The sequence below is a fragment of the Castanea sativa genome, chromosome 3, assembly GCF_040712315.1.
Source record: "Castanea sativa cultivar Marrone di Chiusa Pesio chromosome 3, ASM4071231v1".
Classification (NCBI taxonomy): Eukaryota; Viridiplantae; Streptophyta; class Magnoliopsida; order Fagales; family Fagaceae; genus Castanea; species Castanea sativa.
The window spans coordinates 5083011-5155099 of NC_134015.1; the positions used below are offsets into that span (position 1 = coordinate 5083011).

The 72089-nt window shown below is 37.7% G+C and overlaps 4 protein-coding genes across 6 annotated transcripts; 2 read left to right on the forward strand and 2 right to left on the reverse strand.

Annotated features, from left to right (window-relative positions):
- Positions 1-5420: 5420 nt before the first annotated feature.
- On the reverse strand, positions 5421-10551 carry LOC142626795 (AP-3 complex subunit mu). Of its 3 annotated transcripts, none has more exons than XM_075800509.1 (8): positions 10309-10551; positions 9966-10065; positions 9226-9336; positions 9039-9128; positions 8091-8338; positions 7311-7520; positions 6856-7063; positions 5421-5944 (listed from the first exon to the last, which is right to left on the reverse strand). In XM_075800509.1, exons 1-8 carry the CDS (start codon positions 10341-10343, stop codon positions 5699-5701), a joined length of 1248 nt encoding a protein of 415 aa, XP_075656624.1. In that variant the 5' UTR covers positions 10344-10551; the 3' UTR covers positions 5421-5698. The 3 variants fall into 3 exon arrangements, with proteins under 3 accessions (XP_075656624.1, XP_075656626.1, XP_075656625.1); XM_075800511.1 differs by having other exon boundaries at positions 9980-10065; positions 10309-10339; XM_075800510.1 differs by lacking the exon at positions 7311-7520 and having other exon boundaries at positions 10309-10481.
- Positions 10552-11836: 1285 nt separating this feature from the next.
- LOC142627784 (Golgi apparatus membrane protein-like protein ECHIDNA) lies at positions 11837-15232 on the reverse strand. The gene is made up of 6 exons (XM_075801682.1): positions 15097-15232; positions 14143-14199; positions 13842-14045; positions 13628-13687; positions 13168-13294; positions 11837-12184 (listed from the first exon to the last, which is right to left on the reverse strand). Exons 1-6 carry the CDS (start codon positions 15118-15120, stop codon positions 12096-12098), a joined length of 561 nt encoding a protein of 186 aa, XP_075657797.1. The 5' UTR covers positions 15121-15232; the 3' UTR covers positions 11837-12095.
- Positions 15233-17415: 2183 nt separating this feature from the next.
- Positions 17416-22212, forward strand: LOC142627783 (chloroplast stem-loop binding protein of 41 kDa b, chloroplastic). Its single transcript, XM_075801681.1, has 10 exons — positions 17416-17773; positions 18795-18929; positions 19098-19184; positions 19326-19416; positions 19530-19584; positions 20074-20134; positions 20610-20831; positions 21188-21304; positions 21439-21528; positions 21889-22212. Exons 1-10 carry the CDS (start codon positions 17672-17674, stop codon positions 22144-22146), a joined length of 1218 nt encoding a protein of 405 aa, XP_075657796.1. The 5' UTR covers positions 17416-17671; the 3' UTR covers positions 22147-22212.
- Positions 22213-49029: 26817 nt separating this feature from the next.
- Positions 49030-51453, forward strand: LOC142626888 (galactinol synthase 2-like). The gene is made up of 4 exons (XM_075800595.1): positions 49030-49501; positions 50141-50461; positions 50696-50830; positions 50935-51453. Exons 1-4 carry the CDS (start codon positions 49175-49177, stop codon positions 51163-51165), a joined length of 1014 nt encoding a protein of 337 aa, XP_075656710.1. The 5' UTR covers positions 49030-49174; the 3' UTR covers positions 51166-51453.
- The last annotated feature ends 20636 nt before the right edge of the window (positions 51454-72089 follow it).

Here is a 72089-nt window from a genome sequence, read left to right on the forward strand (position 1 = left end):
CTTGTGTATTAACTATTTTCTTGTTGGGTAGTTGGTCACTGTTTTTGTGTCCAATTTTAACAAAGAGATGATTTGATAAATTTAATTTTTCTTGAAATTGCCAATGGCCTTTGGGCCATGGCACCTCTGACAATGATATAAACTTCAACAACCATAAACCTTCATGGGTTAGATTGAGGGTTCAAATCCCCTTGGGTGTGTGAGTAACTCACCGATAAAAAAAAAAAATTAAACTGTGGAAATTGTTATATGATTTTGACATTTTAAATTGAGTTGGAATTTATCAAACTATAAGTCTTTCTACTTTTTAATCTCAAATTTGATTCTCCCTCCCCCCTTCCCTCCCCCCACCCCATTAAAAAAAAAAAAAGAATTAAAAAGAAAAAGGATGCTGGATGCATATTGATATGAACATTATTAGAAATTTTTCTGTAACAACCTAGCAAACAATCAAAATGAGACAAATAAATGCTTATGGGTGTTTAAAACAATTTTTTGTGTATACAGTGTCAGTTTGATATACAGTGAAGAATAATTCTTATGTAGTTTATGCTGCTCATTCATGGCAGTTCTGCATTTGAGAGAAAAAGAGGAATTTTAGAGACTGAGTGTAAGGGTATCTTGGTTAAAAAAAAAAATTTGACCAATGCACTGGGTTAACTATTGAAGGTATGTTTAGAGTCTTGAAGAATAGATGTGAACATGGATGGACTTATTAGTCAGGAATTTTATGTTTATTTGTTGTGCATAAGGGAGACAAAAGACTACCTATCAAAAAAGCATAAGGGAGACAAAAGACTAAAAGAGTGTTAACTTAACTAAGTTTAGCCTTGAAGAACAAAATATAAACACGAAGTACATAGAGGATTCTTCAAATATAGCCAAATTATCTCTAGTGTACGTCCCAAGTACATGGGTTGTTTGCCCATACCTTTTAATGAATTATTTACTAATGAAAAAAAGGTTTTCAAAGGGAAAATCACGGCATTCCAGAACTGCTATATGTATCCCACAATTCCCACCCATGATAAAGGAGAAGAAATTACATGGATCTTGTTGTATTTTTTACTTTTAAGAATGTATTTTCGTCCTATTTTAACCTGTCCATATGGTGTCCTGCTAGTTGAGTGGAGCTATATATTTACAGAACATATCAAAGCAAAATCAATTTATTTTTAAGGTACTTGACCTTTGTTTTATTACGAGGATAGGAAAATTGAGCATATCAAATGAGGTGTCTGTATCAATAATCGGGTTGAGTTGTGTTCCAAATGCATAACTTCCTTCCATTACAGTAGATATATGATTAACTATCATGTTATTGATTTTCAAAACTTCATCTTGCCATACAAGTTAGTTAATCTTTCAGTACAATTATTATTAGTAGTAGTAGACTAGTAGTAATAGTAGTAGTAGTACCCTCTTAACCTGTAGATATGCATGCTTGAGAAAATTGTAGTGTAGATCTCTTTCTTTTTTCATGTGGTTCTTTATAACATCTATTCTTGGTCATGCAATTCTTTAGTATTTAAAATTTCAATATTCAATGGTGTTTTTGTTCCCTCAGGAGAATTATTCTATGCTTGTATGTTGTAATCAGAACTATTTGCTATAGCTATTGAAATTAATTACCTGGGTTGCTGAGTATTCTTTGAATATCCAAGTAATAATGGGAACCAGAGGGAAACATTTGTTTAGTAGAACATCTTCACTCTTCAGATTCAACATTTGTTGATCCCTGCTGGATCTTGAGTGCAATATACATTTCTTGAGGTCAGTGATAGCATCCATTATTATGGCAAGCATATGACGGGAAATATTTTCTATAACCTGAGAGGGGGAAAATTTGTAAGCAATTCTATAATAGTGAAATTTCAGGATATTTCCTTTAATGGTTTGTTACATATGTAACTCAGCATTTCTTTTATTGTTCCAAACCAATCTAAGTGTTGATTCCTAGATTTATGTTATTTTTCTCTTTCCATTTGACGGTTATCATTTAAATTATTTTTCCAATCAAAATGTGATATCTTTTTTTTTTCCTCTCTCACTCATATATCTATGTAACTTTCAAATCATATGCAACGTGTCCATATTCATTTGTAAAAAGGGCCCCTCATGCCTTCTCATTTGAAAAAAGGCATAAGTTGCCAGTTTGGCTTTTTATTCATTAAAAAAAAAAAAAAAGGTTTCCAGTTTGGTAGTTCCAATAGTATTACAACAACTATTAACATGAATTTGATCCAATGATATTAATTAAATGTCAGTTTTAAAACATCTGTGCATATGATTAGGTCATGGCGAAGACTACCAAGTTCAATAGGTCTATGGCCAAAAAGTTGTGTCCATTACATTACACCTTCACGGAGAATTATCTTAGAGGAGCTACTAGACAGGTAGATAGTCATATCTCTTACCTTCTTGGAAATCACAATTGACTGTTGTAGGTGCAAAATTGATACAAATAACTGTATAGAATCACTTCACTATAGCCACACTTGTGAAAGAAATGGAGCTAGCATGTTCTTGACTCAGCTTGATTAGTATATAACCTGCATTCTCATGCTCCATATCTATTACAGCCAAAAGACCAAGATAAACGTGCACTGGTTTGTGTTATGAATAACCTTGATGTGATCACATATCACTGACACATGTAGGATCTTACAATTTTGGGATATATCTTATAGCTTCTAGCTGTGATTCTATTTCTCGTTTATTTGATATCTTAGTATCTTAAGCACACCCTAATAAGGCAGAATTGCTTTATTCTCTTATAGTTAGAGCCAAGCTCACATATCCATTGCAACCGGACAATGGAGTTAGCTGGGTGATGCCGCAATCTGTAATGGGGCTATTAGCATGTTGGCAAGGCAGATTTGGTTGTCATTGAAATGAGTATATATGGATGATTATTCCACATTGCTTATGGTGGTGTCTTTAGAGAGAGAGAAATAGCAAGTGTTTTGAAGATAATGAGAGATCAATCTCAGACTTGAAGCTATTTTTCTTTAGAACCTTAATTGATTGGTTGGCTGCTTTGCGAAACCAATCTTTTCTATCTTTTCTTGATTTTTAGATTCTTGTAATTTTTGTTCTTGATTGTTTAACCCTTGTACACTCCTTGTGTACTAGGGTGTTTCCTTTTTTTGATATCAATAAACGTCTTATAAAAAAAAAAAACAGTTAGGGCCAAGCTTGAGAACAATTGGTACCAAAAACTGAAGAAGCAACCCAAAACTTCAACCCAACATGTTGATTGGTTTTAACATTTGGATGGTGATGTTTGTACGCTGCTTCAAATTGGAGAAAATGGAAGTTGATACTGCTTAAAGATGCCTCCAATCGTCTATGTGAATACTGAATGTTGGTGATGTCAATTTAACTCATTATCTACCTGACTTGCTTCTTGGAGGTGCCTTCTTGTAAAGTGCATGCACATTGAAAAACAATCCTAGGAAATAATTATTCTGCTAAGGAGATGTGTAAAATCTTTTTTCTTCCCTCCACTTCCCGTCCCCCAGGCATGCGAGGAGGGGGGACAAGAGGTTTATTGGATTTATGTCAATGGCATGTGTATGTAATTAGAAGTTTACATTTCTTTTTTCTTTTTTTTTTATTGTTACAAAATCTATCATATTTTTCTAAAGGAAGTTGAGTAAGTAAAAATTGATGTGATATCAATTGATGATGCTCTTATACTCCACGAAATAGTTCTTTGCTTGCTAAACCTACCTTAATTAAGCTTCTAGTTGGTCAGCTCCTCATCTGCTACAGGAAGGGTAACACTAATTTGCTTCTACGAGTGAAGTTAACACTAATTTGTTTCTATGAGTGAAGTTCTTGTGGTTCCACCACCACATTCAGCACCATTTATGCAGGACAAATAAAATTAACAAGAAAAGTAAAGATAAACCCTAACTTAGGGTCGCTTGGAATCAGCAGAAAGCAAAACTTAGGCATCAGCACCTAAGGTGTTAGGAATCAACACCCAATTATTGGACAATCTCCAATTGGAATAGCATTAATCAATCCATTGTCTCCTATCAAACATAAATAAACCAGGCTCTTATATAGACTTAGAGCTTCTAGGAAATAAAGAGGTAAAAGATAACAACTAACAAAAACTAATCCTAACTGAACTCAGAATACTAATCCATATCTAATCTCAAATCTAATCTCTATCTAAATAAAAGTTTACAATTATCCAACTTCCTATGAAATAAATACAAAATCTGAAAATATAAATTCTAAAATAAATTTTGTTTTGCTCCTGCATTATACTCCCTGGTTGGAGAAAACTCAACCTTGAGTTTTTAAGCTTTGAAGGATGAAAAATCCAGTACATGACACTTGCTGCAGTTGAGGAATTGTCTTTGGGAGCGTTGATAATAGATAAACCTTGTATTCCACCTTATGAAACTCTTCTAGAATCACAAACCCAACATGTGGAATTGGAGTATCAACCTTTTTGACTTCATCAAACCGTAGATCTTCATGCACCATGGATGATTCTTCAAGTAGAGAGGCTTCTACTTCTTTGTCAAAACCAGGGTCTGGTAGTCCTTTATCTCCCTTCATTACCGAGATTCCATTACCAACATTGTCTTCTATGTGGGAACTAGTAATCTCATTGTGATCTGTCATTTTTTACACCTTTAGTCAACATTGTCTTCATGCATCATGTTTCAGTGCCTTAAATAAACAAGGTCATGCTAAAAATATGCTTAAAATAATTTGAAGATACTAATAAAGGCCCTTTAGTTAGAAGTAGTAATCTCTTTTGTGAAATCTTTTAGGAAAAAGTGAAGACAAGGAAAAAAGTAGACATTTTCTCTTTCTAAATGGAATACAAGCAATGCTCAAAACATTTTTTTTTTTTTTCCACATTTTACTAAGGTGACAAGGTCGTGGGTAGAACATCATGTCTACATAAACCGGCACCACTTTTATTAGAAACAATCACAATTGGTCATATCAACAATAGTGAAAAGGTGTCATTAGATTTATTGCTGTTCTTTGGAAGTCTTGGACAAGGCCTGAGACTTGATTCCTATTGCTTCCTGTAAGCCTTTTTTTTATTTGTAACTTCTCTTAATGTTAAACACTACAAATCTCTAAAGGAGGAGCCACATCAGCAGAGAGTTTATCTATATCTCCTACATGGCTACATTCTTCTATTCTGTACATTTTCTCAATATTAGTAATGATCCAATCCGTTTTGACAGTAGTGAACAACTCTTTCATCAGCACTCATATAAGAGTGTTTTGATTTTGAAACATGGTGGATCAAAAGGTGTCTGCGACTCTGAAGTAGTAGCATACCACAATATTCACGTGGACATCATCTTTAACCAAATTGATCAATACTACTCTCACTCACATATATACACACAAATAAACCACATAAACCCCCAAGCTATTGAAAACAGTCTTGCCATTCTGCTCCTTTATTTCCCTTTTCATATCACTTCCTCATATTATATCTCCATGACAAGGTATGTTGTTAGTACAACAAAATCAAATCAAGTTTAAATCACTCTCCTAAGTCCTAACCACCAACCAACCAAATGTGCTATATAACAAATGAAGTTATTGCTTGAAATTCAAATGACACCACAACATTGTATACATGGCAACTATCTTTACCCTAAAACACATCACAATTTAAAAATGATCTTGATGTGACAATTTGAAATCATGACCTAACTTCGAATTCCCCTGCACGTGTGAGAGCTCGAAATCCTTTGTAGGGACGATTAGGTAGATTCTTTAGATCCAGTTTATCAATCTGCAGGCCAGAGAGGGCAACACCCATAATTCTAAACGACACTTGAAATGTGGGAAATACATGAAGACGCTCTAACCCTGTCTCAAGAACAAAAGTTCCAGACATTGAAGGGGCTTTGTCCTTTGGAATCCGTCCAATTGACCAGGAGCACGTCTGCAGAAGCACACCAACTATATATAATCAAATTCCAACAAAAGAAAAATCATAAAAAATGCATCTTAAATCCTTAACCTAGGAGTTTTATGCAAGAATTTTAAAAATTTTATCATGAACAGGGTGCTCTATAGTAGAGTTTGTGAATCCTTTTTTCTATTCTTTTAAGTGTAATGATAGCTGGTTTATCTTTGGGTCTGGAGCTCATTGCTGCTAGTGGGCTTTTGAGTAGTTAAGTTGTTTGTATCTTGTTTCTGTTTAATAAAAATTCTCATTCATCCAAAAAATAATTATTATTATTATAAAAAAAATAAAAATAAAAATAAAAATAAAAGAAGAAGAAGAAACTAGGAAATTTATAAATGCAAACAGGAAATACCATTATCAGAAATCTAACTACGCATCTAAGCAGCAGTGGAGACGCATATTCTGATATTCCAGACAAGTGAAATCATGCTATCTACAAGAATAAAGTACACTTTTGAGCTTTGGCCCTTAAAGTTTGGGTTTGTTTTCATTTTGCCCATTCATGTTTGATTCCGTTTTCATATTGTCCCTACCATCCATTTCCGTTAGTAATCTAGTGATACCTGACATTATATTGGTGATGTGGTTTAATGAACGCCACTTATCTGGCACTTAATAGTCCAATTACTAACGGAAAAGCATGGTAGAGCGAATATGAAAATGGAATCAAATATGAAGGGGCCAAAATAAAAATTTTGAAAGGGTCTAAATTATAACAACCCCAAACCTTAAGGGCCAAAAGTGTACTTTTTTAGCCTTATCTATAATGAACAAAACAAACCATGAGAACATACATGGAAAACCATCTCTTCCCTCTAGAAAATACATGAACAAGTAAGTTTTACACCAAATGCTATAAATAACAAGATGAAAACATAGGGTACCTTATTAGTGAGGATATTTACTGTCCCATGATTTGAAGTCAGATCAGCAGATAAAATGCAAGGAGGCAGTTTAAATTGTATGGTTATTGAGTCAATTGTCTTTCCAGGATCGTTTCGTATTCCAACCATCACATTGACACGACATGTTCCTGCATCGGATGTTAGCTGCGGCTTTACATATATGGGAGTACTCTTCAACTTTTTAACCCTGCACAAACATAAACAGATTTTTTATACTAAAATACTCATATACAAGAACTAAGTGGCAGATTATAAAAAGTGTGATCGTCCTTGCTTCCCCAAACCCACCTATGAGCCTATGACACCCATATACATTTCTTTCTGGAACACAATAAATATAACTCTTGTAAGTAAAAGCTAAAAACTACAGCAGAACTCCACTGCAGTCAAAGAATTAAGAGGTAGGGCATTAATATCTCATCAACGAAACACACCTGTAACTCATGAGCTTAAACTGTCCATCAGGAGGCACAAATGATAGAATTTGATGGGACTCCCAAGGTCGAAACCGAACACAGGGATGGAATCTCACATCATCCAAGATGGAAGGGTTTGCGAATGAAAGAGTTAAATCGGGAAGACCTGAGAGATGGGAGTTCACTTGAACTTCACCATAAATCTCGCATTTCACCAGGACTCCGTCCCTGAGTATAATTCACAAATAGAATATTACTTATTTTTAAGGAACAAAAAGAATATTACTTAGCACACCTCAAGTGCAAAACAAATCAGCATAGATATATCAAACATTCCATACTGTTCTAACTACTAAATAAGAAAGTTTCTACAAGACATATGTTGGACTCCCTTAGTCAATGTAACCACCAAATGCTGATATTTAGATCTGAAAAAGTCAGTTATTATCACATTCAAAAACATGCATAAGCAACATGAAGATGCAAAACTATATGAACGTTCAAAAAAAGGAATGTGATGGAAGAAGATACACTTTAAAACAAAAGGTAAAAAACAATGTTTCATCAATTACCAAGAAAAGGCGTTGCCCTCTCTAACACACCAATAATTTTTCTCTGGCTGAATCCAAGTGCAGAAAATTATTCTATTGTTCTAGAATTGACATTTCAAGTGGATGGAAACTAATCAAATCTCATATTTCCAGAAGTCTAAAAGTAAAAACATAATTCTCCAGATCCGAATCATCAGATAAAGTATCACTTGAAGAAGCCATGTTTAAGCCAAACCTACTCTCATACCTGTTAATAGTTGCATCCATTTCTTCAACAAGATCAACATAAACTTCATTATTAGCATATTTTGGGTCTGAAGTTCTCCATGGAACACAGGATGCTGTTGCACCTGGAAGTGTTTCGCTGACATTGGAACTATTACCAGTCACAACACTCAACACTTTGCTAACAATATTTGGCTGGGCTATCATCTCTCTCAGTATGTTAGGCTCTGTAGTTAGGGGGAAGCCGTTGTCTATCATCTCATCCAGAAGCTGCAAGTACAAACAGACATGGTGTATTCAACCCAAGAAAAATCTAAAACAGTGAGAAAGAACCTAAATGATGAAAATTAACAGTAACATGGATGGGGAACAATCTGAAAAGACAATTAGAAAATTAGAGATTTATAAATAGAATATCCAATTATAAAGAAGCTTTATTTTTTAATAAAAATTATAAAGAAGCTTCATTTATCAATAATATGATTATCTCTTTAGTTTGATCATCCAAAATGCAGAGAAGTTAACCCAAATCAGCAGTATGGTTTCTACTTTTTGGATATCTGGCCATTCAAAAGATAATATTTTTAACCAATTCTAAAGTGGAGAATTGAGCTGTTTCTTCTATGCCTTTCTTTTGAACCATAAAAAGAAAATTTACAATATCAAGTTAAAAGATGCTATCTCCTCAGAGGAGAGTGACAATATTAACCTCAACGAGTAGTCCATATTCTAACCACTAAACAGAACATGTATTGAAAGACAAATCCATCACCTAATGAATGATAACTTTTTTTGCATTTTTTTGAACTCTAAATCCAAATTCAAGTTAAGTATAAGAATCCCACATAGATTACACTTGTCAACATAAACCTCATCCTTGCAACAAACGTACATACAAATCTACTGAAGACCAACTCTAATGATATCACCAAAAATAACAATCACCAGAAGGTTTATTCAATAAAAGTACCTCATATACAATGACAAAGTTATCCTTTATCACATCTTCATTCAAACCTCCAAGATAATCTGAGAGTACATCAGCTACTCTGCAAAGAAACTAAAAAAGAATGGTTGAAGGTGAAGAAACTCTAATTCATTCAATGCACACAAAAAGAAAGTATTTATCAAAAACTTTAGACAACTAGAAAATCTACCTCAATGGCCATCAAAGGTGGCATCTCAACTTGCGTGCAAGCCAAAAATGTGATCCCTTCGCGAACAACTTGGAATAGATAATGAGTTGGTGATGCAATTACTGGTTGTAGCTATATACAAACAGAAAATAAAGTTCAAAAAGATGGACAATAAACACAAACTACTATAATGAGAAGTTGAGAACCAGAATTCACAAATCTCGAATAAAGCACAAAGCTAAAAATTCATGAAAACCAAAAAAATAAAAATTATATAACAAAACAACACATTGTAAAAGACATGACTAATACACACAAAAGGCAACTATGTCAACTAGAATTATATGCAAAACTAAAATAAATAAAAAACAATTAAAGTCCAGAAATCACCATGTTAATATAAAGCAAAAATTTCATAAAACAAGCATAAATTCTAATATCAAACTCCAAACAAATTATAAAAGATGATATAAAGGAACACAAAAACAGCATTTAAACACCACCTAAACTTACAAATAAACAGTAATTAATTGACATTGACACCCAGAAATTACAATCTAAAATTGAAGCAAAACTTGTTCAGAAACTATGAATTCAAAGAGATCAGAAAGCCAAACAGGCAAACACAGAAAACAACTAAATCCAGCTCAAACTATTCACAGAGCTAAATTTTGATGATAAAATAAATCCAGAAACCAAAAGAAGAATATAAACCTATCCAAAAATAACAACAACAAAAAAAGAAAGTAATTTACAGGTACCTTGAAGGAATCACCTTGAGAAATGGCCTGCTCCCAAAACCAGTCACATATAGACCGATCCACTCGATGCCCAGTTAGCTGTTTCTCAAGCATTACCTCTCTGTGCAATCCAAAATTCACAAAAAAAATTAAAAAACCAGTCTTTACAACTCAGACCCATCAAAGAACTCACCACAATCAATCAACAAAAGAAAACACACAGACATCAGAAAAAAGATTTTGAAATCCAAAAACTTTTATGGGGTTTATATGATTTGCAAGTCTTAGTCTTTGCAGCCAACAAATCTAGAAAAGCTTGAAATTTGAAACTGCTTGAAAGTAAAAAAGAAAAAATGGGTCTTACCCAGAATCCGATAGAAGAAATATACACTGCAACATCTCTCTCTTTACCAGAAGAATTACGAGCTAAGTTGAAATGGGTGCGTTGTGTAGTGCTGTGTTGTTTTCAGCTATGCCTATGAGCAATTCTTGTGGCCTTTCTATTGTGTAGGAAAGGTGGGAATGAATGTATTACGATGAAAAAATTTTGAGTTTCAATTATAAGACGTGTTTGTGCGGATGGACAATGGATCACCACTGCCAGAGTAATAAGTTCTCAAAGGTTGGCCCTTTTGTCCTTTTTTTTTTAATATTTATTTTATCCTTCCTTAGTTTTTATAAAATTGTATAAGAAAATATTTTTATATAAGATTTATTTATTTATAATTTTTGAAAAAAAATTATTTAATTAAAATTGAAGGAAAAAAAGGTTTTTTTTTTAAAAAGGAACCATTTGTAGCTAAAATTTTATCTTAATTATTAAGTATTAAAGACAAGTAAGACTTGGATTTGAAAGGGCAAAGAAAGAAAGAAAAAAGAGGAGTAACAATGCAAAAATTTCACACTTTTCACAAGGGTTAATGTGGTAAGTTATTATTAAAAAAAAATTATCATTTTTATATGGATGGATTACTAATATCATTTTTATTAATATTAATTGTGAAATGACATTTCACAATTATAAAAATTAAAATTATGAACATTTTTGTGCCACTAAACTTTTTTTTTAATAATGAAAGAACCAGAATCTTGCTTAATTAATATTGTAAATGAATTCAACTAATGGGTTGGTTTTCATATTTGATTTTATCAATTAAATTATACAGAAATAAATACTTTTCCATTTTTTCCTAAATAATGAGGAATATTTAATATTAAAAAAAATCAAGAACAAGAGAGAGGAAGAGTCATAATCTCCTTATGAAGGGAACAAAACAACATCTGGAATGGAGGAGGTGGGAATCTTTCCTCTTAGATTACAAAAAGAAGCTTGGTGAATAACAACATGAGCAAGAGAAAAGGCTTTCATTGTTTATTTTGCTCCTCCTACTCATGTAAATTACTGCTTCCTTTACATTGTCCTTGTGTGTTTAATTGGTTTTAGTGAAACCCTTAACACCTCACCCCCCCCCCCCCCTCTCTCTATCTTTTTATTTATTTATTTATTTTTATATATAAATGAAATTGATGATTTAGTTTTAGGGGAAAGTATTGCATTTCATAGTTAAGTTGTTCCTAATCTTAGTTGTCATTTCTTGGTTAAGTTGTCCCCAATTTTAGTTGTCATTTCATGGTTAGTTGTAGAGTTGGTACATTTTTGATATTGCTAAGCCTACACTTACAGAACAAATATATGTATAGCTGCTGTGATACCTCCCCAACAGATTTGATGCCAATGATCACAAGGTTGGGCTAACTTTTGCCTAGAGGGTTCCAATGAAAGCAGCCGCCATATGAGAACGTAAGGCAGAATGGCAGATAAAAGTCTTGCATAATGAGTCATGACCAGGCCCTTGGCCTCATTACAACCCAAAACTGAAATAAGCAAACAATTTACAGGCAAACTAGAATCTCATCTTTCTACTACTGCATTTCGTATGCTCTCAATACAATTATACAAACCATTAGAGATTTTGTACCAAAAAATAGAAGCCAGACAAAATTTCTAAGCTGCTGTCGTCTATACCATAACACAGTTCAACAGGATTCCAATTAATGGCCAATATAATGAGCATTTACATGACTCTTCCACTTCTCAAAATCTCTCACAAGTGCATTTCCCTTTTATTTCCATCTTCCCCAGTGAATGATTCAGACAACACTGAATGCTGATTGAAGGGTGGATGAGAACTGAGATGCAATGGTCTGAGAAGCAAATTGTTGAATCTTTTGCTTAGCATCTGAAAAGGAACACCATGTGTTTTTCATTGTAAATGTTAGATCTTGAAAAAGATATGAATAGTTAGATCATAAGATAGATAAGTATCTACAAATGAAAAAAGGCGGCAATAACACTTAAAGTTGCAGCTGTAATTTGTGTAATCACTCCTGTGTGTTCCACTTATGTTTCAAATAGGTATATCAAGATGATTGCATTTATAGGAACATTATTTTGAATTCATGTAATAGTTTCTAGTAATAAGCTTCCTAACTTATTTTTGGGCATTTTGAACCGTAGCATTGTAAATGTTGCATACTCTAATCCAAAATCCTTTTGAGAAAAAGAAAGCAGAGCTATATGTTGATGCATACACAAGCACAAAGCTTAAGAGGAATTCAGAAACAGTTGTGCCAAAATAGGCTTTAAAAATCAATCATCTTTTCCCTTTCAAGACAATAAGTTAATTGTTGAGCAGAATTTGATAAAGTAGTGGAACTTCTTGCAAAATGGGTGACGATAGAGGAGTACTACTATTTACTAATACAACTATGGCATTTTGAATTAAGAAATGCTTTGAGAAATAGTTGAGGTACTTTAAGAGGTTAACCAGAGAGGATCTTTGCTTGCTTACTAGAATAATTTAAGCTCCACTCATCATGAAGTCATAAACCAACACACTGCTTCAAAATATAATTCTTTCAGGTCATGGAATTTTGATTGAATAATGAGTAAAATCTTATGTTGAAATTCCAAGTCTCATGTTAACCACCAATTCCCATTCACCCACCCCCACCCCAGAAAAAAAAAACCCTCCTACTAAGGATAATTATCTTCCACAAAAATATTGATTAATATGATTTTTTTTTTTTATTGTAAGATGTGATAGCATAGTATTGAAAATCCAATATTAACTCATATTTAGGAAAGAGATATTTTATAGGTCACACTTAACAACTAATATTAGAAGGCTATAAAATTCTGGAAAATAAACTGCTTGCACACCTTTTCGGCATTTGGTGAAGCCAATAATATTTGCAATACTGAGGGTCAAACAAACTCCTATAACAAGGAGATAATCAGCTTGAAGCCTTATGAGAGAGAATATTGCTAACACGATCCATAGAGCCGCCTATAAATCAAAGAATAGCAGATTTAGATACTGAAACAAACTACAAAATAAAGCCAAACTACAAACAGAAAGGTCCTAGCAATACTAACTTTAAAAATCTCGTCAGCTTTAAATTCTAATCTTCAAATCCAATTACAAGTATATTTGTATTCAGTTATCGCACATAATTTCAGATCTTTATTATTTAAAATCTAGCAGTGGAACATTCCACATTTTCTTGATTTTCCTAGATCTACATGACCAACCAATCCCCCCACCCCCGGTGGGTTTTGAGAAACAATAAGGAATTATGTGGGTTGTGAAATGCTATAATAAATCATAGTACTTGCTTACCGTAAGGTATAGGGTCCACCAGAACAGCCATGAATCTTTCTTGTTCATGCGGGCCAATGACTTAAGCAAAAAAGAACAATCATATATGAGACTCAAGAACTAACAAAATAAATGGTATATATTCTTAAAAGGCTTGAACATGACTACTAATAGATGGTGATGAGACCAAGTGAAGATAAGTTGACATGAGAAAAGCATAAGATGTAATACTAACCTCTTGGTCAAGAGATTCAAATTTCCATACACTTTCACCAAGATCATTTATTTCATTCCACCACCTTAACCCAACTAAAATACGCCCACTCACATTCTTGACTACCCAAAAATCAAGAGCAGCAAGAAGAACAGTCACCACAAAAATGATGACAAAGTTACTAACAAATAGGGCAGAAAGAATGTAAAATGCCAATGAAGCAGCCTGCCAAATTCAAAAAGAATGAACTTATGCATTGAAATAAAAATTTTCTTTTAAAAAAAAAAAACTGAAAAAAGGAAGATAACCAGGTATACTAGACCTTGAAAATAACATGAAAGAAACATGTCTTCGGGTTGGCATAATTTTCTACTGCAGTCTGCACATGAGAGTAAGATTGCATTATCTAAAGGGAAGAATATCTTTGAAACAAGCCCAAAAAAATTAAACAGTCGTATTTAAACATTACTCTGACTTACCAAGATCCTGTATAAACAATACTAGAAATTTTTAAAACAATTATCAAAAAGATTTCTATATTCCATGTCAAATGCCCAACCAAAATTGAACTCTTTCTTAATAATGTGGAAGGGATTCAAAACTAGTTCTTCTTCTTGTGCCAAAAGTACCTGAAAATTTTCCCTCTTAGAGATTGAACTTTCAAGTTTATTTCATGATCTTAATGCTGTTTGTCCCCAACTAAGCCAAATAGTTATATTATCCCTACAAGAGTCAATTTGAATGTCTTCTTGGCAAGTCAACAATGAAAAATTTCTTCTAAATCCAATTACCTTTCTTCTTCAATTCCAACTTATTTTCCTTTCATTCATTTTCTCAGAAGCCAAAAGCAACCCCATTACAGTTTTAACAAATTCTCAACATGTACAACCCAGCACAGCCATACTTCCCACTCAACCAACCCGATTCAGACATTTGAATCAATTAGATAAATTTGTATATTCCATAGTCTTTAAATTACAGCTAAAACAACACAACATATTTGTAGGTTTATGTGTGTGTTTAGTCCACAATTACATCAAGTTCTCCTATTATTTTCTTTGTCAATACCATCAGAACCAAATGTATAAGTAACTTTCTCACCAATCAAACAAAAGGGTAAGCTATAAAACCCAAATCCCAAATCCAAAACCCAGATCTAATTACCCGCCAAAATCATATTTTTCACCATATACACAAATATACATGCATACCCATATACAGAAATATAGAGAGAAAAAAAGATACTCTTGCATAAAAAGAAAGTGAGTCAACTCACCGGGTTGAGATCCACGCTGGCCATGCCGGAAAAGCTTGAGAAATCAAAAAGTTTTGGTCTTTTGTGAAATCAATCTCTCTCTCTCTCTCTCTCTCTCTCTCTCTCTCTCGATTTAATGGGGAGAGATTTTCAGAAAAAATGTTTTTCTTTCTTGGACCGGGTTTCCTTTTCGCAGATCCGACATTTTTTGAGATTTGCAGAATAGCCCCTGAAATATAAAAATATTACTGATTTTCTCGGCTATAATTTATGATGGCTCTCTAAATTTTTTGTCACTAATCACAATATTTTTCACACTATCGACATGATTTGTTGTAAATTTGTGATTAATACGTAATAGAAGTGCTGTCAGTATGGACCCAAATGAGAGTTATATTCACAACATATCATGTCAATGATTATAAAAAAATAAAAAATAAAAATGTTTAGTTAATGTGTGTAAAATACATGAGTTAAAATTTAATTTTTTAATATAATTGATCAGTATTGTTTGAGAGGTCGAACAACATTTAGTTAGTGTATATTTTTAGCTACTTTCTTCTAATGTAATAAGACCCATTTGATTCTTCTTTTGACAAGTTCAATCGAGTACCCGTTGAAATATTATATTGTGTCCTTAACATTTTTTTTTTTTTTTTTGAGGGAGTGTCCTTAACAACTAATTGTTAATAAGAAGACTCTAAAAACACTTTTAAAAAAAATAATTTAATAATTACAATGAAGATTGAAGAGAGGTATTTAAACTCTGAAACATAAAAGAAGTCATGAATAACAATTTAATTATTTGACCATTCCCTTGTACCATTTGCTATATGACGGAGTTTATTCATATGATTAATTGAGATTGCTTAATGGTCATGGAATGATTTAATATATCATAATCGAAATAAAAGAACAAGGGATCCTCTTTTTAAGTTATTGTAAAATATAAATATTTTAAATCTAGAATAATAAATCTTTTGTCACAAAACTCATTCGAATTAAAATAAAGTGTCAATAATCAGAACTATCACAATTTGTACATGTAAACATTTTCTCAATTCTACGTAGTTTATTTTACTTGGAAAAAAAATGTCAATAATGTTGTTGCAAATTTGCAATCTTTTTTGCTAAGGTAAAGTGGATAATTCTTTTCAAAAAAAAAAAAAGAAAAAAGGTAAAGTGGATAAAATCTATGAATAGGCTTTGTCTCACCTTTTTTTTTTTTTTTTTTGGTTACATAGTAGGATACTTGCATTTTTCTTTGGTAAATTTTTTATCATGTGAAATTATTCACTCCTATAAGAAGAGTACTCCTTCCTCTCATAACTCACTTGTTGTGAGGGAATGGAGTAATCCTCTTAAAGGAGTGAATAGTCATTGAACGATGTTAGCAAAATAAAAAATCAAAGGAATTATTTTTTTTAATGCAAAAACATCAAAAGAACTAGAAGTTCTAAGGCTCGATTGTGTTTTTTAAGGGTATGGTATGGTATTTAATACGACATATCAATGTATTTTCAAGTATTTTAATTTCCATTTATTCCGTCATGAATATAACAAAAGATTAACGGGCCTAAAAATTACTAAATAAGAATTATTGGTCATGTGACTAAAAGTTACTAAATAAGAATTATTGGTCATGTGATTGAAATTTTATGTATATGAATAGTTATATAAATTATGGCATAGTAAGTTGAAAGAAATTCAAACTTTATTTGTTTGTTATTCCATCTAAACTAGGACTTGTAGCGAAATTAAAGCCGAGCCAAACTTGTTGAAGTTTGAGTTATTTCAGTTACATTGATAAGTTGGAGCTTTAGATGGAGTTTTGCTTTAGGTGTAAGCTTGAATTTTTAAGGTTTTAAAACGAACTTTTATATATATATATACAAGATAAAATTTTAACTCTAGTCTAATTTAAGTGTATATGTGTGTAAATCTCCCTCCTAGAGACTTAAACCCTGACTTTTGCCCCCCACACTCTACAAGCATTTAAAACGAACTTCAACTTCTTCAAAAAGTAAGTTGCATTCATTGTTACAACCATCAATTGAAAGAGACTTGTCTTTCTAGTAACGTAATTGAATTCCAGCTTAGGGATTTCTAAAAAAAAAAAGAAAAAAGAATACCAGCTTAGGGATCAAAGTATATACTTAAAATGTACTAAAATACTGCTTACCATTTAATGGTATCATTTAGAACATGGGCTTGGTCATCTTGTCATTGGATTTGCCTTTAGGTCCAACCTCTTGGGCTTTAAGATTACTACAATGTCAAAATCCAGAATTTTGGAACCAAAAAGCTTTGTCAAGTGGGCTTGAAATTTGGTTCAATCTGTTTCTCTTTGGTTTGTAGCACACATGAGAGGTCAACAGAAACAACTAAGAAGAAGAGGAGGCAATGACCGTTTATTTAAATGAGAGGTTAAGGATACAACCAATGTGAGTGAGGTGGGTCATTGTCTTATCCTAACTGCTAGACTGAGAGAATCCCAAGCCAAAGAAGTGATATCTGGGCAAAAAAACATCCTTCAAAAGTTCAGTTCCCAAGAGTCACACGAAAAAGAAAAGGTGGATAGACTATATTGGGTGGCATGGCAAAGTTGGTGGTGGTGCAACAAAAACAACCTTCTTTCTCCCTCCTTCCTTCTTCTCTCTCTGACTTCAATGGCACCAGACTACAATCTCAAATTCAGGTTCCTCCTATATTTTTGTGTGTGTTGATTTAATATAACTTTTCTTGGAAAAATGAAGGACTTCTGATTGGTTATACTTTAAGTCTATGTATAAATTGATTTTATATCAATAATTAATATGCTTGGTAAATTTCACTTTCTCAAGTATCTTTGTAGTTTTTACAAAGTGAAGGGAGAAATGGATGACATATTGACGTTGTGCCTGTGTGTGTGCATGATATTAGTTTGAATGTCTTTCTTTCTTGGAAAAAAAATGAAGGACTTCTGATTGGCTATGCCATGAGTCTATGAATAAACTGATTTATATATCAATAAGCATTTCTGCTCTTATATTTTCTCTAGGAGGATGCTTGGTAAATTTCACTCTCTACTATCTTTGTAAAAGTGGAGAGAGAAATGGATGACCTATTGACCTTGTGTCTATATAATATAAGTCTAGATGCCTTTCATTCTTGGGAAAATGAAGGACTTCTGATTGGTTATGCCATAAGTCTATGTATAAATTGACTATACATCAATAAGCCTTTGTTCTTATATTTTCTCTAGGTGGGTGCTTGATAAATTTCACTTTCTCAAAAATCTTTGTACAAAGTGGAGATAGAAATGGATGACATATATATTGACATTGTGTGGTGTTTTAAGTTTTAAGTTTTGCCTGGTTTTGTTGGAACTCAGTTGTCAACTACAAACTTAGCAAGAAACTATAATTCTAGGCTCACATATGGATCACCAAACAGACCGGCTACATCTGCAATCATGGCACTTGCTTTAGTTCAATTTGAATGAACAGACTGAATGCTTTCCAAGTTTCCATCACTTTATATAGTATCAACAAATTCACAGTGGACAAAAGATTGGTGATGATGCAAGCATAAGTCTGTCAACATCTACTTCTATAGAGAAGTGGTTTGTCTTAAACATTAGTCAATAGAGCTGTTCCTTATCATAATTGAAATCTCTACATCCTCCTTATGCATCATATTAACTAATGCATCTCCAAACTTTCTAATTCTGGTTACAGTTAAAAAGAAAGGTATGGAAGCCGAAAGGAGCATTACATGTCTCAGCATCAAGTGCCAAGAAAATTCTCATAATGGGAGGCACCAGATTTATTGGTGTGTTTTTGTCTAGACTCCTTGTTAAAGAGGGTCATCAGGTAGTTTTCCCCCTTTGTTATTCAGTGTCTTCTTTCTTGTTCCGTTTCCCTTCCATGTTTCTGTTTCTGATAGCTTTGAATCTCTTTTGGCTTATATCCATATAATCACTATATGGATGCTCAATGAAATCTGGGACACCTTGTTAATTTTAAGGGTACATTTGGCAGGTGACTTTGTTTACCAGAGGGAAAGCACCCATCACTCAACAATTGCCAGGTGAATCTGACAAGGACTTTGTTGATTTTTCTTCCAAGGTATGCTTTCACTTAGGATTAAAAATATCTATTAGCCAATATGAAATGGTGTCCTAATTTCTTTTTGTGGTTTAAGTAGTTTTATCTTTGGAGAAATAAATTACTGTGCTGAGTAGGTACTAAACTTGACTGTAATGATAGATCTTGCATTTGAAAGGAGACAGGAAGGATTATGAATTTGTGAAATCCAGTCTCTCAGCTGAAGGCTTTGATGTTGTTTATGACATAAATGGTGTGTACATTCTCATTTCTGCACCCTTCCACTATGATAAAACTTTTCATCGGCAGAATCACAATTTCTTACTCTTCAGCTTTAAGTATTGTTAAATTTGGGCAATTTTGCAGGACGAGAGGCAGAGGAAGTTGAACCCATTTTGGATGCACTACCAAAGCTAGAACAGTAAGTTCTCAACAGCTTGGGGAGGAGATTGCACAAAATCTAATTAACTATACATTTAATATTTTCATTATGAGCTTTGGATGCTCCATTGGTATTAAGTTACTAGTCTTGAACTTGATTAAGACTAGTTTCTGCTCAATTTGAAATGTTTTATTTTAAATTTTGAAATTTGTTATGTGATTTATACTAAATCATATTCATCTTTCACACGCAATTGAATGGTTATAGAGAATTAGTGATAGAAAGTAGATTATCTCTGAATAAAACCATGCAGCATTAGGTATAAATATTACTGCATAAGCAAAACGGTGATAAAACTAATAACCTGATACACTTCATATTTTCATTTATGAGCTTTGAATTCTCCATTGGCAGTAAGTTGCTAGTCTTGACTTGATTTTAAGACTAGTTTGTGCTTAATTTTAAATGTTTTATTTTAAATTTGGAGATTTGTTATGTGTTTCATCCTAAAATTTAACTACTTCTCAGGTATATTTACTGCTCTTCAGCCGGTGTTTATCTCAAGTCTGATTTACTACCCCACTTTGAGGTAAGTTAGGGATTGTGTTGCTTAGGTTACTGTTCACTTGTTTCCATAGATGCAGTGAGGGTAACAAGAGATTACAAAATTACCAAAAGGAACAAGCCTTTTAGATCAAAGACAATTTATGTATATAAATTTTTTCAAATGATAGAGACTTAAGGAGAGGCATTATCAAAGTTAGAGAAAAAGACAGCTTCAAATTATTTAACCTTGAACTTTAGGAGCTCTATCTCTGTTCAACCCAGATGCACCACTTTCAACCTTACCTTTAGTGTGACAAAAATAATTTTTACCATGTGAGTGCAATCATTAAGCCTTCATTGGTTGCACTAGATGACAACCCAATTTCCAACTTGTATACGTTTTTTTCTTTCTTTTTTTTTTATTTTTATACTTATTTCAGTTTTCTAGATTACTTTAAAAAATAAAAAATAAAAAACTTTTCCATATCTTTTCTAATTTGTTGGTACCTTGACCACAGACTGATGCAGTTGATCCAAAGAGCAGGCACAAGGGAAAGCTTGAGACAGAGAGCTTACTAACATCAAAGGGTGTTAATTGGACATCTATAAGGCCAGTTTACATCTATGGACCGCTGAACTACAATCCCGTTGAGGAGTGGTTCTTCCACCGATTGAAAGCTGGTCGTCCAATTCCAATTCCCAACTCAGGGGTTCAAATAACACAACTCGGTCATGTTAAGGTTAGATAAATTACAATCATAATGTGTATTAGCCTCTTTAGATTTGATGGTATAGACAATTGCCCCAAGCATGCTGAAGCAATTCCAACAACTCACATAAGTATACAACACACACATGAGCTTTGGCTCAAGTGAAACTTCTTGATCTCGTAAAAATTGGTAGAGAATGAGATTGTGGGTTCAAAACACACAGAGTATGAAGCTTACCACTACAAAAAAAGTACATAACACACCTTTAGCAAGTTGCACATGATATTCTTGAGCTAAGAATTTGTAGAACAATATATACAGATTTATAGAATTCAATGTATTTGAAGGTGAAAGGATGTTAATATGATATAGTTTTGCAATCCCAGGACTTGGCTAGAGCTTTTATTCAGGTGCTTGGAAATGAAAAGGCCAGCAGGCAAGTCTTCAACATCTCTGGAGATAAGTACGTCACCTTTGATGGATTAGCAAGAGCATGTGCAAAGGTAATTCTTGCAAAAATATGCAAAATGGACACACAATTAAGGAACTTTATGATTTGCTGATATGTAGAAAAAAAATTTCCATGTACTTCTCCTCTTTTGGTTATTTATTATTCATTTGTTTTGACTTGAGACAGGCTGGTGGATTTCCTGAGCCTGAGATCATTCACTTCAACCCTAAGGAATTTGATTTTGGTAAAAAGAAGGCATTTCCATTCCGTGATCAGGTACATGTTGACATATATAACACATAGCTGAAAATGTGAATAAATATAGATAAGGGCATAAGCAACCTTAGTTGCTTTACCTTAGGTTCCTCTGTTAAATTAAAAAAAAATATAGCTGCATTGGATTTAATTGTCATTGGGAAAAATAACATTGTTTGCGCTTCATTGATCAATACAACTATGTGTTTGAATTTAATTGGGAACCTAACATACAACAGCTAAAGAACTAACCTAAGTCTTGCCCTATTGATAAATAGCCTGTGATATACATAAAAGGACCTCATATTTGTATCTTACTAATATGGCACCTTCTTTACCACTTGTTACTGATGGTATCATCATTTTGTTAACGCAATGCAGCATTTCTTTGCATCAATTGACAAAGCAAAAAGTGTGCTTGGATGGAAACCAGAATTTGACCTAGTGGAAGGGCTTGCTGACTCCTACAACTTAGACTTTGGTAGGGGAACATTCAGGAAAGCGGCCGATTTTTCAACAGATGACTTGATTCTGGGCAAGAGTATTGTTCTTCAGAGCTGGACCATTCTTCTCTTTGATTCCTTTGTGGTGTTCCACTTTTCATCCAATTTCCCACTCAAGTTCAGAAGGAATAACTAACCAAATTCCATGTTTTGTAATGGGACAATGTTACCATTAGTAAAAGCAAAATTGAAAGTTGTGTTGTATGCGTAAAGAAAAAATTAAATTCTCATACGGGTCTAGTTAATTTCCAACCTATCAATCACAACAAACTTGAAGAATTTATGAATTTAGATTCTCCCTTCTTGTGGAATCAGGCAAGACCACTAAGTTGTAAGACTCTTGCTGTGAAAGTGGTCATATTAGTCATGTTTTTATGACTGATGAGACATGCATTGTGAGGATAAAAGAACCAAAACTCTAACCACATTATTGGTGAAAAGCCTGAGCTCTGATCCTACGTATAAAGCCCATCATCCATTTTGCTCTCTGGACACCTACTTGATCTTGCTGGGCCCAGAGTTCTGTGCAGCCTTCCACACATGGACAGAGGTAGCCTTTGACTTGAGGAGCAATGGCATTGACACCCCCCCCCCCCCCCCCCAACCCAAAATTTTCTTTTAAATAATAGTATATGCATAGGTATTAATTTTAATAATTTTATTTTATAAAATTACACTTTGCCCCTTTAATAATATCATTGATTCTTTTAAGAGTAAAGTTATAGTCACAAATTTTTCTACAATATTTTAAAAAATTATTGAGTTAACAAATTCTTATTGGTTTGTATATGAGCCCACTACTTGCATCATTTTTTTACTAACTAACCACTTACTAGATCAGCAATTTGTAAAAAAATTTGTAATTCTAGCATTTTTTTTCCTTTTAAAGACCATGAAAAAATCTATAAATCTAAAATTTAAAATAAAATATACAAGCCCAAAAAAATTAGCAATAGTAAAGCTAAAAAAAATTAAGTCCAATCACCTAATTTTACCAAAATCAAACCGCCTAACTCTTTTAAAAAATTTAAACAAAATTTTGTCTTTATCTAACCACTTGTATCAAAGTCACACACACACACACACACCAAAAAAAAAACCCTGGCGGCATATAACCAATAGCAAAGTAGCCCACTTGACTACAAGTCTTAGCTCCAGCATGCGTCCACAGGCCAACTCAAGGGACCGAGCCCAAGCAATTCAAGCTTTCTTCTTAGCCTATTGGCAAAGTGAGCCTTCTTACGTCCTAGGCCCTAAACGAAACCCGGATGTATGGTATTCCAAATAATAAGTAGGAGGAGGCATCAGAGTGATCCTCACTCTCTTCTACTCTTGTCTCTGCTAGGCCCATTGGTTGCTTCTGGGCCAGGCAGCCATCTGCAACAAGCTTGTTACATATGTGGCGACAGAACCCAAAGGAATGTCTCAAGACATGTACCCCTTTGGGCCCTTAACAAAATTTAAAACACTTTGGGATCAATCCAAATTCATTTATTAAAAAAGAGCAAAACCCAAGTGCCTTGTTTTAGTCTTTGTTTTTTACTATACGTTATGATTGGAATAACATTGTTTTTATATTTACTCACTACATGTGCAGAAATTTACCATTTGAGTAATTATGAACAAGTTTTTTGAAAAATTCTTATGTAATGACTCGTCCATTAAAAAATATTGAAAAAACAATGCTGCCTCCTTCATCCCATCAACTACCAAATACTCTTTCTCAAAAAAATAAAAATAAAAATAAAAAACCTAACCAAATCCTAATCTATCCATATTCCATTTGTCTTTATTTTTCTTCTTTGGATAGGTATATGAATAAGACACTTCCTTGTGCCACCATGAAAAATCAAATTAACATTCATTTTAGTGTGTATTTGTTGCACCAAACCAATCTAGTTCAAAAGTCGTATCAAATTGAGGATGAATGTATGACATATTACAATGCTTTTCAACACCTTCCTCTCACTTTCCTTTATATATTTTAAGAATTTTTGTTAGGAGGCTCTGATACTGCAAAAAATAAATGTCAATACGCTGATATGGCAAAAAATAAATGGTATTGTATCACCGAAAGTGTAAATAAGGTAAATTATTTGCATCATGGGATACGAAAGAAATATTATTTTGTTTCCGTTACTACATCAAATATATTATAATATTGTCCCTACGATTTAGATTGTAAATTATATGAAAAGTGTTACAAATTAGTGGCTATAATCAAGGATTAGAGTGAGAGATTGAGCATAATAAATAAATGTAGAAATTCTAAGATTCTTGAATTTTAAGAAATGTTATGTCTATAATATTTTTATAACAAATTATAAGTAGTAGATTGTTCATGTTATTATAGATAGATAAAAAAGTAATATCAATGTTAAATTTAAATTAAAATTAATAACAACTTATCACCTATGATTTGTTGTAAAAAAAAATTGTGAAAATATAATAAACATAGCACTTCTTTTAACTTTTTAATACATACCATTTTCTATATAAAAAAAAGAAAAAAAATATATATATTAATAAAAGCCATCCATATTTCACGGAATAGAAGATTCTCCCGTTGGAGAAAGAATCAAAGAATCCCACCAAGAATATGATGGAATATTCTCATGAACGTAGTCCCTAGTCAAATTACAACCGTTTTAATGCACGTTAGGGTCGGTTTAGTCCAAATTTCCAAAACATTATCTTATAAAGTTTTAGTACAAAGTCCAAAACATTATCCAAAGTGAAATGGTCGGTTTTAGTCCATAGTCATAAAACATTATCATATTCAATATTTTATCATATTTCGTAATCTTTAATTTATTGCATGACCCAAAAAAGAGTTCTTAATTTAATATTTGATAGGTCCTAGACTTGTCGACCAACTAACAAAACTCGAAAAGTAAACCCTTTTTGCCTAGGCAAGAATCAGTCCTCTAAATAACATGGTGACACGTGGCCCCCACTAGGAAAAATAAATTCTTAATCAAATAAATGTCTATAGTTGTGCCAGGTATTTAGGTTGCGTTTGTTTGGGTGTAAAATATTTTTTGGGTATAAAATATTTTCAGGTGAAAATATTTTTAGGAAAAGAAAATATTTTTAGGTGTTTGGTGGCATTTTAAAAAATACTTTGAAAAATATTTTCAAGTGTTTGGTTGTGTTCTTGAAAAATATTATAAAAAACACATTTTCTCACATTTTCTCAGCTTCCAATCGAATATATAAAAATCCTTTCTCAGAGAAACACAGAACAAACAAAACCCAAAAAAAAAAAAAAAATCATCAAATCCGGGAGAGAAGAAGGAAGAGAGAGAGAGAGGAGAGATCGTGCGATCGAAGGCGAAGGCTTCAATTGCGCAGCGGAGGCTTCAATCGCGCGATCGACGGTGAAGGTGAGACACGCGGCGGAGGCGAAATCGCGCGATGGACGGCGAAGGCGAGATCGCGCGATCAGGGGCGACTGGGTTTGAGATCGCGCGGCGTTGGATCGATCTTTGCTTGATCAGCGGTGAGAGGCACAGCCTGAACGGTGAGATTGCACGGCGTTGGAGTCGATCTTGGTTTGGTTCTTTTTTCCTTTTTTTTTTTTCCTGGAAATGGTTTGGAGATGAGTTTTTCTGGAGATGGGTTTTGGACCGTGGGAAATGGTTTGGAGATGGGTTTTTCTGGAAATAGTTTGGAGATGGGTTTTGGACCGTGTGAGGAGTGTGCTTGAGCTTTCTGGTATGGTTTCCGGAAATTGTTTGAAGGTAAAATAAAACTGTAAATGATTTTCCGTCGGAAGGGGCTTATTTTCCGGTCAAACTGTAAATGATTTTCCGTTGACCGAATTTTCCATGGATGCCAAACACATGTAAACGCGTAAAATGATTTCCTGAAAGAGTTTTCAGTCCAAACAAACGCAGCCTTATTTTCTACGTGGAAGAATTCCATGGACCCACTTAAGAGTTTTACTGTTTTGCCCTCCTTTAGCTTAGTACCCAAGTTAGCTTTGTTTAATAAGAAAAACATTGACATGACACAGATATCTATGGGATTGCCATGTGTTGCAGGAATGAGAATGGGTCTACGTGCTTCAACTTCATGGGAGTTTCGTGTGTAGTAACTAGAGGATGTTGCTTCTTCTTGTTGTTGCTAACATGGTAGGCCATCGTTGGCTTTGATCACTAGGCAGTAAATGTATATTATATGATGGGGTTTACCTTTTGTTAGTGAAGAAAATCAAAGGAAGCTTTATGACGGTGAATTTCTAATTTCCTTCAAAAAGAAGTCCAAGATCACAAAATTTTTTAATATATTTTGTCATAACTATAACGTGACAGTGTGATTAGTGAATAAAAAATAGTAATTTTACGTATAAATAATAGTTAATTACTCACAGTTTATTATATTAAAATTGTGATAAAAAAATTATGAAATAATTTATAATCTTAGACTTTTCCTTCTAATTTGTATGCAATGAAGTCACACCCCTCTAGAAGACGTTTAGAATCTTGGGAATTGAAACAATTGTTACTTGTTTGTTTAGATGAGGTTTTAATTCACGCTAGTAAGTCAAAAAAAAAAAACTGACATATATAATATACTAGTTATCAAAGTTTGAGAATTGGGTATGACTATCATGGATTTTAATTAAAAACCAATGATTATGATAAATTTTACAACTCTTAATCCTAGCTATGATTGATTCAAAAGGTCATGAGTCAGGATATATAGATGAAATCAGTAACACTTTTTGGAACGGAAAGACATATTCAAGAAATTAAAATATCTTGAATAATTTGGATTCAATTTTAAATTTTAAATAGAATCTTTTTTTTCCCTAACATTTTCAATGTATAGAATCTTATGCATTCACAATTTTCATTCTTTCCATGGATTGATTGGCCACTGATTAAATATTAATGGTTAGGCCTAAATTATATAACTAAGCTCTTAAAGAAAATGAAATATACATCAGATTTGTTCGCTAGTAAACTATTGAAAATTTCTGACTTGTCTTTTGAAATTAGAGAAGGCTTCTTGAATTTTTAGTTTATTAGAAAATTATTACAATATACTTAAAAATTAATTTTTTTTATCAGAATTACTGTTTTATTTTTATATCCAAGTAAATAAGTGAATATGATATTATTAAAAAAAAAGAGTGACTATAATATTATTATGTCACCTTATTTATATGAATTTGTTCATAAATTTAACACTAACCAGTAACCCGTGCAATACATGTGAAAGATATATAAGTAAAAGACATATACAATTGCAGTATATGCTGGGATAGAACAAAACTCTCAAGGAAAATTTATATAAACTAGAATATAAATATAAGAAAACCTTATCAAAATAAATAGAAGTGATGTGGGTAAAACTATCATGACGGTCTGACTGGTATGATTGAATTAAAGTGACGGGTAATGAGAGGACGGATCGGAGGTAGACGGGCGGAAAGAATTTATACATCGCTCTCCTGGCCCCCTCAAACCGCGCCATGAGATTAGGGCTGACGTGGCCTTGAGTGCGACTCACGCAAACGTGAATACGAAGAATTCTTGCGCTGCACACTAGCCTTAATCAAAGGAACTTTATAAGGAAAGAGCTTGGTAATCAAGGAAGAAAGAGCCGACTCTACGCCTCTATAAATACATCCAAAATCCCCCTGACTAAAGGTACGCACATTGGACTCAACTCTAGCACTTTAGGGTTGAGAAGAAATTCTAACTTGACCTTCGGAGGGTTTTTGGCCGGCACCACACCGGTGCTCTCTTTTAGGTCTCTTTGTTTTCTTTTTGCAGGTTTGATTCGAGTTGGAGAGTGCTTGCAACTTACTGGTGATATTCTCAACATCATCAGTTGGCGCCGTCTGTGGGAATCACGACGAGAGTGAAAGGAAAACTGATTCAGCCTTTGCTCTATTCCAAAGACGAAAAGTTGCATGGTACTCACCAGATCAATGGCGACAGTCAACAATCAGGGCGAAGAATCGCATGCTACAGCGCTAGAAAGACAAGTTCAGACGCTTGCCGCTGCTGTCGAGCGCCTCACTAAGCAGAATAACGACTTGGAGGAGCAACTACGGCAGATGACCGCGCGCCAAAGTGCACCACAGGAGGACCAGGAAGTCGCGAGCCCGGAGGGGAGGGATGCCATCAGGCCTGAAGGTAGCACCGCACCGACAAGACAGGAGCGGCAGGAGACAAACCCGCCGTCTGCTTTGGACTCCATGCCACCTCATATCACCGCTGAAATGCAGGAGATGAGGGAACGCATGGATGCGATGATGAACGCTCTTAAGGGCCGGGTATCCAGCAACCTAGACGACCTGGTCCACAGAACGGATTCGCCCTTCACGGCTTTGGTGAACACGTGCCCCGTTCCTCCGAAATTTCGTATGCCCCATGTGGAGAACTACGACGGATCTAAAGACCCGGTGGATCACTTGGAGTCCTTCCGAACCCTAATGCATCTACAGGGTGTACCGGATGAGATAATGTGCAGGGCTTTTCTCACTACTTTGAAAGGACCTGCAAGGGATTGGTACAGAAGGCTGACGCCAAATTCCATCGGCACTTTCAAGGAGCTAGGCGCACAGTTCGTGTCACACTTTATTGGAAGCCATCGTCACAAGAAGTCTATTGCCTGTATACTGGGTATTAAGCAACGAGAAGACGAGACACTAAGGTCCTATATAGCCCGCTTCAACAAAGAGTCCCTCTTGATAGACGACGCAGATGACAAGATGTTGGTGGCAGCATTCACGAACGGGCTACGAGAGGGTAAGTTCTTGTTCTCTCTATGTAAAAATGACCCAAAGACAATGTCCGATGTATACTACAGGGCGACAAAGTATATGAACGCAGAGGATGCCCTACTGGCCAGGGACGACTATAAACCAAGGAAAAGGGAAAGACAGGAGGATGCGAAACCAGATAATGGACGAAAAACGGCAAGAACCAGAGATCGACGGGAAGATCGGAGGTCCAAACCACCTTCGGGGAGATTTACAAGCTTCACCCCCCTCACCGCCCCGATTGACCAGGTATTAATGCAAATCAAAGATGAAGGAACCCTGACGTTCCCGGGCAAATTGAAGGGTGATCCGAACAAAAGGCCACGAGATAGATACTGCCGCTTTCATCGTGACCACGACGATGATACGACGGACTGGTCCGACAAGAAGCAACAGATCGAAGCCCTCGTCGAGCAAGGAAGGTTGCAGAGGTTCGTGAGGAAAGAGAGAACGGATCGGCCCCAGGAGCGGGTCAAAGACGGGAAAACGAGCGTCCTGCACTACCACCGGTCGCGGACATACGGATGATAATAGGGGCGACGCAAACGGGGTCGTCTAAAAAAGCCAGAAAGACCTATTTACGGGCCGTACAAAATGTCCAGTCAACGGGCTCTTCACTTGAAAGAATACAGCGAAACGGCTCCAGCATCGAGTTTTCTGAAGAAGAGGCCCGACGCCTTCACCACCCTCATGACGACGCACTTGTGGTTAGTATACAGGTCGGCGACTTCAACGTCCACCGAGTTCTAGTGGACAACGGGAGCTCAGCGGACATCCTTTACTACCCCGCGTTCCAACAGATGGGGATTGCAAAAGAGCGACTGGTCCCGGCATGCACACCCTCGTCGGCTTCGGGGAACCCGGTCCATCCTTTAGGATCCGTCACCTTGGTAGTGACGGTATGAGACTACCCGCAGCAAGTGACCAAGAATGTTTCCTTCCTAGTGGTTGATTGCTCCTCAGCGTATAATGCCATACTCGGGCGACCCACTCTCAACGCGTGGAAGGCCGTCACTTCTACCTACCATTTGATGATCAAGTTCCCCACCGAGCATGGAGTTGGAGAACTACGCGGAAATCAGGTGGCCGCACGGGAATGTTACGTGGCCATGATGGAGATGGATGACCATGTACAGGCGATGAACATCGAGGAGCAGAGAACAGCGGCAGAGCCCGTGGAGAGATTGGAAGAGGTGCAACTGGACGATTCAAGGATCGACCGGACCACCAGGATAGGAACCTCGATAGACCAAACGGTTCGACATGCGCTTCTGCTGTTCCTCAGAGAGAACCAAGACGTATTCGCGTGGAGCCATGAGGACATGCCAGGAATAGATCCGGCAGTCATTGTCCACAAATTGAACGTGTCGCCTTCGTTCTCTCCAGTTCGACAAAAGAAGCGCGTATTCGCCCCCGAACGGGATCGTGCAGCGGCAAGAGGAAGTGCGTAAGCTACGGGAAGCAAACTTCATACGGGAGGTATACTACCCACGGACCGGCCGGCAAACGTGGTGATGGTTAAAAAGTCAAATGGAAAGTGGAGAATGTGCGTCGACTTCACGGACCTGGAATGAGCGTGCCCTAAAGACGAACCCGCTCCCACGCATTGACGCCTTAGTGGACTCCACCGCTAGACATGAATTGTCGAGCTTCATGGACGCCTTCTCGGGAGTACAACCGCGATCAAGTTGGAGGAAACATCAAGAGAAAACGTCGTTTGTGACAAGCCAAGGGCTTTTACGCTACAAAGTGATGCCGTTCGGATCGAAGAATGCGGGGGCCACGTACCGGCGATCGATGAACAAAATGTTCGCGCACCGGGTAGGAACGTCCCGGGTCTATGTAGATGACATGTCGGTGAAGAGTGTAAAGGTGTCGGATCATCTGAGGGATCTACAGGAGACTTTCAACACTCTTCGAACGTACAAAATGAAACTGAACCCAAGCAAGTGCGCATTCGGAGTGACCGCTGGAAAGTTCCTAGGCTTCATGGTGTCCCAGCGGGGCATAGAAGTCAACCCCGAGAAAGTGGAAGCAATTATGGGCCGTCTCCCCAAGAACGGTGAAGGAAGTGCAAAGTTTGACAGGGAAGATAGCAGCCTACGAACGAGGTTTTGTCAAGGGCAACCCGGACAAATGTCTGCCTTTCTTCAAAACACTAAGAAGATCTTTCGAATGGACGGACGAATGCCAAAAGGCATTTGAGGAGTTAAAAGCATATCTCTCCGCACCGCCACTGCTTAGTCCGTCTACACCAGGGGAGGAGTTATTCCTGTACCTTGCCGTCTCGCCGCGGGTAAGTGCGGCTCTCATTAGGGAGGAAGGAAAGATGCAGAAGCCCGTGTACTTTGTGAGCCGAGCGCTAAGGGGTGCAGAGGAGAGATATCCACGGATGGAGAAAATTGCCTTCGCTCTCCTAACCGCGGCACGAAAGCTGAAGCCTTATTTTCAAGCACATCCCATAATAGTCCTAACGGACCGGCCATGCCGCGGAAGCAATGAATAATCCCGAAACTTCGGGCGGATGGCTTTATGGGCGATCGAGTTGAGTGAGTATGATATCCGATACCAGCCACGAACAAGCAATGAAAGGGCAAATATTGGCGGACTTCATCGCAGAATTCACTACGGCGGAGGAGCGGCAGAGACGCCCGCATGGAGAATTCACATAGACGGGTCCTCCAATAAGCATGCGGGAGGAGTCGGAGTTGTACTCCACACACCGGAAGGAGATAAGATCGAATGCATGATCCGTCTGGAGTTCCCCACTACAAACAACGAAGCAGAGTATGAGGCCCTGGTGGCGGGTTTGGAGCTTGCAATAGCAGCTGGGGCAAGGAAGGCAGCAGTCTACTCCGACTCTCAAGTCGTAGCCAGCCAAGTCAATGGGAACTATGATTGCAGGAATGAACGAATGAGGAGGTACCTCGAAAAAGTGAAGGAACTAGCGAGTAACCTCCAATTCACGATATCTCAGGTCCCAAGAGAAGAGAATCAAGAGGCGGACCGACTCGCCAAGGCAGCTTCGGCCGAACCCATGACCGCTCCAGAACAGGTATTATCCTTTGTCCAATATTCATCGCTACTAGATAACGTTCGGGTACAGGAATTAAGCACTCAGGACGATTGGACGGCTCCGATCGTGGCCTACCTCAAGAACGGGAAGCTGCCAGACAGCAGGCAAGACGCAAGAAAGTTGAAGGTTAAGGCCGCCCGATTCATACTGATTAAAGGCATCCTCTACAAAAGAGGATTCTCCCGACCGTATCTAAGGTGCCTCGGCCATGACGAAGCCGACTACGTGATGAGGGAAGTTCACGAGGGAATTTGTGGAAACCACTCGGGATCAAGGTCTCTGGTGCACAAGCTACTCCGAGCGGGGTACTACTGGCCGACAATGCAAAAGGATGCCCATACGTACGTCAGAGCCTGCGACAAGTGTCAACGGTTTGGCAACCTCATTAGACAGCCGACGGAGGAACTCACACCCATGACGGCCCCATGGCCATTTGCACAATGGGGATTAGATATCATGGGCCCATTTCCAATAGCGGCAAGACAACTGAAGTTCTTGGTGGTTGGCTTCGACTACTTCACCAAGTGGGTGGAAGCCGAAGCCCTTGCAACTATCACGGAGAAAAACATTCGCAGCTTTGTATGGAGAAGTATTATTTGCCGATATGGGATCCCGAGAGTGCTCGTTTCCGACAATGGGAAGCAATTCGACAACGATGCATTCCGAGACTTCTGCTCTCAGCTGGGTATCAAAAACCACTATTCGTCGCCCGCACACCCACAGGCCAACGGACAAGTCGAAGTCACGAACCGGTCCTTGCTAAGAATTATCAAGACCCGACTCGAGGGGGCAAAAGGCATATGGCCAGATGAACTACCGAGTGTGCTGTGGGCATACAGGACAACCTGCAAGGACGCCAACAGGGAGAGACGCCGTTTCGATTGGCGGTTTGGTCGAAGCCCTCATACCGGCAGAAGTGGGGTTGATGAGCTACCGCGTGGAAAGCTATGACGAGAACAAGAACGTTGAAGCATTGCGTCTGGAGCTTGATCTTGTCGATGAAGTTAGGTAGGGCAGAGAACAGTAAGGCACGGTACCAAGACATGATGGTGAAACACTACAACTCCAAGGTCCGGCACCGAGACTTCAAGGTTGGAGATGCAGTGTTACGAAGAGTGCTTGGCGCTACGAAGGATGCATCCCTAGGAAAGTCATCCTAAACTGGGAAGGCCCGTACAGAATCATCTCATGGCACAGGAAAGGAACGTACTACCTAGAGACGTTAGACGGAAGGAAGTTGGGCCATCCCTGGAACACGGAGCACCTGAAGAAGTACTACCAATAGTGCAGCAATCAGAAGACGATATCTACTGCCTAATTTTTTGTTTAATTTTTAAACAGTCATAGCTTTTACTTTTCTACTTATGTTTTCTTTTCAATTGACAATCTGGTTTGTTAAACTTATAAGAGGAATTTTTATTTAGAAAATACGGAATGCATGCTGTTGAAAAACCTACGAGTCCGCAAAGTGGACGGATCATCCAAAGGATGAACACACTACAAGTCCACAAAGTGGACGGAACATCCAAAGGATGAACAACCTACGAGTCCACAAAGTGGACGGATCATCCTAAGGATGAACACACTACAAGTCCACAAAGTGGACGGATCATCCAAAGGATGAACAAACTACAAATCCACAAAGCGGACGGATCATCCAAAGGATGAACCAATTACAAATCCACAAAGTGGACGGATCATCCAAAGGATGAACACACTACAAGTCCACAAAGTGGACGGAACATCCAAAGGATGAACAACCTACGAGTCCACAAAGTGGACGGATCATCCTAAGGATGAACACACTACAAGTCCACAAAGTGGACGGATCATCCAAAGGATGAACAAACTACAAATCCACAAAGCGGACGGATCATCCAAAGGATGAACCAATTACAAATCCACAAAGTGGACGGATCGTCCAAATGATCAACACACTACATGTCCACAAAGTGGACGGAACATCCAAAGGATGAACACACTACAAGTCCACAAAGTGGACGGATCATCCAAAGGATCAACACACTGCATGTCCACAAAGTGGACGGAACATCCAACATGCAAGTCCACAAAGTGGACGGACCATCCAAGATATGAACAACATACAAGTCCACAAAGTGGACGGATAACGAAAAGATAAAAATCCACAACGAGGACGGGTTTTTCAGAAGGGCAAAAACCATCTGTGGACGGATCCACTGAAGAGCTGAAAAGCGAAATTCAATCAAAATGGACGGATGGTCCAAGACATATTGAAGATATCAGGCAAAGCATAAAATGACGGATCAAAGTATTAACGGATTATCAAAGAGCTACAAATGATACCGTACAGTTCGACAAAAAGGGGTCCAAAAAAGTTTAACAGAATACAGAAAATGAACTTGTTCCTTATAGCTACAAATTAAACTAGTCTTTAACAATGACGGGTTCCTCAGGAACTTGAGGCGACGGCTGTACAGGATCCGTGACGGTCTTTTCCTCTGTCGCTTTAACAAGCCCGTCGTCATCCGGAACCTCGCCGAAGAGTTCCTCAGTGCCTTCGGAGTCGACGGTGTGAGCAGGGGTTCGGGCCTCAGCGTCTATGGTTATATGAGCTAGGTCCAAATCAGGGAACAATGCCTTAACCTGACGGAGACAATCATCGAACTCGTCGTTGAAGGAGGAACCCAGCTCCGTCAGAAGTGCGTCGGAGTCTCGATATTCATGGACGGCGTCAATTTTCGCCTGTTGAATGTCGTCGTCATGAGATTTCACTTTCTTCCTTAGCAGCTCCACCTCCTTCTCTAAATTTTCGCGAGCCTGCTCGGAGAGCGTCGCCTTTCTTCTTACGACGGACCCGCCACAACTTCAACTCGTCCAGCTCTTCCGCCGTCGCCTTTGCCTTAGCGCGAACTCGCTCAAGGGCTCTTTCCTGAGCAAGGCAACGGTCTGACAAGCCCTTGGCCATTAACACACCCTGTGACGGTTCGACCAGAAATCAGCTCATGATGGCAAAAAACTAAACAAAGTTAAGGGCTTATGACGGAAGCTAACCTGGGTTAAGCTATACAGACAAGAGTCCCCCATGGTCTCGGTGGCATGGTTCCCCAAGTCCTCATAATCGTCGTCGTTGATGATGGAACCTATACGACGGAGAGCGTATTGGGGGTCTTCACGAAGCAGGACGGGGGGTTTCTCCTTCGCGGAGTCAAGGTTGGTCATGAAACCCTTCCCCTTGCCGATTCCAAGCTTAGTGGCCGGTTTCGCCGTGCCGGACCCCTGAGCGGCAGGTAGACCCGTCACAAGCTTTTGCTTCTTCGAATGACGGTCCAACCTCTCGACGGATGGCCTTTTAAGTGCTGGGTGTGACGGATCTGCCTTTGGAGCTTCGCTCACCTTCTTCTTCTTGGCTGCTTGTTTGATGAGCGCCCGTCGCCTAGCATCGTCCATTTCTGCAAAAGGATGACGGTCAATAAAAAGCAACATGAGGACAGATTATCGACGGAAGGATTCCAGCACTTACGTTTGCGTACACCTGTATCGTATCTTCTGGCGACGGGTGTGGGTTCAGGACCTTCACAGTACCAATGCAACGTGTCCAAGGTGACGAGCTTCGACCAGGTCCGTTCAGACAACTTCGTCTTCTGGAAAATTTTCTCCAAGAAACCAAACTGTTCGGTCGAGATAGGTGGACGGTCCCTTGCTAAAAAATAAAAAATAAAAAAAAATTAAAAAAAAAAGGTAAGAGAAAATTCATGAAATAAATGACGGTTAATGAATAGACGGGCTCGTACCGGACGGGGGCATTATACCCCAGGTTTTATCAACCGGCATGAAGTCGTCGTCGCCTGGACGACACATCCAGTTATCCCCTCGGAGGAAGAAGTAACGACCCTTCCAATTACGGTTGGAATCTGGGGTCTCGGATACTAGCCTGAGTACCGGACTCCTTGGTACAAAGCTGTACATCCCTTTGGATTTTGTGATTTCAGACGGATGGTAACAATGAAAAAATTCTTCCACTGTTAACCGTCTGGCACCGTCAGACATGACGCCATACAATACCTCGACGCTAAGGAAAACCCTCCATGCGTTCGGAGATATCTGGGTGACGGCTAGACCTAGGTACTGGAGGAGACGACGGTGCAATGAACTTAAGGGGAATCGGAGCCCCACTTTTAGCATTTGCTCGTAGACACCGACGTCTTCGAGGCCGCGGTAATAACACTTTTCTGATTTGAATGGTAGACGGATGGATATGGTGTCGGGTATTTGATACTTTTGCCTCAGCGTATTGAAGTGCGCTGGCTTAATAGTTGACACGAAGTCGTTCACCGTCCACAAAGGCAGCAGAACGAACTCCCTGAAGCCGTCAGGTCCAATGACGGATTGAATAGGAGGGTCGACACCGTCTAGGTTATCGGACGAATCATACTCTGACCCATTTCCATCCTGCCCTTCGTCTTCCTCATGGGAAGGAGAGCTTGATGACGGTTCCCTCCCCTCGCTGGAGGTGTCCTGGTCTGCTTGACCTGACGGAAACACCTCTTCGTAACCCGATCCCTCGCGGGCACAAGACTAACTACTCGACGCCTCACTAGACATCTGACACCTACATACGACGGGTAAAGGAAACCTAAGGCTCTAGATTTATACCGGCGACGGGACTAACAAGAAAAATAAGGAATGAAACGCCGTATAAATAGCTTACAAGCAGACGGTGAGAAAAACTTACAAGTAGACGGCGAGACGCGCACGACGGAGAAAGTTATCACCACGTTGTGTCTCGGCCTCCAAAGAAGACGGTTGCTCGCTGAGAAGAGGTGACGGTTGCGCTCTGATCAGAAAGTTCTCTAAAAAGTGTAAAAATGAATACGATGGGTGATATATATATAGGGGGAACGGCGCGATAAACGAAGCGACGCCTCGATTCCAGCAAACGACCAGTGAAATCTCCCCACGTGTCCCTGAGCATTTATGATAGCTTCCAGCCTGTCCGTCAGAAACTATAACTGTCATTCCGAGATACCGCTTCGTAAAGATGACGGTATCACGGAATGAGGGGGCATCTGATGTGGGTAAAACTATCATGACGGTCTGACTGGTATGATTGAATTAAAGTGACGGGTAATGAGAGGACGGATCGGAGGTAGACGGGCGGAAAGAATTTATACATCGCTCTCCTGGCCCCCTCAAACCGCGCCATGAGATTAGGGCTGACGTGGCCTTGAGTGCGACTCACGCAAACGTGAATACGAAGAATTCTTGCGCTGCACACTAGCCTTAATCAAAGGAACTTTATAAGGAAAGAGCTTGGTAATCAAGGAAGAAAGAGCCGACTCTACGCCTCTATAAATACATCTAAAATCCCCCTGACTAAAGGTACGCACATTGGACTCAACTCTAGCACTTTAGGGTTGAGAAGAAATTCTAACTTGACCTTCGGAGGGTTTTTGGCCGGCACCACACCGGTGCTCTCTTTTAGGTCTCTTTGTTTTCTTTTTGCAGGTTTGATTCGAGTTGGAGAGTGCTTGCAACTTACTGGTGATATTCTCAACATCATCAAGAAGAATCAATATAAATTGAGAGACCAAAAAGAAAAAATAAAACATAAAAAGAAAGCTCTCCAATTATCCACCTTAAAGCCAACAAAGCAACTTGGGGAAAACGATATCGGTAAGAGAGAGCCTACCCTGTTATAAAACATAGATGCTTGGTATACATGAGTAGGAATCCATCTGGTACTAAAAATGTAGCCTTTTCTTATCCCAAAAAAAAAAAAATGTAGCCTTTCATATCCAAACATTTTTGTGTGAAGGAGTTTAGATGTGAACCGATTCAATGTAAATCTAGATTGAAACCACCTTATAGAGGCTACTACGGGCGGCCTAATCACCATCAATGGGAGAGACATAGCCACATAAGGTGGGCTCAAGACCTATGTAGGGGAAGAAAAACACTGCCACAAAGGGCTGAAAAAAAAAACCCATAAGAGTAAAAAAGAATGCCCTTTGACAAGGTGAAGAGAGGTTCAAGTTGAAGCCAAGTCGAGGACAGACTCTCTCTCTCTCTCTCTCTTCAGATGCTTACCTGTGTGGTTCATGTTTTAATTTTTTTTAAAATATAATTTGATAATTGTAGTGATTATTAATAGACATTTATTATGAATATGTTTGTATATTAAAAGAAGTCTACCAAATTATTTTTTGAAACTAAGTCTACAAAAAAATTTAAAGACTTAGATTTTATATATATTATAGATTATAGATTACATAGAGACGTGGAGTGTAAGTAATTGATACCAAATATTATACTTATTATAATTACATGAAATCAATTTTTAACAAGATGAGTAAAAACCTAATAGTGTACATAATCTCTTTCCACTACAAAAGTCAAAATACGCTTGAATGGAATTAAAGATGAAGATCAAAGTGTATTGGTAAAAGAATGGTATATATTAAAGAGAGATAGAAAAGTTATTTTGATAATATTTTTAATAATTACTATAAGACCAACTTTATGGTATTGAATGTTGAGCTGTTAAGTGTTGGGTATATTTCAACAATTTATTTTTTTGATAAAGAAAAATGAACAAAACACAGATCTAAGAAAAAGTAATAACACAAATAGATGTACAAGGCAACAGTAACAAACAAATACTAAAGATATATATATAAAGAGAAATCTGCAATTAATTAAAAAACTCATAGACCAAATGCGTGAAGGATGAACAATTCAGAACAAGTCTTGTGTTTGACACAATCTCCTTAAAATAGATCTCGCCCCTCACACAATTACTGTAGTGCTTTAAGACTCACGGACGTCTGCCTCCTAGGATAAAATGATCTACAGCACAAAAATAAAACACACAAGGTCGTGCTCTGCGAACTACTCAATATTCTCTTGCTTTCTCTTTGACACAATATGAATGCACAAAAAATTCTCACTAGAGAGTTTTTTCTTTTCTGAAAAAGTAGTTTTTATGAATGAGGAACTATGTAAAATTATGTGTTACTGAACAGGTACTCTGTTTCAGTAATAACTGTTGTGCACAGACTAACTAACTCAAAAAATTAAAATAATAAACTACTATTATTTGGACAAGTAAGCCCAATCCACATATGCTAAAAGCCTAACCCAATGTCCAACTCATGAGCATATAAACTCATATATTATCTATTTCCTTTCGTATGTGGGACTCAAGATCTTTACCACTTTTAATAACGTCTTCAAGTGAACATAGAAAATATCAATTTCTTATTCACTTTATGCTATTTTTCTAACAATCCCCCACATGAATAGAAATTGATAAACACAATGCAAATGATGATGCAGACCCAGAAAGAGTAGAAGAAAAGTTACTGTATCGGGAGAAGTAGCTTCTTGCTTTGAACTTTCCTTTGTGAAAAACTATCGTATATACTAGCTAACCATTGAACATGATATCTTGAACTATTCAGCCGTTTATGTATACCAAGACAATAAAATTCACACGGCTCCTTTTCGGACATATTTTGTTCTTATAATTGTGTTCATTTCGGCCCTAAACGTATCTTGGTAAATTCACGAAGTGCTTTAGAGAATTCAGCCTTGAAACTCTCACGGAAGCGGCCCACTTCACACTCATATAGGTGATTCTTATTAAGAGTATCCAGCTATACCTCACTCGGAATTCCAAGATATAAGAATCATTAAAAACAAATCTTACCCTGAACATCGCTTACATGCATCACTATTTCATTATAGGAATGGGAGGGAGATGTAATCTCCATAGTGATAAAAATAGTCTCCACGATTTGATTGTCCCTTTGAACCTAGATCTTGGGATCTCTAGTCAGCTAGGTTTGGTTGCCATCCCGGAGACTTTTAAATAATAAGCTTTAATCACATTCCCCTCGATGAATAGTTTACTTACTCTCTACTCAAACCTTTGGTTAACGGATCCGCTATATTCTCTTTCGACTTTACGAAGTCAATGAAAATAATTCCATTAGAGAGCAACTGCCTCACGATATTATGTCTTCGATGTATATGTCAAGACTTACCGTTATACATATGACTCTGTGCCCTACCAATAGCTGATTTGCTATTACAATGTATACAAATAGAGGACACAGGTTTCATCCACATTGGCATATCCTCCAGGAAATGATGAAGCCACTTTGCTTCTTCTCCTGCTTTGTCCAATGCGATAAATTCTGATTCCATTGTGGATCTAGCAATGTATGTTTATTTAGAAGACTTCCAAGACACTGCTGCACCACCAAGTGTAAAAATATATCCACTCGTGGATTTGGTGTCTTTTGTGTCGGATATCCAATTAACATCACTATACCCTTCTAATACAGCTGGATACCGAGTGTAGTGCAACCCATAGTTTAGGGTGTATTTCAAATACCTCAAAACTCTAACCAATTACTAGTGTATCTACTCAACTTGCTGAAAGCATATGATATGTCCAGTCTAGTGCAGTTCATTATGTACATAAGACTGCCTATTATTCTCGAATACTTCAATTGAGATATGCCTTGCCCTTTATTATTAGTTAGATGTAAATTTACATCTATAGGTGTTCTCATTGGACTGTCATCATATTTCTTGAATTTCTCAAGAACTTTCTTAACATAATCTGATTGAGATAAGACAAGCCCATCAGATTTTCTAGAAATTTTCATTCCTAGTATCATATCTGCAACACCTAAATCCTTCATGTCGAACTCATTAGTCAACATTCTCTTGGTAGCTTTAATAATATCATTATTGCTACCTATAATGAGCATATCATCAACATAGAGACGCACAATGACATAGCCATTTGCAGTATCTTTAATATACACACATTTGTCACACTCATTGATTCTAAACTCATTTGACATCATTGCATTGTCAAATTTTTCATGGCATTGCTTTGGAGCTTGCTTTAATCCATAAAGATATTTAACAAGCCTGCACACTTTCTTTTCTTGACCATGAACAATGAACCCCTCTGATTGTTCCATATTAATCTTCTCATTTAATTCACCATTCAAGAATATTGTTTTTACATCCATTTGATGTATCTCTAAGTTATGCAACGCCGCAATAGCTATCAACATCCGAATGAATGTTATTCTTGTAACAAGTGAATATGTGTCAAAATAATCCACACATTCCTTTTGTTTGTAACCTTTTACAACAAGTCTTGCTTTATACTTGTCAATAGATTCATCAGCCTTTAATTTCCTCTTGAATATCCATTTATATCCTAGAGGTTTACAACCTGGTGGAAGATCCACTAGTTCCCATGTATAATTTTGAAGGATGTATTTAATCTCACTATTGACAGATTCTTTCTAGAAAGGCACCTCAAGTGTAGAGATAGCTTCTTTGAAATTTTGAGGTTCATCTTCTAACATATAAGTTAGAAAATCCAGACCAAACAATTTTGACGTTTTAGTCCTCTTACTACGTTTAGGCTCAACCTCATTCCTCTCTTCCATCAAGTCTTGATCATGAGAGGTACTAGACGTAGACTCGAAGTTTCTATTAAGAGAACTTGACACTTGTGTGGATTTGTAAGGAAATATTTCTTCAAAAAATACTGCATTCCTTAATTCAATAATGGTATTCACATTCATATCAGGAACGTCAGATTTATAAATTAGAAACCAATATGCACTGCTATTATAAGCATAACCAATGAAAACACAATCCACTGATTTTGATCCTATCTTTATCCTTTTAGGAATAGGGACAGCCACCTTTGCCAAACACCCCCCACACCTTTAAGAATTTATAGGAAGGCTTTTTACTTTTCATAACTCATGTGGCGTCTCTTTGGTTTTCTTTCTAGGAAATTTATTAAGAATATAATTGGCGAAAAGAATAGCTTCCTCCCACAAGTTCTGTGGTAAACCAAAACTTATTAACATTGTATTTTTCCTTTCAGCAACTCCATTTTGTTGAAGTGAATAAGGTGCAGTGGTTTGATAAACAATACCATGTTGCAAACAGAACTCACCAAAAGGTGATTCATATTTCTCACCTCTATCACTCTTTAGAACCTTAATCTTTTTGTTAAGTTGATTCTCAACCTCATTCTTATATTGCATGAATGCCTCAATTGCCTCATCCTTACTCCTTAGCAAGTACACATAACAGTATCTAGTGTAATCATCTATGTAAGTGATGAAATATTTCTTACCACTTCTAGTTTGTACAGATTTCATGTCACATACATCACTATGTATCAAATCTAGAGGTTTAATGCTTCTTTTAACTGATTTAAAAGATGCTCTAGCCATCTTAGCTTCCACACAAGTTTTACATTTATGATTGAAATCAATTTCAAATTTAGGCAATAAATTTAAATTGATTAGTCTATGTAAAGTATGATAATTAACGTGACCTAATCTACCATGCCATATATTAGATGACTCAAGCATGTAAATAGAAGATTCACCTTTATTATTATCAACAACAGTCATTACATTCATCTTAAACAGACCATTGCTCAAATATCCTTTGCCAACATACAATCCACTCTTAAAGAGTGAAAATTTATCAGACTCAAAAACCAACTTAAAACCATTTTTGCTCAACAATAAGCCAGATGCAAGGTTCTTTTGAATTTCTGACACATGCAGTACATCTTTCAAAGTAAGAAACTTGCTCGTAGTCATTTTGAGCACAACCTTTCCAATTCCTTCAATCTTCGAGGTTGAGGAATTTCCCATGAAAATTTTTCTTCCACTGCCCATAGGATTATATGTAGAAAACATTTTCTTTTCTGAACATACATAGCGTGTAGCCCCACCATTCCTTGGTATTTCCTCCCATCAAGTTCAATTCAAAAATCACAGCAGAAAGGTTCATGTTGGTTTAGCCACAACTGAATTCACAACAATTTTGTTTGACATCTGTATTCAACAAAATTCAAACAAATTGAATCCTCAAAACCAGCCAAATTTAAGAAATAAATGTAAATTTTCATGTTCAAAAGTCACGGTGTAAAATGAAAGTCAAGCCAAATATTATTTAATATATTATAAGCCAACTAATATCAAACCCAAACAATGCAGGAACAGACCGCACAGACTAGCGAAAATATAGAGCAAAACCAATCAAACAAAATTCAAGAAGAAAAATATCCTAATATAATATATATTAAAACCCAACTACACTTCAAAATCAACACTGCAGACACAATCCAAATCAAAGCCAGTCAACAAGGATACATATAAGACAAAAGGCTCTAATAAGAAATTATAAAAAAGGAAGAAGGAAAAAACTATACCAATTTCAATCAAGCACGTAACCCAAGTTATCAAAATATCCAAGTATGCGATAAACACAAACCAGTTTTTTAAGTTTCGCGCAGTGTATCTATTGTTACTGATTTAGTGTTTTACAATAAATACAAATTCCTTTCACCGCTAAAACAAAAAAATATATTAAAATATATTTTGAAAATCTGCTTTAAGATTGTCGAGTATATTTTAACAATTTATTTTTGTGATAAAGCAAAATGAATAAAACACAGATCTAAGAAAAGACAATAACACAAATAGATATACAAGGCAATAGTAATAAACAAATACTGAATATATATATATATAAAGAGAAATCTGCAATTAATTAAAAAACTCACAGACCAAATGCGTGAAGGATGAACAATTTAGATCAAGTCTTGTGTTTGAGACAATCTCCTTAAAGCATATTTCACCCCTCACACAATCACTATAGTGTTTTGAGACTCACGGATGTCTGCCTCCTAGGATAAAATGATTTACAACACGAAAACGAAACACACAAGGTCGTGCTTTGCGAACTACTCAATATCTCTTGCTCTCTCTTTGACACAATATGAATGCACAAAAAATTCTCATTAGAGAGTTTTTTCTTTTTTGAAAAAGTAGTTTTTATAAATGAGGGACAATGTAAAATTATACGTTACTGAACAGGTACTATGTTTCAGTAATAATTGCTGTGCACAGACTAACTGACTCAAAAAATTAAAATAATAAACTATTATTATTTGGATAAATAGGCCCAGTCCACATATGCTAAAAGCCCAACCCAATGTCCAACTCATGAGCATATAAATTCATATATTATCTATTTCCTTTCTTATGTGGGACTCAAGATTTTTTCCACTTTTAATCACATCTTCAAGTGAACATAGAAAATTTCAATTTCTTATTCACTCTACGCTATTTTTCCAACAATAAGAATCAACATATTCATAAAACAATTGTAAGTGAAAATGAACGTTGAGATGGATAAGTGAAAATACATGAAAAGATAATATCGAAATGAAAAAATTTACTTACATATATGAGTGGTCTCTATCGATGAAAAGATGAGATAAAGTCGCTTGAGATGGTTTGGTCATGTTTAAAGAAGAACGACTAATGCATTGATAAGAAATATTGAGTTGATTTAAGATTGGGAAATGAAAATGGGTAAAGGAAGACAAAAAATAGCATATGTGGGTACTCAGGATTTTCATCTCTCGGGCCAAGGGCTTTTTGCCTTGTAACCTTGTTTGGCTTGACACCTTGTATCCCACATTGAACCCACAACTTCTCCATGGGCATGTGAAGCCTTCTATGTTAACAAGCATGCAGAACAAGTTCAAGGAAAGCTTAGATTGGTAATCAATTACTAAGATCTTAATCATTTCCTTGTTGATGACAAGTTTCCACTACCAAACAAAAGTGCTCTTTTCCAGCATCTTTCCAATGCCAAAATGTTTTCAAAGTTTGATCTCAAAGCAGGATTTTGGCAATTAGGAATCCATCCAAAAGAAAGATACAAGACATCATTTTGCATTCCAGATCACCATTATCAATGGACGGTAATGCCTTTCGGCCTCAAAAATGCTCCATCCCAGTTCCAAAAAGCAATGGTAACTCTGTTTCAACCACTGTTGTCAAATGCATTGATCTATGTAGATGATATCTTCCTATTCTCAAAAAATGCAGAATCCCATGAAAAATTGTTTACTGAATTCTACAATTTAGTAAAAGCCCAAGGGATAATGCTTTCAGAAAAGAAAATGGTCATAGGAGTATCCTCTATTGATTTCTTGGGAGTAAACATTTTAGATGGAAAGTACACTCTGCAGCCTCACATAGCAGTCTCTCTCAGTGAATTTCCAGATACACTCACCAGCACTAAACAGATCCAGCAGTTCTTGGAATTGTTAACTACATGTCAGATTTCATTCCAAAAATTTCCAGACACACAGATTGTTTGTCCAAGTTATTGAAAAAATCTCCTCCAGCATGGAATTCAGTTCATACAGAAGCAGTTCAACAATTGAAAAAATTAGCAGAAAAACTTCCCCCTTTGCAGATCCCAGGAACAGGAAAAAAAAATTCTACAGACAGATGCAAATGATGAGTATTGGGCAGCAGCTCTCTTTGAAAAAATTGATGGAAAAAGAAACATTTGTGGATACAAAAGTGGTGCATTCAAGCCTTTAGAACTCCATTATCATTCTACTTTCAAAGAAATTCTAACAGTTAAACATGGTATTGAAAAGTTCCAGTTTCACCTCCTTGGTCACAATTTTCTTGTAGAAATGGATATGTCTTCCTTCCAAAAAATGCTCCAATTCAAAAGAAAAATGCTCCCCCATCCCCAGTTACTCAGATGGTCAAATTGGTTTTCACAATGGTCCTTCCAGGTCAAACACATCAAAGGTTCAGATAACCTTATCACTAACTACCTTTCTAGAAAGCCTCTAGTCCTCCATACCACAATAATTCCTCCACCCTTATGTGTATACCCAATAACAGATCCATCCTCATCCTCAGGCCCTTCTTCATCCTCAGGCCCTTCTTCATCCTCTGACCCTTCTACTTCATCCTCAGATGATATCATGAACATGATAGAAACCCTTCCCCCAGACATAAAAGACCAAATAAAAACCTTGACCCTTCAAGCCAGATCCAAAAGAATCATTCGAGTCCTCCACGATTACCTCAAACAACACCAAAGTCATTTCCTTGCCATTTTCCCAGTTATTGAGCAACCATGGAAAACCCCATTTGCATTTTGGATAACATATTGGAATGTTGCACATTACCTTTACATGTGGTACTTACTCAATGAGTACTACTTGTGCATTCATTTTGAACCACGATTCTACTCATACACTTTCCCTGATGAAAATAAATATTTTTACAAATTTTGGCATGAAATTTTGAAAAATGATGCTCATGATGGTCAATGGTTCAAGTATCACAAAACAGATCACCCCTGTTTTGGTCACAAAATTACCTCTACATGTCTAATAGCTAAGTTGAACTCCAAAAATAATGTTCAAGCAGAAGGAATTGTCCACCCTCCAGAAGTATATTGGGTAACAAACGTTGATGGTACTATTCACAGACACACGGACATATCTTGGATATCCTGTCACTATTCACTCACAATGGCAGAATCTCTCAATCAAGGAATCCTTCCAGACATTGTGCCAGCAGACCCAGATGTTTGCCGACAGCAATGGCCCCATCAACACCATTGGGAAATGTGTAGTCCTTTTGACTTTGATGATCCTTATTACCATAACCATGATCCAGATGCAGATATTGATGAAGAATGGTTCCAAGGAAGAGATGATTAAAGATAGATATGTACAAAAAAAAAAATTGTGGGACCCACTTTTGTCTTGGCTCTCCTTTCTCACTTGCCGTCACAACTTCTTCAAGATAGAAACTATTGAACTCCATGATGGCCTAGTCCTTTGCTCAGCCTCATAATGTCTATTGTCAGAGAAGAATCCGCATGCGAATATTTTCTGAAGATCAGAAAGACAACTAGCACTGAACCTTCACAAGTTTTCGACAACTATAAAGAAGAAAATCATAATTTACATTTCTTTACTGTAAAATATTTTGTCATTTTGTAAAATATTTGCCTATAAATAAGCCGTTTGTATCCTTAGTTCAGCAGAGTAAGAGCTAGAGAGTTTTCAGAATAGAAGTAGAGCATAAGAGTTCTAGAGAGTTAGCCAGTTTGTGTAATATTTCCCAGTTTATGTTTTCCAGTCCTGTAAAAAACTTGTTCAATATAATAATATCCCTCAGTTTGTTGTATCTTGTTCTATGTTCTATCCCATATTATGCAGTTATTTTCTATAGTATTTTAGCAATATATGTCATTAATAAGCTTCCATGATCTTCTTACACTCTTATTATCCAGTCAGCGTGTTCGTCTTGTAGCCATTCTCCGTCCTTATTGTCATTCACCATTTCTACTTTCTCGTAGCTTCCTACTTCATGTTTTAAGTTTGGTTTTTGTATTTTAGTTATCCTTTGTCTTCTACCTTAGTTCTTCGTCCTTTTATTCCTTTGTGTTTTCCTTGGTTTTCGTCACTTTCTCTTAGTTATTCGATGTGGGATACAAGGTGTCAAGCCAAACAAGGTTACAAGGCAAAAAACCCTTGGCCCGAGAGGTGAAAATCCTGAGTACTCACAGCATATGTAGAATTAGTAAAAAAAGACATGTTAATTAAGAAAATAAAAGAGAGTATGAATTCAAATTGAATAGAATGGAGGAAAAGAATACACATGGCCAACTTTAACTAATTTGTTGTAGATCCATAACGAACCCTAAAATTTAGGACTAAGGTTTTTTTTTTCTTCTTATTTCACTTACAACATATGAATAGAAGATTTTTTATATTATTTTATTAAGATTCGATAGCTGGGGAGAGAGATTTGAACCTTAAATATATTTATTGAAAATATCAGAATATATCATTCAACCAATTAAATTACAAGACTCCTCACACATGAATGTGAGATTTAAACCTTTGTGAGTGCTATAATTACAAAGCTTTTGGCGGTTGAGTATTTTTTTTTTTTTAACTTTTAGTTATGAAACCTTATCATGGGTTTCAATTAGTTCAACCTTATCATAGGTTGAATCTATGTCTCAAAAAAGGAAAAAATTGAAACCTTATCATATAAGGATTTCATTTGATATAAAATCTTATCATAAATCACTTTTACCTTAAAAATCCTTGCTTTTTTTTTGGCAAACTAAAATTGGAAATGTTATTATCTCTAAAAAAAAAAAATTGGAAATGTTATTATCTTATAAAACATCCATCATTTTCGACATAATTACATGTGTGTGTGTATATACACACACACACACATATACATACTAGCCTCATTACACGCGCTTTGTACTTATAATAAGATTTTTTTTTTTTGAGTTTAATATCATAATTTTTAAATTTGAATTTGTCTATTGTTAGTGAGGTTACATGGGAAGATATTTTTAAGAAACTAAAATTTAGGATTTTGAAAAGGAGTAAACTACTGGGTTTAGTGTGTACTAATTTTTAAGTATTATTTATTTTTTTTTTTTGAGAAACAAAATTATTTAATTAGATTAGAAGTATTTTTAACATTTTTTGAAATCATAACTAATTTTCTGATTTTTGAATCTTTTTTTTTTTGATGGATAAACACACACACAAATATATATATATATATATATATATATATATATATATATATATATATATATATATATATATATATATATATATAAATATAAAGGAAAGAGGATGAAATAAGGGAATTCACTCACATGCCAACACATATAAAATCTCTTATTTTACCAATACATTAACTATTGGTTGCGTTCATCCAAAACAAAAATCTATTGGTGCAAAAAAAACTTGAAATTAAATGTCTTGGAAATTTGACTTATTAAGAATCTTCTCTCTCTCTCTCTCTCTCTCTCTCTCTCTCTCTATATATATATACAAATATACATACACACACGTGTGTGTATGTATTATTTTTTATCCCTACATTTCGTGCACCGTCCAATTCATGAAGCCTCTTTATAACCGTCAGATTTAGGTCGATGCCACACGTAGGAGTCCGGTTTCATTGGGATTGAGTAACGCATACCGTAAATTTTGAGGTCAAAAATACCGTAACTTAGACATTACTCCTAGTTACGTCGTCGTTTTGAGGGTGATTCCTTGTTGGTTCTTATTAAAACGGTGGTCTTGGCAAAAAGTGGGACCAATGGGACCCACATCTAGCTTAATTTTCTTTCTATACCGACAACGATTTTTTTATTAATTGCCGATTAATCCCAATATTTTACCATAATCAAATCAATCCCAAACTCTATATAAACACCCCTGGTACCACTCCAATAAGTCCATCACAAAATACCATTCAGAGTACAAACTTTTCCTGAGAAACCCATTTTCTTTCTAGCCAAACACTCTAAATCCTTCTCAAACCAAATCACAAGCACTCAAACCTTTGTTCAGTTCTCACTTTCTTTCAAAACCCACTTCAAATGGCTCCTAACATCACCACCACCACCACCACCACTGTCACCACTGAACCTGTTAGCATGCCTAGCAAGGCCTATGTCACTTTTTTGGCTGGTAACGGGGATTATGTGAAAGGTGTCGTTGGCTTAGCCAAGGGCCTGAGAAAGGTCAAGACCAAGTACCCTCTAGTGGTTGCTATATTGCCTGATGTCCCTGAGGACCACCGTGAAATATTGGTTTCACAAGGGTGCATAGTGAGGGAGATTGAGCCAGTGTATCCACCTGAGAACCAAACCCAGTTTGCCATGGCCTACTATGTCATCAACTACTCTAAGCTACGTATTTGGGAGGTATGTATGTTTGTTATTGTTACCATTCTTTCCTTGCATGCGTCACACGTAGCTTCTGGTCTCAGTGACAAACGATTTGTTTTTGAAACTGATTGTGGGCTTCTAACAGGTGTTAACGAAAATTGCATGTGAGGTTGTTTTGGTAATTTTATAAGTTGAGGATCTGTTCGGTTGCAGATAACGCCTAGTTTTACTGCTTTTAATGAAAAAAGGGTGTATCTTTCTTCCAAAAATTTAGGGAAAAACTTTCAGAAAAATACAATTCCACTCGGTCCCTTGAATCTTGCTTTTCCTTTTGAAATTAAAATGGAGCCAAACATGTCTTATTTGTATATAATCAACCAAAAGCCAATACTTTCTTCTCAAAAAAAAGAAAACCAAAGCCAATATTTTATAAGTTTTCCTAGTCTAGTCTAAAGGCTAATCTTTATCTTTGAAGAAATTTTAGTAATCTATCGGTCTATTCTATTCCTATTACATGTTGGTACAGTAAAATATATACTTCTGTTTTATTTTAGATAAAAAATATAATCTCTTTTTGATTTAATTATATGATTTATTAGGATTTTTTTGTACCCAATTGCATGATTTCCACAGTTTTGTAAATAAAGTACTTAAATTCCAATTCTTTGTGTGCAGTTTGTGGAGTACAGCAAGATGATTTACCTAGACGGAGACATTCAAGTGTTTGAAAACATTGATCACCTCTTTGACTTACCAGACAACCAGTTTTATGCTGTAATGGACTGCTTTTGTGAGAAAACATGGAGCAACACTCCACAACACAAGATTGGCTATTGTCAGCAGTGCCCTGACAAAGTCAATTGGCCTGCTGAGCTTGGCCCCAAGCCTCCCCTCTACTTCAACGCTGGATTCTTTGTGTATGAGCCTAACCTATCCACATACCACAAGCTCCTTGAGACCCTTCAAGTTACCTCTCCTACAACTTTTGCTGAGCAGGTAAATCTTAGTTTTCACATTAATTGCTTGTTTGTGTATGACCCATTTCGGAGGTCATGTAGCTTGATTTGATAGATTCATATCAAGCTACTTTCTAGCTATTGGACTATTAAGTTGTGGATGTGCTTCATTGGTTTTGAAGCACATAAACCTATGACTTTTATTCTTTTTTCTTTTGTGCGGTTAATACTAGTAATATATAGTACTTACTAAAAAAATTTGTGATTCTTTCAGGACTTTTTGAATATGTTCTTCAAAGATATTTACAAGCCAATTTCTCCAGTTTACAATCTTGTGCTTGCTATGTTATGGCGCCATCTAGAGAACATTGAGTTTGATAAAGTCAAAGTTGTTCACTATTGTGCTGCGGTGAGTATCCGCTTTGTTCATCGTAACAATCTCAAATTTTAATAAATTTCAATTTGTTACTTGATATGTAATACTAATGAAATATGTCTTTGATTGGTTTACAGGGCTCTAAGCCATGGAGGTACACTGGTGAGGAAGAGAACATGGACAGGGAAGACATCAAGTTGCTAGTGAAAAAATGGTGGGACATATATAATGATGAGTCATTGGACTACAAGAACACATTGGCTTCTGTAAAGGCTAAAGCTGGTGTTGAGAAAAATGGCTTCAAACGATTCTTGACAGCAGTGTCCGAGACTGTTGGTCACTACATTAATGCCCCATCTGCTGCTTAGTGCTTGTTTTAAGTTCAATGGAAATGAAGCTTGTGTTGTGTAGGACTATAGGTATGGGTTTAGGATTGGTTTTTATTTGTATGGTTTGGAATTGTCTTCTGTCTTAAGTTGAAGACTTTCCTATTCCATATGTTACCAATTTTCAATTTGTTATGGTCTTCTGTTATAAGTCGAAGACTTACACTCCTATTATTATGTCAGGAGTTTCAGGACCATTGGTCTTGCTTTTGCTTTGTTTTCTTTGTTCATATTTTCAATTTATAAGAACAAATATTTTGGTGTATATAAGTTGTTAATTCTCTCTCTCTCTCTCCCTTCTTTGTTATTTTTTATTTTTTATTTTTATGGGAACTTTGTTAATTTTTTTATGTCAGCAAATGTCCGACCTTGTCAAATTGAACCATTTTAATGCACGTTAAGGTCGGCTTTTGTCCAAATATCTAAACATTATCTTAAAATCTTAGTACAAAGTCTAAAACATTATCCAAAGTGAAAATGGTCGGTTTTATCGTTTTAGTCCAACTAACAAAACTAGAAAAGAGCACCCTTTTTTTTGCTCAAAAAAAAGAGAGAAAAGAGCACTCTTTTTGCCATGTGGCAAGATTAAAGCCATGTGGCAAGATTAAAGTTTTCTAAATAATATGGTGAAACGTAGCTCCCACGAGGAAAAAGAATTCTAAGGGTTTGTTTGGATAAATTGTTTAAAAATAAGCATTTTTAAAAATAGCATTTTTAAAATGAGCTTTTAGAAAACACAATTTTAAAAATTATATTAAATCGTTTGGTAAATTTTGTATATAGTATTAGTCTAAAATTGTTACTTTTGTGCAAATTACCAAAAAGGACAAGAAAAGACTTAATTCTAATGATATTATTCTATTTTATAATAATAATAATAATAATAATAATATTCACTTCCCCTCTGGCCTTTTCTTTAAATAAAAAAGTATTATTATCAAAACCAATATCAACCACAATTACTTTGTCTTTTCCCAAAGCTAATATCAACCACAAATAATGAAAGTGAAAAAGAGATAGTAGAGAGAGATACCAGAGATTTCCTTCACAATTCACACGTACAGCTTGTTATTGCAAACATGGAGAAAAGAGCAAGTCTGCAAGTGGACATGTTCCTGCAAGTGGTGCTTGCTTATTTCCATTTTCAATATTGCAATGATTGAGCTCTTTCTTGTTGTGACAAAATTCTCTACTGCTGTTGCAACTTCCACTTGAGACCCTGAGCATAGTGTTGTCACTGGAAATTAAAGTTAGGGAGGTGAGGTTATTTGCTTGCTGGTGATTGTCTCTTAGCAAACGTGTGATGGTATATTAGGTATTCAAGCCTTAAAAAGTATTACGTGGTCTGCATTTGAAGTGCCGTTTTCAAAAAGTTGGCTAGTATTCCAGTTTCAAAATGTGATATTTTGCATTGAAAGAACGCAATTTTTAGGAAGACCACAATGCCAAATGCATGCGTATTTGCATTTTTATTAAAAACGCGTGTTGTGGCTTTTAAAATAACCTATCCAAACAGACTCTAAATCTAGATGACTATCGGCCAATGGTTATGCACTTATGCCACGTGACTATTTATCTTCTACGTGGGAGAAGTAAGGTCCCATGGACCCACTTAACACTGTTTTGTTAGCTTTGTTTTAGAGCATTTTTATTGGCTTATGCATAAAAATATGCATTTTGCATTATCAAAAACTATTTTATTTATTTTATACATTTACTTTTACTACACATCCTACGTCTCATTCTTTATTTTCCTAAATCGTATCAAAATATTATAAAATAACTCTTTAATAAAGTAACTTCTCTGATCGAAAGCCTACCTAACCCTACAACAACTATCACTACCACCGTGACCAAGTCCAAAACGTAAGAGACAAGAGTATTGAGATAGGTAAGTGTTGGGGAGAGAAACATATTGAGAAACTCTTGAGTAGTTAATATAACATATAGAAAAAGGAATTTGGCTTACCTCAAGTATTTTTTTTATTTAGAGGTCTCCTTTTATTTTAAATGCACAATAGCAAGTGATAGTTGATTTTAATTTTCACATTTTATTTATTTAGTAGGTGATATGGCATTTTTTCATTAAAATAAAATGAGATTCCAGTTAAAAAAGTACTGGAAGTAAACCAAACCCCAGAAAAATCACTTGATCCAAAAGTTTTAAGCATAATGGGTAATTGGGTATGAGCTCAACTATTTTATATTAACTACTTATTTTTTTCATTAATATTCAATGTAGGATTTCACTACTTAACCAGCCATACTACTCACACATAATTATGTACTAGCCTCTGAGCACGCGCTCACATGCGTGCTCAGAGGCTCTTCTACATTTTGGGTAAAAATTAATAATTTGTATTTATTATAATTTGGAATTTCTATTTTTTCCAATCACAAAAAAAAAAAACTAAGGATGTGATGAATACGTGGGGTGAGTTTTGTAGATTTGAGAAGTTTTAAAACTAACAAAAGAGTGATATTATTTTGTAGGGAGTTAGTGAATGGATGTAGGATTTTTTTTTTGATAGGAAGTAGATGTAGGTTTTTTTTTTTTTTTTTTTTTGAGAGAGTAGATGTAGGTATTTAAATTGACATAAAAGTAGGAGTTTATTAGAAACAGAAGGCATTTCAACCTAGATGTAGGAATTTATTATTTTTATCAATTTACTATTTTAACGTCATTTTTAAGTTTTAAGTTGGGGTATTTTTTATAATAAAAAAGTAATAACTAACTAGCTTTTGTCAATTTACCATTTTAACCTTATTTTAAAATTGTTAATTAATTAATTTAGGGATATTTTTTATAGGAAAAAAAGTAATAATTAATTTTTTAAATCTTCTTAATATATACAGATAAGACTAAATTATCTTATTTGATAACGTAGCATTTAATAACTCCAAATTTCCCAAACATTATCTTATAAAGTTCTAGTACAAAGTCCAAATAATTATCCAAAGTGAAATGGTTGGTTTTAGTCCATAGTCATAAAACATTATCCTTCTCAAAAAAAAAAAAAAACATTATCATATTCAATATTTTATCATATTTCATAATCTTTAATTTATTGCATGACCCAAAAAAAGTTCTTAATTTAATTGATAGGTCCTACTTCCTACCCTTTTCAATCAACTAACAAAACTAGAATCCTATCAAAAAAAAAAAAACTAGAAAAATGTTCCCTTTTGCCAAGTGGCAAGAATCAGTCCTATAAATAATATGGTGAAACGTGGCCCCCACTAGGAAAAAAAGAGTTATAAATCAAATAGATGTGCATAGTTATGCCACATGGCTACTTATCTTCTACGTGGAAGAATTCCATGGACCCACTTAAGACTGTTTTACTGTTTTGCCCTCTTTTAGCTTAGTACCCTAGTTAGTTTTGTTTAATAAGAAAAACATTGACATGACACAGAGATATCTAATGGAATTCCATGTGTTGCAAGAATGAGTCTACGTGCTTGAACTTCGTGGGAGTTTCGTGTGTAGTGGTTAGAGGATGATGCTTCTTCTTGTTGTTGCTGACATGGTAGGGCATGGCCGGCTATGATCACTAGGCAGTAAATGTATTTTCTATGATGGGGTTTGCCTTTAGTTGGTGAAGAAAACCAAAGGAAGCTTCACCAAGGTGAATTTCTAATTTCTTAAAAAAAAAATAAAAAAAAAGTCTATGATTATAAATTTTTTTATAACTTGTTTCACAACTATCTACGTACGATGAACATGACAAAGTGTGATTAGTAAAAAAAAAAAAAAGTAAATTTTATGTGTAAATAATAAATAAACTACTCACAATTCATTACGTTACAAAATCATGACAAAAAAATTATGAAACAATTTATGGTCGTAAGCCTTTTCTTCTATTAATTTGCATTAAATAGAGTCACACTCATGCGTAGAAGACAATTGGGATATTTGGGATTGTTACTTATTTGTTTGGATGAGGTTTTAATTCACGCCAGGAAGTCAAAACTGACATATATTATACTCGTTCTCAAAGTTTGAGAATTGGGTATCATGAATTTTAATGAAAAACCAGTGATTATGATAAATTCTACAACTCTTAATCCTAGCTATGATTGATTCAAAAGGTCATGAGTCAGGATACATAGATGAAATCAATGACACCTTTTCGAACGGAAAGACATATTCAAGAAAAATATCTTGAATAATTTGGATTCAATTTCAAAATTTTTTTTGGCCCTAACATTTTCAATAGAATCTTATGAGTTCATAATTTTCCTTGTTTCCATGGCTTGATTGGCTTCTAATTAAATATTAATGGTTACTTGGTAAAAGAATGACATTTTAAAGAGAGATAGAAAAGTTATTTTGATAATCTTTTTAATAACTACTGTGAGACCAAACTCTATAGTATTGAATGTTGGGCCATTAAGAAATAACAAATCATAAAATAATTGTGTGCTAGGCCTTTTTGTATTTTTGGGCTGGACTGCTTCTTGTCGCACTGTGACCCAATAGTTCTAGGGTAGGAGAGTCAAGACTGGCTCGATTGAAACTCACCTCAAGCCAACTTGTGTGCAAACTAGGATCCATTAGCCACAATTTTAGTCACGTGCCCACGGTAGAGGATGTTGTTATAACAATGTTATAGCAAGAGGCACATTATATAGCAGAATAAGAAAGATATGTTTGCTGCCAACAAGAGATAATATTTAAACCACTTTCTCAATAAGAAAACACGGTAATGTGAATATAGCAGAAATAAGTTAGTGACTATGACAAAAAGGAATAATAATAATAATGCTTAATCAATCACAATAAAAGAGGGTAAAAGGGATTAGTCTACTGTGCTCGATTTCTTAGTAGATTTAAGTCTAAGAAGGAAACCAATCTCCAATGGGGGCAATCTCACAGAGGAATCCTGTCATGGAAATTGCCTACTTTGAAAGAATTGACCTAAATGGCTTAATCTCAAGTCCTTTAACTTGCTAGATAGTATCCTATTGGTGCATGCCTTATCATACTCTTATTTCCTCACTTTACTTTTTATCCTTTCTGTTTCTCTCTGCCTTCTATTTTCTTTCTTGTTCCCATATTTCCTCTATTTTTCCTTGTCTTTCCATTGTTTTCTTTCTTGTTATTTTTTCTCACTTGTTCCTCCTTACTCCTCACTACCCTTTACTGTGCATAGCTAAGGCCTTTTTATACTACTATCGTGATAAGTTTTACTGTTTTACCCTTTAACTACTTTTGGCCTGGTGCGTGTGTCCTTCCTAGGCCATCCACTGGTCTATTGGCTGCTCAGCCATCACCACTATCCTATGTTGGTTGTGCCACATTCCATTGCTAGACAAAAGAATTTCGTTTTATTTTCTTACTCTCCATGGCATTTCCATCCGGATAAGGGTTGGGTATTCTCTCTTACTAACTCATATGGCATGCACCTAATGATTCCAGCTCAGCTTTCCCTCTTTTGGGCGGTACGTTATCCCAGCAAGACATTTCCCCCAAAAGAGCTTGAGCGTGAATTCCAGAATAGACTCCCCTCTTCTCCCCATCGCTAGATCATACCCTCTCTTACCTCTAACCCATAGCCCACCGCGCCTGTATTGGTTGGGTACAAGTGGGTGGTGCCTAAGCCTTGCACGTGCTCCACTCTCATGTGAGTCTATGGCTTATCTGTTGTTTATGCGTTTGTCATTGCCAGCGGATTTGTCTGTTCTTGCTGCATGTTCTTTTGCTCATTTTTTTAACCCATTGTGGCATGAATGAGTCATTGGGTCTTCATTCTCTACGTCTCGTTTCTTCCCTTGACTAGGTTTTGCTTGGGTATGGACCCTTCCTTCTTCAATTCAGCCCCTATCTTCTCTTACTTTTAGTTTGTGGGTCAACTGATACTTCTGCCATGTCGCTTCATTGCTTCTGCCATGTTGTCACTAAACTTGGGCTTGCTGGGCCTCCTTTGGGTCTGCCATGTACTTTTCCTTTACTTAGCTCATGTTGCCCAATACTTCTGCTAGGTTAATTCTCATGTCATCTTGGGTTTTCTTGACCCATTTTATTTCTTTGGACAACTCCCCGGCTCATTCCATTCCTACATTCCCATGGATTTTTGCTAAATTTTTCGAGCTTCCTTGGCCCTATTACGATATCCTTTACTTTCGGGGTTTGTTGGCCTTTGTACCAACCTCATTTACTAATTCGTTTCTTTGGGCTTCCTCGGCCCATTTTTGCTTGTTTTCCATTTCTTATGATTCCCATGGACTTACTACTTCCTTGTCTAGGCTCCCTTAGGCCCGTTTGCTTTCTTTGTGGCATTTTTTACTACTTTATAGGCCTGTAGACCATTATTCTTGTCATTCGGGCTTAATAATTTTCCTTACTTTACTAGTTCTTTTTCCTGCACACTTTTCATATTATTGGACTTCTTCTTGTTATTGGATCCTTTTTGCCAAAATGTGCATCAACAAGTTGTAAGTGAAATAAGAATGCTAAAACGAATAAGTGAAAATGCACGAAAAGATAAGATCGAAATGAAGATATTTACTTAACGATATGAGTGGTCTCTATTGATTAAAGGATGAGGGAAAGTAGCTTGTGATGGTTCGGTCATGTTTAAAGAAGAATGACTAATGCACTGATAAAAAATATTGAGTTAATTTAATATAGGGTAACAAAAATGGGTAAAGGAAGACAAAAAATAGCATTTGTAGAATTAGTAAAAATGGACATGTCAATTAAGAAAGTAAAAGAGAGTATGAATTCAAATTAAATAGAATTGAGGAAAAGAATACACGTGATCAACCTTAACTAATTTATCATAGATCCATAAACAAAAAAAAACAAAAAACAAAAAAAATTAGGACTAAAAAAAAAAGGGTTGAATCTATCTCTTTAAAAAAAAAAATGAAACCTTATCATATCAGGATGAAAGATTCAGATCCTCTAGATTTCCTAGGGTACTCTACCAAATAGATTTCATTAAATCTTAACAATTCATTAATGATTTAATGGTCTAGATTTTGCCATGTCAGTATTCCATTAACAATGATCTTAATTATTTTGTTTGTAACATTATTTTATTATTTTAAGAATATTATTAGTGGAATGTTGACATGGCAAAATTTATACCATTAAATCATTAAAGAGTGGTTAAGATTTAAGGAAATCTATTGGTTGATTACCCTAGGAAATCTAGAGGATCTGAATCCCAGGATGAAATCTTATCATAAATCACCGCATTTTTTTTATTGCAAGCTAAAATTGGAAATGTTATTAACTCTCAAAAAAACAAAATTGGAAATGTTATTACTGTGGGGAGTAAAAAGACCCTGATGGGTACATGGGCCGTTGGGCCATGCTAAGGAAGGCCGACCTGCTCTTGGGTTTAGGACTTGTTAGTACTATGGGTCGGCCCATACGCCGAGGATCCGAGGATCTAGCCGAGGGTGAATTTCTCTGCGGATGGACACCGGAGAACTCGGGATTTCATGGTAAAGGTTAGGGAATGACACGGTCAAGGCCAATGGTTAAAGAGGGTGAACCCTTGAATGCCCTAGAAGCACCGATGTTGGAGAAATATCAAAGATAAAGGCTGCTACCTCCACATTAAAGACCCTGCACCTACCACCCTGGCCGCATTAATGGGGAAGTGACACCTGAACAGTGGAAATGAAACTTCTGGTTACTATTCAAAGGCACTGAGAAAAGAAATATCTAGGTTAAAGGGGAGATGGGACAACACATGTACAAAGTATCAAAAAGAGGAGTATTTAAGGGGCAACCTAGAACAGGAAAGAAGGACGGACTTCTTGGTAATCAAAAAGGAAAAGAAAAAAGGGGAAAAGATAATATAATAACAACTCTTGGCTTACGTCCGAGGAGGTTGATTTACAATATTCTCCATTATTTTTCGAGTGTTTGCAATCTTGGGCTTGTCATTTAATCCTCACATACTTCTAACCTGGGTTTTAAGCCCACACTCTACAAATTCATATTGTTTAAGGCTCGTTGGGCCTGAGCCTGTAACTATTCTTGGGTCCAGGTGCAATTGTGCACTTACAATTGGCGCTGTCTGTGGGAAATCTAGTCTAGAAGAGGCAGGTATATTATGGCAAGCCTAGGCTCTCACCATGCAGAGTCACAGGGATCACAACCGGAAGATCAATTCGAACGTCTTGAACGTTGAAGGGATCGTGAAGGGAGTGTCCATACAGAATACCCAGGCGCTAGCCATACTCATGGCGGGGGTAGCACCACCCACGAGGAGGGTTCTAAATCCATGCAGAAGGAAATCAATCGTTGCCAAGAGGAAGTTACGCCGTGCTAAACGTAAGCTTCACAAATTCTCGTCTAATTTTTCCTGAGAAGGGTAGGGAAGTGGCCATAGCTCAAGGTCGCGCTCCCACCAAGGCAACATCCTCCGGTGAGAAGGACGACCACCAACCCGCGTACGTAAGAAGCTTCGTTCTAGGGGCTTTCGCAACGATACCATGAGTAGGGCGTTGCACCAACTTTCTAAATCTCCGTTTTCACGGAGGATTGAGAGGGGAGGCTTCCCGTGAGGTTCACCCACCCACCTTTACCATCTATAATGGCCGGACCGATCCGGTGGAGCACGTGAGTCACTTCAACCAGAGGATGGCGTGCACTCTCACAATGAGACTCGATGTGTAAAGTTTTCCCCTCCAAATTGGGACCTGTGGCTATGAGATGGTTTAACGGTCTCAAATCGGGGTCTGTAGGCTCGTTTGGGGAGCTAACTAGGGCATTCGCTTCGCGGTTCATTACGTGTAGCAGAGTCCCTCGGCCATTGGACTCGCTGCTATCCATGGCCATGAAGGAAGGGGAGACACTGAAAGCATACTCCGACCGATACTGGGAGATGTTTAACGAGATAGATAGTGACTTTGATGAGGTGGCGCTTAATACCTTTAAGGTAGGTCTTCCTACTGACCACGACCTAAGAAAGTCTTTGACGAAAAAGCCCGTCCGCAGCGTACGCCGCCTTATGGATCGTATTGATGAGTACAAGATGGTAGAGGAAGACCAGCAGTAGGGGAAGGGAAAGGAGAAGGTTATCCCGCAGGAGAGAAGGGATTTCAGGTCGGACAGATACCACAACAACAAGCCGAGGAGGGATTACTTCGGGCAATCCGGCTCGGCAAAGACTCAAGCCGTAAATATTGTGTTCCAAGAACCAAAGGCATCAAGGCGCATTAGAGAAAGTTCGTAAAGAGCCCTTCTTCGTATGGCTAGGCAAGATGGCAGGGACCCCGCGAAAAGAAACCAAAACCTCTTTTGTCGTTACCATCAGATGTGGGCCACACTACCGAGAACCGGCCGGACCGTGGAACCATCTAGAGCAGCTCGTCGTTGAGGGAAAGCCGAAGCAAAGATTTCTGTGTCACCCCACCGGGCGGCCGTCCAAGTTGGTTCAAACAACCGCAGGAACAATTCATCTCGGCCGCATTGGGAACAATTAATGTTATCTTCGCTCGCACTTGGTAGGACCGGCTCAGTCCCACTAGGGTGATGGCGGTTTCCCATCCTCGTGCCGAGGATGTGGGTAGCAGTGCCGAAGAGATTGAAGGGCACTTTACCCGTCTTGGGTTCTCCGAGGAGGATAAAGTAGGGACTATCCAAAGCCCCATGACGATGCTCTTGTGGTTACCCTCAGATAGGGAACTATGACGCGAGGAGGGTGATGATAGATCGTGGCAACGGTGCGTATATCATGTACCCCGATCTATTTAAGGGGCTAAGGTTGGAGTTGGAAGATCTAACTCCTTACGACTCCCCACTTATAAGCTTCGAAGGGAGAGCCATCTGCCGAAGGGATGATCCGTTACCCGTTCAATCCGGCACGTAAACAACGAGGTGGATTTCATTGTGGTTGACGCGTACTCTCCATATACAAACCCATCCTTGCCAGTGCCATGGCCGCACGCTTTGGGAGCCGTCTCCTCTACCTTGCATGTTAAGGTTAAATTCCCCCTGGGAGCATGTCGAGGAAATCCCCAAGAGCCTGTGCAAGGGCCAGTGCAATGCATATCTACTGCGGTGCTTCGTCGGCCGAAATTGAGTCATCAACTTTGCCCATCCAGAGTCATAGCAATTAACAAACTCCGGAGGCACCCGGAGCGATGACAAAGGAGATGAGGTCGTTTGTGAGGAGTTAGAGAAGTTTGTAATAGCAAGATGATCCGCAGAGGTTCTTCCAAGTTGGCATACGTTTGCCACACCAAGAGAAGATGGAGTTGTTGGAATTTCGAAGGATAATATAGATGTCTTTGCGTGGGACCCCCATGAGGCTCCGTGCGCAGATCCGAGCTTCATTTGTCATCGTTTAAACGTCAACCCCCGCCATTGTTCCGAGGAGGCAGCCCACCGGCGATCTTCCCGAGAACATTCTCGAGGCCGTGAAGGAAGAGGTTCTTAAACTCAAAAGGGCGGGGCTATCAAAGAAGTTTTCTACCCCGAATGGTTGGCTTATACCGTTGTTGTTAAAAAGAAGAACGGCAAATGGAGAGTATGTGTGGACTTTTACCGATCCGAACAAGGCCTGTCCTAAAGATTCGTTCCCAATGCCACGGATTGATCAACCGGTAGATGCTACCGGCCGGACATCCTCGGATGAGTTTCTTGGACGCCTTCCTGTGGTTACCACCAAATTCCCTTGGCGTTAGAGGATCAGAGAGAAGACCGCTTTCATTACTCCAACCGGGAACTATCATTATAAGGTCATGCCATTTGGGTTAAAAAATGTGCCGGGGCTACTTACCAAAGAATGATGACCCGAATGTTTGAACAAGAATCGGGGAAAACCATAGAAGTATACGTGGATGATATGGTGGTGAAGAGTAAGACAAGATTTCACACATGACGATCTCGGCCGACACCTTCCGTATGCTAAGGAAGTATAAGTTGCGCCTTAACGCCTCCAAGTGTTCTTTTGGCGTGGGGTCTCGGAAAGTTCTTGGGATATATGATTACTCATAGGGGCATAGAGGTAAACCCAAGTGTGTTAAGGCTATTCAGAATTTGCAAGCCGCCGGAACTCCAAAAGAGATTCACGAAATTGACCGGAATGATTGCCGCGTTGAATAGATTTATCTCTCGGTCAGCTGACCGGTGCCGTCCTTTCTTTCAGTTGTTGAACAAGTGGAAAGGGTTTCAATGGACCGAAGACTGCGAGTTAGCTTTCCAACAACTTAAGCAATATCTTTCTCGGCCACCCATTTTGTCTCGCCCTGAAGTGGACGAGGTTTTGTTCGCTTATCTGGCCGTGGCTGTCCACGCGATGAGCTTAGTCCTTATAAGGAATGAAAGCGGAGTGCAAAGACCGATCTACTACGTTAGTAAGTCCTTGAATGAGGCCGAGGTGCGCTATCTGCCCTTGGAAAGAGCGCTTCTGGCTGTAGTCCACGCCACGTGCAAACTTCCTCATTATTTCCAATCTCATACTGTGGTTGTTCTGACCCAGTTGCCTCTCAAGGCTGTGTTGCGCAGTGCTAATTATTCTGGCAGGGTGGCAAAATGGGGAACCATTTTGGGAGCCTTTGATGTTAAATACAAGTCTCGCACCTCGGTGAAGGGTCAGGTCCTCGTTGATTTGGTGGCGGAGTTTACCGAACCATTGTTAGAAGAAACTTCAAAGGAAGCACACATGGATGAAAAATCAGTTGGTGTGATCACGGCCGTATTGCCCTCGGCTTGGAGAGTGTATGTGGATGGGGCTGCTAATCAGAAAGGGTCTGGTGTTGGACTTGTTCTAATGTCCCCTGAAGGAATTGTCTTCGAAAAATCTTTGAGATTGGCCTTCTCGGCTACTAACAATGAGGCCGAGTATGAAGCAGTCTTGGTAGGCATGCAGATAGTACATAAGATGGGTGGCAAGGAAATCCATGTGTTCTCGGACTCTCAGTTAGTGGTCGGCCAAGTCATGGGGACCATGGAGGCTGAGACCCTGCACGTGTGAATATTTGGCCTGTGTCAAACGCCGCAGGCCGAATTCGACTCCTTTGCCTTAGCTCACGTCTCTAGGAGCTGGAAACACTCATGCATTCTTTGGCTACGTTGGCAACATCCTCGGCTCAAGGTTTACCAGGGTTATCCTCGCGAGGATTTGGTAGAACCTTCTCTTGTAACTGCTAACGCGCCTCGCATCCATCTAATAAGGCCTCGGTCCTAGCCGGATGGACTCGATCGTATCTTTTCTTAAGAATGACATCCTTCCCGAGGACAAGGTCGAAGTAGAAAAGATACGTCGAAAGGCGCCGCGTTCTCGGTTGTCCGAGGACCGGGTTATACAAACGATCCTTTTCAGGACCGTACTTGTCAGTGTGTGCACCCCGAATCAACAAGCATTATTGAGTGAACCGCATGAGGGAATTTGTGGGAGCCACACTCGGGGGAAGGTCCTTAGCCCATGTGAGCCCCGACTCGTGGTTATTGGTGGCCCCACCATATGTGAGGAGGCTCGTGACTATGCCGAAAATGTGATCAATGTCGAGGTTAGCCTCTAATATTCACCAACCTGGAGGGGTTCTCAACCCTCTCTCCAGCCCTTGGCCTTTCGCACAATGGGGCTTGGACATTGTAGGGCCATTTCCGAGAGCTGCTGGAAACAAAAGATGGCTGCTCGTAGGGACAGACTACTTCACCAAATGGGTTGAAGCTGAGCCCTTAGCCAATATCCGAGATGTTGATTCCAAGAAATTTATATGGAAAAATATTGTCACTAGATTCGGTATACCACATACACTTGTCTCAGACAATGGCGTTTAATTTGACAGCAACGCCTTTAGGCAATATTGTGGTGACATGGGTATCACAAATAGATACTCTACCCCAGCTTATCCTCGGGGAAATGGGCAAGCCGAGGCCGTTAACAAGGTCATAGTCAACGGGCTCAAGAAGAGGTTGGACGATGCGAAAGGCAGATGGGTAGAAGAGCTCCCTCATGTCCTGTGGACGTATCGGACCACACCGCGCAGGTCCACTAGAGAAACGCCATTCTCTATGACTTATGGAGCAGAGGCGGTGATACCACTGGAATCTGGTTTTCCTACTTTAAAGACGAGTTCTTTTAGCCCAGAGAATAACAAGGGACTCCTAGAAAAAGATCTTGATTTACTTGAGGAACGGCGTGAGGCAGCTATGGTTCAAATGGCTTATTATCAACAGAAGCTAAAACGAGGATATGATGCCCACGTGAAACTAAGACCACTTGCGCCAGGTGATCTTGTACTAAGGAAAGTTGTAGGCACTTCTAAGAACCCAACTGGGGTAAGCTAGGACCCAACTGGAAGGCCCCTATCGTATTGTTTCGCAGTGCATGTGCATATCGTATAGGCTAGCCGACCTAGACGAAAGAATTGTACCACGTCCATGGAATGTAAATAATCTTAGAAGGTATTATTATTAATGAAATGTGCTTTTGTCGCCTGATATTCCAAAGTCATGAGTAGCTCGTTATTTGAAGTTATCATTTTTAAGAATCAAATAGAAACTTGGTTAAGTGCAGTCCTGACCACAAACCTTGTGGAAATTGATGTCTTGTCATTTGTTAAAACGTAACCTTAGTTATGCCGGGTCGTCGGACCTCCCGCTTTGGGAAAATTAACATTCGAAGTTATCATTTTCAAGAGTCAAACGTAAACTTGGTTAAGTGAACCCTCGACCACAAACCTTGTGGAAATTGATGTCTTGTCATTTGTTAAACGGAACCTTAGTTATGCCTGGCTCCTGACCTCCCGCTTTGGGAAAATTAACATTTGAAGTTATCATTTTCAAGAATCAAACATAAACTTGGTTAAGTGTACTCTTCGACCACAAACCTTGTGGAAATTGATGTCTTGTCATTTGTTAAACAGAACCTTAGTTATGACGGGTCTTCGGACCTCCTGCTTTGGGAAAATTAACATTTGAAGTTATCATTTTTAAGAATCAAACAGAAACTTGGTTAAGTGCAATCCTCGGACCACAAACCTTGTGGAAATTGATGTCTTGTCATTTGTTAAACAGAACCTTAGTTATGCCGGGTCTTCGGACCTCCTACGTTGGGAAAATTAACATTTGAAGTTATCACTTTTAAGAATCAAACAGAAACTTGGTTAAGTGCAGTCCTCGGATCACAAACCTTGTGGAAATTGATGTCTTATTATTTGTTAAACAGAAACTTAGTTATGCCGGGTCCTCAGACCTCCGGCTTTGGGAAATTTAACATTTGAAGTTACAATTTTTAAGAATCAAACGAAAAATTGGTTAAGTCTTATCTTCGGACCACGACTTTGATCAAAGTTAACTTCTTATTATGTCTGGGTGTTAATGAGTTGCTGTTTATTAACTTGGATCTTAAGTTTTATATCTTTAAGTGTTAAGCAAATTTGTGTAAGGAATGGTCCTCGGACCTTACATCCTACTAGAAAAGATGCTGTACATTACAAGGGTTTAATCGTTATACGAGATCTTCTCTTCTTTTTTAATCAAAGGCATTGTTTAAATATCTCAACCATATCACCTTCTGTTAAATCTTTAATAATGTACGTATGATTATGTGGAAGTTATGATTGTGCAATCCTTGGAGTTAGATGTGTTTACTCTGAGAAACTTTTGTTATGTATTAATGGGAAACTTTTGCGATAAATATAAAAAGAATAAAGTAAAAACAGATGCAACACAAGTAAAAATCAAATAAAGTTGTTCTTCATTAATCATTTGGGTATGCATTACATATAAAGGCTGAACATGGAGAAAGAGAAGCCCTAAGCTAAGTCCTAAGCTTTTAGAGGAGGATCTTGCTGAGAAGTGCTGGTTCCCTCTGTCTCTTTCAACTCCAACTCAAAAAGAGACAGAACCTTTTTTTCTTTGTCTGCTACTTTCGTTGGAGGGACATTGGACTCCATGGCTTGGCTAAGTCCCTTCTCGGCATCTCCGCCTCCTTCCTTGTCTTTATTGGAACCCGAAGGTTCTGTAGGATCTGGAATTGGCTTCGGGACCATGGGAGGAAGAGCAGGAAGAGTTGTCTCAGTAGGAGTAGCAAAGCAGAGCCTCTTCAATCTCCTCAGTATTTCCAGTGGGAAGCCAAACGTTCCTGATTTCCTCGCATCCGAAGATAGAGGAACTCCCGCTACGTTTAAAGCTTCCCCGTACTTTTGACAAGATTCCCGGCACAAAGCCGTGAACTCCTCTCGTCACCGCTCCTCGGTGGTTGCTACCCCTTCCTCGAAACTCGCCCGCCGTTGGCAGCCTCGGAGAGAGAGTTGGAACGAGTTGGCTTCTTTCTTCATCGCCAGCTCCTTTTTCAGATCCGAGCACTCCCTTTGGGCTTGGGAGAGCTCTTCATCTCTTTCGCGAAGGAGCTTGCGCCGTCCTTCTATCCGGGTCTTCATGGTCTTCAAGTTTGACTCGACCCCATTTTTCTCTCTCCTCGCCTACCACCTCCGAGGTAAGCTTTTCGTTCTCGCAAGAGCAAGGCCTAAGGACTTCTCGCTCCTTTAATCTCCAAATTACCCCGGTCTTCTTCCGAGTGTCTTCTATAAATTTCTCGGCTACAAAGACCTCCCGAATGGCCCGCAACAAAGTATGATGGAATCAGAATAGTAAAACAACTTATGAATATTATTAAAAGTGGAATCTTCCTAAAAGGGTAAAATTACCAGCGCTAAATCCCTTTTTTAAAGAAAGGAATAGTTGTGGCCGGCTCATTTTTTCCAAGGTCTCCATGTCCTCGGGCAAGAGAAGCAGGCGCTCCAACACTTCGGCCAAGTGGTGGGCATGGCCTTGCGAACCGCCCTTATACCGGATTGCGCAAGAGACGGGTGCGCCGTCCAGCCTTAGGTCTGGGGACTGTGTGGCCTGCTCGCGCATTTCGGCCTCGTCCCTGATTTCCCCGCTTTCAACTGAGCGGGCCCTACCCTTGCCTTTGTCCAGCTTCTGCTGCTGAACCGGTGGGAGTTGTTGTCGTGGTTTCTTGGGGTCCTTATTGATCGTCCCCTCGGTATCCCCCTTTCTCTTCTTCTTGGGATCCTCGGCTGGAAGTTTTGGCTCCACCCGGAGTGAGGGAGGTGGTAAAGATGGGGGAACTTGGGACGTCCCCGTATTTTTCTCCACAACCTTCGCAGCTCTATTGGTTAGGAGACCCTGCATCCTGCCCATATCTTCCTCAGATTCGTCCTCGGGTAGGGCAACCACAAACCCTACAATTCCAGAGGCCTCGGTGGCTTCTTCCTCCTCGTCGGAAAGTACAACAAACTGATTCCCGCGAGGTCTCTCGGTGTCTTCAAAATGGAATTGATCTATCTCATCGTCTAGTGTATGCGAAGAAGACACCCCGCTCTTCTCGGAACGACGCTGCCCTGAGCGGCACGGCGAGGGGAATTGCTGCTATAGGCTGGTTGTACAAAATGGTGTGAGGGGCGTCCGGGAGATCGCGGTCGTCTAGAAAGTGGGGCCGGGCTACGTTTATCCTCCTTCGTCTTCAGTCACCCGCAACTATGGCGTTTTCTATCTCCTGAAAGTCCGAGGAAATGGGAGTGTACCCCAGAATGAGATGAGCAGCCCGGAGTTGTAAGTCTTCGCTAACGAACACCTCGGAGCGAAGTACTCGATTTAGGTCTGCGACGTTACAGTGACTCAAACGAGGACGCACGTGTTGCTTATCTGCAAAAAAGACATCAAAACAAACAAACCTGGTCAGATTCACACAGATATTTAATAAGTTTAAGTAAGTATGAATATGCATTTCTGTGTGTGTCAGAAGAAGTTGTGTTGTGGGGAGATTAATCCTACGGCATCGCACCTGGATCCCCCCACTCAACTGGGCAGTGGAAGCCGTCGTGCCAGTTCCTAGAGACGATCAGGTGGTCGTCCTTCATGCCTTTGTTGGATTTGGACAGACAGGAGATTAACCTAACGACACTAGAACGGGACTTAATGTAGTAACCTACGTTGGAAAGTTTATGGGACTCATACAGAAAGACGACATCGTGCCAGGTGAGGTTCAGACCCATTTGCTCATTTAGAGCATCGACACTACCCAAAACTCTAAAAACGTTTGGGAGGCATTGGTCGGGGCACAACCGGTGGTTGCGAAGGTACTCCCTAGTTACAGGTTTCATTGGGAGGGTCATCCCACCCTCGATAAAGGCTATCATTGGGATGATAACCTCTCCCTCTTTCCTAGAATCGGCCACTACTTCCGCCGGACAATACTTTAGACCTACGTCGCTGGGAATACGATACTTGGCCCTAAAGCCTTCCATCCCAATGGCGGTATCAACTAGACACTTGAATCTTCCCATTACAGAGGAACGAGAGATTAAACTCTAAGAGGGAGAATGTTTGTAGTGACAGCCGAGGACAAAGACCGAGGAGAAAAGGTTAAGAATAGAAAGAGCAAGAACTTACAAGGTTGAAGGTGTGCAAATTTCACGGTTTCGTCGTGTGTAAGGTATGATGGCCGATATTTTGATGGGATTAGCCCCCGAGGAATTAAATGAAGGCGTTGTGTTCCCGAAGCTGCCACGACGTGCGAAAAGGCGGCCCCCGAAATTATATTTGTTCCGCCTAAAGTTTCGTGGGAGTAACGAGGACCGTTGGATGCCCATCTCACCGTTGAACGTGGGAGACAAAGTTGTAACTTACAAATAAATGCGCGCGTTTTTGAAAATAAAACCGCCAAGTGGCATCTTCTCGGGACGCGAAACGATTTCCACACGTGCCGTAACTCACAAAGTGTGTGGAGTAAGTTCTTCGGCCGTATCAAAACCCTATTTTTCTCCTGACGCTGAAAATTAGAGTTTTCGAGGGCTATCGTGGGGAGTAAAAAGACCCTGATGGGTACATGGGCCGTTGGGCCATGCTAAGGAAGGCCGACCTGCTCTTGGGTTTAGGACTTGTTAGTACTATGGGTCGGCCCATACGCCGAGGATCCGAGGATCTAGCCGAGGGTGAATTTCTCTGCGGATGGACACCGGAGAACTCGGGATTTCATGGTAAAGGTTAGGGAATGACACGGTCAAGGCCAATGGTTAAAGGGGGTGAACCCTTGAATGCCCTAGAAGCATCGATGTTGGAGAAATGTCAAAGATAAAGGCTGCTACCTCCACATTAAAGACCCTGCACCTACCACCCTGACCGCATTAATGGGGAAGTGACACCTGAACAGTGGAAAGGAAACTTCTGGTTACTATTCAAAGGCACTGAGAAAAGAAATATCTAGGCTAAGGGGGAGATGGGACAACACGTGTACAAAGTATCAAAAAGAGGAGTATTTAAGGGGCAACCTAGAACAGGAAAGAAGGACGGACTTCTTGGTAATCAAAAAGGAAAAGAAAAAAGGGGAAAAGATAATATAATAACAACTCTTGGCTTACGTCCGAGGAGGTTGATTTACAATATTCTCCATTATTTTTCGAGTGTTTGCAATCTTTGGCTTGTCATTTAATCCTCACATACTTCTAACCTGGGTTTCAAGCCCACACTCTACAAATTCATATTGTTTAAGGCTCATTGGGCCTGAGCCCGTAACTGTTCTTGGGTCCAGGTGCAATTGTGCACTTACAATTACCTTGTAGAGAATCCACCATTTTCGTCATAATTACATGCATATATATAAAAGAGAATTGCTGCTTTCACAATATTTTTATAATATTTTCATAACAAATCTTAGTTGGCAGGTTATTACAAGTTTTAAATTTAAATCCAACACTGAAATTACTTTCTTACCCACTAGTAACAGCAAATAACAATCTGACACATATAATTTGTTGTGAAAATGTTGTAAAATTATTATGGACATAGTATTTTTCTATATAAAATCTCTATTCGTGGCAAAAAAAACTATTGGATGCGAAAAAATCTGAAATTTTTTTGGTAGTTGTCTAGTTGAGTATTTTTATTTTTAACTCTTAGTTATGAAATCTTACGCTAGTTCCAATTAATTAACTCAACCTTATAATAGGTTGAATCTTTTTATTTTTTATTTTTTATTTATAATAGGTTGAATCTATCTCTTTAAAAAAAAGACCTTATCATATCAACATGAAATCTCATCATAAATGACCGCATTTTTTTTATTGCAAGCTAAAATTCGAAATGTTATTAACAATCAAAAAAACAAAATTGGAAATGTTATTACCTTGTAGAGTATCCGCCATTTTCGTCATAATTACATGCATATATATATATATATATATATATATATATATATATATATATATATATATATATATATATATATATAAGAGAACTGCTACTTTCATAATATTTTTATAACATTTTCACAACTAATTTTAGTTGGCAGGTTGTTATAAGTTTTAAATTTAAATCCAATACTGAAATTATTTTCTTACTCACTAATAACAACAAATAACAATCTGACACATAAGATTTATTGTGAAAATGTTGTAAAATTTTTATGGACATAGTATTTTTCTATATAAAATCTTTATTCGTGGCAAAAACTGTTGGGTGTGAAAAAAATTTGAAAATTTTTTTTCGAGCAAAACAAAAACCTGAAATTAGTGTTTTTTTTTTTTAATTTTTTTATACAAGATGTAATTTCTACTCTAGCATAATTTAAGTGTAAATGTGTGTGAAACTCCTTCTTGGAGACTTGAATCCCCAGCTCTTACCCCCCACACCCTACAAGCATTTGTACTTATGGAGTGACTATCGCATCAAGGTTGTGTGGCGGTGAACTTAGTGTTTTAAATGTTGGGAAATTTGACTTATTAAGAATCTACTTCATTCTTGAATTTTTTTTTAAAAAAATCTACTTTATTCTATATATCTATTTGGCCAAAATAGGAAATTAACCATAATTTTCAATTAATATAATTAGTAGGTACTGTTACCAAACTATATTTTTTACTAACATCTCGAGTCTATGAGACTTGATTTTGGGCCGAAAAATTGAGTCTTTGAGAGTCGATTTTCATGGTCTGCTCACGTCTAATGTGACATTTTTTCCACATGGCGTCTACTTGGAAATCGAGTCTCTAAGACTCGATTTACAAGCTAAAAATTTTTTAAGTCTGTCTGAGTCTCTAAGACTCGATTTATAAGCCAAAAAAATTTTAAGTCTATCTGTCATGTACTAACCATTCCTAGAAATACAAAAAAAAAAAAAAAAAAAAAACACACACAGAACCTTCACCGTCGGCTCACCAACCACAACCACAAACCCCAGAAGCTAAACAAAAAAAAAAAAAAACACAATCCAGCGCCTACATAGCACCACCAACATAGCATAGCCACCGCTAATACAACACCACCAACAAACCCACGGGCACCACAAAGCAAACCCACAGAGCATCACAAAACAAACCCACAAATCACAAATCAAACCCACGCCGCCGAAACCCACGCCGATCAAACCCACGACGTCGAAACCCACGCCGCTGAACTTCATCGTCGACCCACAACCCAATTTTGTCCTCTGAACTTCACCGTTGACCCTCCATTTCCCCACCTCTCCATATCACCCACTCCCTCTCTCCTCCACTGTCGACCCATCTCGCCGCCGACCCTTTGCCTCCCTTCCCCTCATCGATCAGCAACAATCACAACCCACCCATCAAAACCACCGATTAGCAACCACTACCACCTGGATCCATCACCACCACCACCTACATGCAGTTCGCAAACCCAGATTTAAAAAAAAAAAAAAAAAAAAGGATTGCAGATCAGGTGAGAGCGGAGAGAGGGGGAGAAAGGTGAAAAGAAAAGAAAAGAAAAGAGAGAGCAGTGAGAGAGGACCTGATTTGTAAAACATATTAGTTGATGGGTAAAGGGTGTAAATCGAGTCTTAGATACTTGATTTCTAAGTGGCCGCTACGTGGAAAAAATCTTGTGATCAAACCATGAAAATTGAGTTTTCGAGATTCGATTTATAGGCCCAAAATCGAGTCTTTCAAACTCGAGATATTAGTAA

Excerpts from the sequence above, each read along its gene's own strand:
- LOC142626795 (XM_075800509.1), bottom strand. The coding sequence starts at position 10,343 with ATGTTGCAGTGTATATTTCTTCTATCGGATTCTGG. Across the intron at positions 7,521-8,090 it reads ATGGATGCAACTATTAACAG|GGACGGAGTCCTGGTGAAAT; the intron begins GTATGAGAGTAG and ends AATTATACTCAG. Across the intron at positions 5,945-6,855 it reads TAAATATCCTCACTAATAAG|ACGTGCTCCTGGTCAATTGG; the intron begins GTACCCTATGTT and ends GTGCTTCTGCAG.
- LOC142627784 (XM_075801682.1), bottom strand. The coding sequence starts at position 15,120 with ATGGCCAGCGTGGATCTCAACCCG. Across the intron at positions 14,046-14,142 it reads TCTTTCATGTTATTTTCAAG|GCTGCTTCATTGGCATTTTA; the intron begins GTCTAGTATACC and ends TGAATTTGGCAG. Across the intron at positions 13,295-13,627 it reads GGTGGACCCTATACCTTACG|GCGGCTCTATGGATCGTGTT; the intron begins GTAAGCAAGTAC and ends TTTGATTTATAG.
- LOC142627783 (XM_075801681.1), top strand. The coding sequence starts at position 17,672 with ATGGCAAAGTTGGTGGTGGTGCAACAAAAACAACCTTCTTTCTCCCTC. Across the intron at positions 19,185-19,325 it reads TTGTTGATTTTTCTTCCAAG|ATCTTGCATTTGAAAGGAGA; the intron begins GTATGCTTTCAC and ends CTGTAATGATAG. Across the intron at positions 21,529-21,888 it reads CATTTCCATTCCGTGATCAG|CATTTCTTTGCATCAATTGA; the intron begins GTACATGTTGAC and ends AACGCAATGCAG.
- LOC142626888 (XM_075800595.1), top strand. The coding sequence starts at position 49,175 with ATGGCTCCTAACATCACCACCACCACCACCACCACTGTCACCACTGAA. Across the intron at positions 49,502-50,140 it reads CTAAGCTACGTATTTGGGAG|TTTGTGGAGTACAGCAAGAT; the intron begins GTATGTATGTTT and ends CTTTGTGTGCAG. Across the intron at positions 50,462-50,695 it reads CTACAACTTTTGCTGAGCAG|GACTTTTTGAATATGTTCTT; the intron begins GTAAATCTTAGT and ends TGATTCTTTCAG.